A 72,089-nucleotide genomic window follows, 5' to 3' on the forward strand; every position below is an offset into this window, starting at 1 on the left:
AAGTGCCCCTGGTGAAGCGCGTATACACACTAACACTACTACATGTCTACAAATCCCCCCTGTAGTGATAGTGTGAATCCCTACAAGGTAGCAGATCATCATGTGTATGAGAGTAAGCCCAAAGCTTTTCGGAAAGCTTCAAACTTTTCTCGTGATAACGCCTTCGTAAATAGATCTGCAATGTTATCCTGTGTAGGACAGTAAGTTAGTGTGATCTCCCCTGCATGTAGCCTTTCCCTGACATAGTGGTAGTGAACCTCTATGTGCTTTGTTCTTGCATGAAATAATGGATTCCTTGCAACTGCCATAGCACTCTGACTGTCAGTGAAAATGGTAGTGGGTGCCTGTTGACACTCACAAAGATCTGCCAATAACCTGCGTATCCATACACAATCAACCGTTGTCGTGAAAGCTGCCCTGTACTCAGCTTCACAAGTTGATGTAGCCACTGTGGGTTGCTTCTTGCTTAGCCAAGATATACATGCATTTCCCAAGAAAAAACAATTCCCACTTGTGGAATGTCGTGTGTCAAAATCATCAGCCCAATCTGAATCGTTGTAACCAAGAAGTTGCATAGAACTGTGCTTTCCATACATATCCCCCCTTGGAAAGAACATGGAAAGATTAGGGGTACCTAAAAGGTAACGAAGTATGCGCTTCACATCCTTCCAATGATGCATACCTGGGCTGTGCATAAATCTGCTTGCTTGTGAAACCCCAAATTGAATGTCTGGACGAGTGTTGCCTGCCAAATATATCAAGCAACCAACCGCTGCTGCATAAGTATGTACATCAAAAGGTTCTCTAGCATCGTGCATGCTCAACTTTGATCCAGTTTCTACGGGTGTAGAGATTGGTTTACAATTTTGCATACCAAACTTGTCCAAAAATTTATGCAAATATTTTGCCTGCAACATGTATATGCCATCCTCTGATTGCACAAACTGAATACCCAAGTAATAATGTAGCAAACCAAGATCAGCAGACATCTCAAAGGTTTTTCTCAAAGCATCTTTAAACGCTTCAATTTCATCTGCAGTATTGCCTGTAAGAAGCATATCATCCACATAAAGTGTTAGCATAATGAGAACTCCATCGCTCTTTTTGGCATACAAAGTACTTTCTGTTGGACTATTCTGAAATCCCTGGCCAATCAAATAAGTATGTATCTTCTCATACCATGCTCTTGGAGCCTGTTTGAGACCATACAAAGCTTTACGCAATCTACATACCTTTTTCTCTTGACCTTTTACAACAAAACCACTTGGTTGACTTACATAAACTTCTTCCTGCAAATCACCATTCAAAAAAGCAGTTTTGATATCCAACTGATGCACTTTCCAACCATGATGAGCAGCAATTGCAACTAGTGATCTAGCTGTGGATGCACGAGAAGTAGGAGCAAAGGTTTCATCATAATCTATGCCTTTCTGTTGCGCATAGCCTTTTGCCACAAGCCTTGCTTTGTACCTGTCAACAGTACCATCTTGTTTCCTTTTTACCTTAAAAACCCACTTTGTACCAATAGGCTTTTTACCTGTAGGCAAGTCCACTAGATCCCATGTATGATTCTTATGAATAGAATCAATTTCTTGCTGCATAGCATCTTTCCACTGAACACACTCTAAAGCTTGTTCAAATGAATCAGGCTCATCTGCATCACAAAGAGTGCTAAAGCAAGCCAAATCTACTTGCTCTCTGCCAAAAGTAGTACCAGCACGTGTTTTTCGTGGCAACGGTGCATCCAACTTGCTATCTTTGAACCCATTTAGGCAAGGTTCTTTCTTCCCTGAGAACTTCTTGCTCTTCACGCACAATTTCCTCTACATCATGAGGTGTCACATGCTGATCAAAAGATTGATCAAGATTATCAACCTGTTGTGATTCTTGATTCTCCACAAAAGAAGGAAGCAAACCTTCAAATACATCATGTGTCTGCATATGAGGTACATCAAAAGCAACCATAGGTTGAGCAGTAGTTTCTGCAAAAATTACATCACGACTTTCAAAAATCTTGTTTGTAGCAGGATTGTAAAGTCTATAACCTTTACTTCCACTACTGTACCCCACAAATATACATTTGATTGCCTTATCATCAAGCTTCCCACGTAACTGCTGAGGGATGTGAGCATAAGCAAGACAACCAAAAACACGAAGATAAATGACTGAAGGTTTTTTGTCATACCAAGCTTCATATGGAGTAATGGTCTTCAAGGCACGAGTAGGACACCTGTTCATTAACATGTGCTGCACAAGCAACTGCCTCCATCCATAGCTTATGAGGCAAACTCTTAGCCTTGAGCATACATCTAGCCGTCTCCATTAAAGACCTGTTCTTCCTTTCTGCAACATCATTCTGTTGTGGTGTGTATGGCATAGTGCATTGGTGTTTAATGCCTTTCTTTCCCAAAAAATCCTTAAATGCACCTGACATGTATTCACCTCCTCGATCGGTACGAAGAGTCTGTACTTTGCAACCTGTTTCATTTTCAACCATGGCGACATAATGTTGAAAAATTGCAAACACATCTGACTTTGCTTTGAGTGGATACACCCAACAAAACCTGGAAAAGTCATCAATGAAGGTCACAAAATAAAGGCTATTTCCTATAGATGGCGTCCTCATAGGACCACATACATCACTGTGTACAAGCTGCAACTTTCGTGTCCCTCTAACTGAACCATCCTGCGAAAATGCAAATCTGTGCATCTTTCCAAGAACGCAACCTTCACATACATGTCTTGGTGGCATCTCCAATAAAGACAAATCATGCACCATATTATGATGTTGTAAAGTCATCAAACTGCCATAACCAACATGCCCAAATCTAGCATGCCACAACTCAGCATCCTGCATGGCCCGAGTCTTTGTTTCTGCAATACATACCTGAATCTGCTTTTCATAACGATCTAGCACAAATAGTCCATTTTCCAACGTACCTATAGTGATAAGAGAATAACCATTCTCTGGATCTCGTACAATACATCTGTCATCCTAAAAAATGACCCGAATATCATTTTTTGCAAGAGAGGATACAGACAACAAATTCTTCTTGATCCGTGGAACATATAAGACATCTGGCAAGCATAAATCTGAACCATCTGAAATGGTAATCAAAATCTTACCAACGCCTTTGATTGGATAAGAAGCATTATTTGCAAATGTCACCTTCTTTCCTGCTGGAGCTGCATCCAATGAACAAAACAAATCCTTCCTTGAAGTAATATGCCTGGATGCACCACTATCAAAGTACCAAATCGTTTGTGTCTTGTCAACACTGTAAGCAGAAAAATCTGAACATACTACAAAAGCATAAGAATCCTGCACAAAGTTTGCAAACTCTTCTTTAGCTGTAGAAGAATCACCATAAGCTGAAACAACCAAACTTGACTCTTTCTTCTCTTCTTTAGCAATTCGCTTTTTACACTCACTAATGTAGTGACCAGGTTGACATTTACCTTTCTTCTTGGACTTGTCGGAATCACCTTTAGACTTCTCTGAAGATTGTCCTGTACCAGACTTGGAGTGATGAGCACTCTCTTTACCCTTGTTTTTGTTCTGTACAACAAGAGCATGATCCATACCATCCACCTGTAAAGACTTGTTCTTACGTGATTGATCCTTCTGCAATAGCAAAGCCACTAACTCTTCAAAATGAAGAGGCTCAGGATTAGCTCGCAAAGACAGAGTCAAAGAAGTCTGAAAAGTCAAATAAGATGGTGGTAGTGAATTGAGTGTTTTGGAAACCAAGTCCTTCTCTGGAATCACTTCATCAATGCTAAGCAATTGCTCTTTAAGATCCCTGATTTTTGTAAGATGCTCGACGATATCGTCACCTTCGTCCATCTGTAGTTTGTCAAGTTGTTTCTTCAAAAACTCTATTCTGGCAGCGTTTCTTCCTCCAAACATAGCTTGCAAAGTGTTCCAAGCATCCTCATAAGTTTTGCAAGATCTGATATGTGGTGTGATTGTTCTCTTTATGGTTAAGGCAGTCATAGCCATAGCTTGTGCATCTTTAGTATCCCATTTCTTTTGCTCTGGAGTGACTTGTGAGGGTCCTGCACCAACAACTGCACCACGACCAGGCATGGCAGGTGCAATGCTACCTGGACGAACTTCATCTCCAGATACATAATCCCACAATCCTTTACCAACCAAAACATTTTTGGCCATAAAAGACCAAAGAGAATAGTTGGTACCATCCAATTTGTCTTCGGATGTAAACGCACCAAAAATCTCTTTCTCCGTAGATTGAGCCATACTGTGGATGCACACAAGAGAGCAAAAGAACCTCCAAGAGATTCACAAATCTCCTCTCCAATGCAAGCAAAAATCTACACAAAATCTCAGCACAAAGCTAAGACAAGCTGCTTCCCAAAAGAAATGTTTACCTGAAGAAAATCTGTCAAAAAGCACACCCTCTTGATCTAAACGCCTCCGAAAAGTAACTTCTGCTACGCTGCTCAGAACAAAATTATGAGGGCTCGAACGGCTTCAAAAGGGGTGTAAAACTTCAGGTCACCTATCGAGAATACTCCCGGAACGTCGAGGATGCTCCCACGAACAAATTTTTCGAAAATTGCCTGAAAATTGCGATTGCGTGTGCGGACGCGAAAACGCAAGTAGAGGCTTTGGAAATCACCTTGCTCTGATACCAATTGTTGAAGATGATGAAACAGGAAACGGAAGGAAGATAGCAACTCATAGTAGGAAGAAGATGGAGAAGGAGAAGACACAGAGCATGCGTACGAGATCTTTGTAGTCTATCTCTCTGTATTAGAATAATAGAGTATATACAAACTCAGAGTTACAAAGCTTATATGAGACCCTAAGAGATAAGGTGTCCTTTCACACCAGATGTCCAGAGGGAAAAACCCAGTGGGAGAAAAGTGCCCCTGGTGAAGCGCGTATACACACTAACACTACTACATGTCTACACTATTTGATCAATTGCAAGGTACGATGTGCCCATTACTTTTCTAAGATCAATTCACACTTGGTGTACGATTAGGTGAAAATCCATCCCTGTGATATGGCATTGAGATCTATGAGTTTTTGGTTGGGTCATTTGGACTAACCCTCCCAACTACATTTACGCTAGGCATATACGATGGCTTGCATGCACACCATGGTAAGTTTGTCATCATCTTTTAGATGATATCCTCATTTATAGTGCTTTCAAAGAGGAAACTAGAACTTCTTTGTAAAGTTATTGAGGTGTACTACAAAGACGAAATCTGTGGCAAGGATAGCAAGAGTGTATTTTTGGAGGGAAAATAACTTATCTTGGACATGTAATTTTTAAGCAAGACCTTTGTACGGATCAAGTTAGGCTCAAGGCTCTCCTACGTGGTCATGTCCCATGAGTCTTGCGGAACTACATGTTTTTCTTGAGATGGTAAGCTACCATGATAATTTTGCCAAGAGTTGCACAAAGATTGTTGCATCCATGTGAAAGGCTTAAGGAAGTTCTTTTATTTTCAAGAGGAGCATCAAGATAGCTGAAATATGATGCCCACATTGACACATCGTGAGAGAGACCTTCAGTCCTTACCTAGAGGCTAGTAGGTGGGCGCCATTCTAAAAAAATCACATGCACGCACACACACACACACACACACACACACACACACACACTTTGAGAGCACCCTCTTCTCTTTTCTCTCTCTTCCCCCCTCTTCACGAGTCACCCACCTTGCTCTCCTATGCGTAATCTTGCAGGTAATGGTGGGTTGTGTATGCATCTCAAAGAAGGTCTCATTCGAGAAGTAGGCATAGATTAGAGGTTGAGGTTGTTGGGGCCTTTTATGGGGGGGGGGGGGGGGGCGTGTGCAAGCAGGCTGCAGAGGAGATTGTAGAAGGTTTTGACGAGGGAGGTCGGGAGGAGGCGGAGAGTCGGCTATAGGGGAGGAGGTGCGTAGGAGTCGTAGGTGAGCTAGGGGTAGTAGAGTTATGGGGAATAGTCTGTTGGCCGATCGCCTTCGACGGCCTCTCTCTCTCTCTCTCTCTCTCTCTCTCTCTCTCTCTCTCTCTCTCTCTCAGCACGCTGAGCGCTGTCTGTGACGTCGAGCTGCAGGCCACAATGGCCCGAGGAATCTGTTGCTGCCACATGGCCGAGGGGGACCGAAATCCCTCCCCGCTTATTAATAGCATAGATACTCATTTTAATAACTAAGTGATGGGGAGCCACAACACTAAGTAACACGGGCTCTTTAAGACCCTTGAGCGACGGGATCAACAGCTGTTGGCCCCCGCGGGAGTCTTGAGGTGGATGGATGGCCCAACAAAAATGGGCATGCCCTTGCGACCACATGTTTTGAACCCAAGACCTCCCACGCGCAAGGCTGATGGCGTAACCACTTTGCCCGCGCAAGGTTGATGGTGTAACCACCTCGCCCGCGCGCATCACGTGACATTGGTGGCAAACATAACCTTTAAAAGTAAACTTGGATATCCACCTTCCCTTCTCCTAGTTTACCCTTCGTCGATCGGATGGTGTTGTGCATCTTGTGATTCTTGCCTATAGTTCCCCATCGTGGATCCGATGGCTGGGGTTTCATTGAAGACCCTGCGTTACTTAGTCGTGAGGATGGGGAACTGATGAACGGATTTTACTTGATTTAGTTGAGTAGGGAAATTATTAAATTTTGAGGCGGGCATTGAAAGTTTCGTGATTTGACTTTTTTTTATTGATTTCTTTTTTATAAAACCAATGTCGGTATAAGTAAGGTCTCGCCTTCATCAGGAGAGCACCCCGGGTTGTCATCGTCACTCTTATATGTTGTTTTGCTCGCTAGGGTTTCTTGAGGCTCTCGATTTTCTGCTGTGCATGAAGCTGGCCACCATCGCGGAAATGCTCGCAGTTGTCCTAAGAAATTAAAGACACGAATTCAGGTACTTTGGCTTTGATGTTCTGCTGTTATTTTCGTAACTGGGTGGCACCGTGGCTTGCTTTTTTCTTCTTGGGTCCGTTCAGGCGTTGCGCGTTTTTATTTGTTTTCTCTTTTACAAGGTTTGCTTCTTCCAGGGCTTTCTGAATGGATTGCGATGTAGGCACGCTTGTTGATCTTCTTCGTGAGGCATTCCCAAAGGTATGTTGCAAGCTACTGCATAATTCAAAATTATAGAATTCGTTTCGTTGAATCTCATGGGGTTTTCTTCTGAATGACATTCTCTGTGGTAGATTGACGCAAGAATAATTAAAGCTACTGCTTTGGAGCATGGAGATGATGTCAATTCAGCATTGGCCTTTCTTAGTAGTATCATTGACGACGATGATGAGCAAGAGAATGCTTCACCTGATAGTGGTGAGTCAGTAGAGTTATCCGGAAGTTCGACCAGAGAGCTCAATGGATTCATTGGCTCCGTTACAAGAACTGCTGCCCCAGAGCTGTCAAACAGCATTAGCCAAATCTCTCTTGCATCGCTTGAGGAGATTGTTGAAGATGCAAAAAATGATAAAGTGAGTTTCCTTTTCTTCTGAATTAGTTTTCTTGGTAATGTTCTTGCGTAGGCCACAAACTTATGCGCATGTATATCTATGTATATGTATATGGCTTTACATATGTATTCACACACGCACATGCATTCAGGTGTATATGTGTATGTATATGGATTTATATATGTATCCACACACATGCATACATATAGACATTCTTACATGTGTATTTTCTATGAAAATTGTGGTTACTACTCTCTTTCATGAACTAATTAACTTTTTGTTCAAGATCATCGTCAAACCTTCCTTGCAAGTACAGTTTTTACTTTTTTGCACTCGACTTTGCTGTTGACTTGAAAGGTGAGTGGACGACGTTTCGCCATTGAGAGTGAACGTCGTCAAGCAAGTGATTCTTTAGGTACTTTACGTTCTTCGGGTCCTTGGAGTACTTGATCATTTGTTTGACACATGTGTCAGCTTGTAGTTGATGTCGTCGAGATCGTCCACGGGAGACTTGCCCCAATCTTCTTCTGTCAAAAGGAGGCTTGCTCTCCTTGGACTCTTCGTTGGTACCCTGCGTTCCTTCGCTAGGATTGGAGCGCTCTCCATCTTCTCGGAGTCGGGTTGTCGGTAGATTGATAGCATTGTAATATGCTTGGACACTCCCAAGCAAGAAATCAATAGCAACACACGTGAGTACTTTTAAGAACATAACTTGAAAAGAGAGAGAGAGAGGAGGAGAGTCAACACGAAGTGGCGGAGTTCCGTTGCTAGATGCATTGGCCCCAAAGTTTGGCACCCCTTTCGGTACTTCTTTCTTTATTGCTTCAGAAAGGTACAATAGCGGAGGATCATCTCTCTTGCGATGCTCCCAAGCTAATTTGCTAGGTCAGAGGCCTTGACATTTCATAAATAGGTTTACAAGAGGCCCTAAAAACAGGCTCCCCCAAAAGTTGCAACCTCCAAAAGCTTTTACCTGCGAAAAGCTCACGTCCTTAGGGCTGCACAATTTGCGTACAGATAGCGACATGGCAATCTGTAATTTTCGGTAGAACTTTTGGGAAGCTATGCAAGCTTTTGATTACCATTGGAGCTTTGATACCATTCTAACGGGAGGGAATCACATGCCAACGGAAAAGAACAGACGAAACTACTTTTAAGTACTTCTTGAAAGAGATGCACGACACACGAGACAGAGTGGCGGAGTTCCACCCCAACAGAGCACTGGCCCCAAGCTTCGGTGCCCCTTTCGGTATTTCTTTATCTTTATATTGCTTGAACACAGTACAACGGCGATGTCACGTATTTGCACCTTGTAGAAGCATACCAGATAGTGAGCCCTTGCCACATATTTAAAGGCCCTTGGCTTGAAAAGTAGTTTACATGAAAAGCTACAGGCTTAAAAGCATCTGGTCCTCAAAAGCTAGCTTGAGCGGGACCGTCCGTACAATCTGTCACGTCATCAATAGGTAGCGCAATCCGCGAAAGTCTATAGCCTGCCCATCATCAGCTTAAATTGCGGGCGTCCGTACAACGACCACGTCAGCATGTTTTTATTGAAGAGCTTGGGTGTGTGTGTTGGTCTTGCTTTATTTGAATATCTTATGTTACTAGGGCCCATCGGATAGGGTCCCATAAGTTGGTAAAGACCATAGTTACCAGGAACGGGAACGCGGAATAAAATGCCATTCCTTGTTACGGGTACTCACGTTTGAAACACGGAACGGGGATTCGGAACAGGAACTTGGAATGGGAACGGGGAACGGAGACCTGAAAACGGCCATTCCCTGTTACTATGGTAAAGACTCCTATTTAAAGGTTTGCCCGCACCTAATCGAGCCTAACCCACCGGGTCTTCAGTGGCTTCACGCATCAGCAGTTTGTGACATAATAGTAATGCCAATTGGTTTAGAGAGAAATGGAAAGAGTGAGAAGATCGACACAGTACTATGGACCAGAAGATGGGTGGCCCCCCATAAGAGTATTCTTGAAACCGGCCCGAAGGGCGGTAGACTTTGGCTTTCACCCGAAACTTTACTGTAGATTTTAGGACACAGAGAAACTTTGCAAATAAAAACCTGTAACGGGAGTTGACACTTCAAACACACACGGCTTGGAAGCTAGAGCGCTACCAAGCAGACGTCGACAACCTGTTGGCCCCAAAGACTGGCGCCCCTTGCAATATTTGTTTATTGTATTCAAAGAGGGAATAAAACCTGAGATTTCCTACGAGCTGTCCCGCATAATCCGAGCTTAAAAAGACCCGTTCTGGTCCGACCAGAACTTTACTGTAGACTTTAGAACACAGAGAAACTTTGCAAATAAAAACCACATGGCTTGGAAGCTAGAGCGCTACCAAGCAGACGCCGACAACTTGTTGGCCCCAAAGATTGGTGCCCCTTTCGGTATTTCTTTATTGTATTCAAAGAGGGAATAAAACCTGAGTTTTGCTACAAGCTGTCCCGCATAATCCGAGCTGAAAAAGATGTTTTGGTCCAATTTCAGTAGCATAACCATACTAGGAAACTTCGCAGACAAAATTCCCAAGCATTGGATGACTTTCCCGGCGCATACGAGCACTTTTCCAAACCTGACAAGAATCTGCAGCATGTTGAATTCGCTGTTTTCTGCCTTGAAAATGCACCAGATCGCATGTACAACGATCCCCACGCTTCCCCGGACCTCCTGGGGGTATTAGGGATTGATTAGGGCCAAAACCCTAAACCTGCAAATTTACTCAGCAGGCTGTATTCCCTGTTTTGGGCTCCGTTTCGTGTGCTAGTCGCATCTGTAGCAAGGCCTCAAGCTCCCTCAAGTGTAGGGCTACTTGCCCTTTGAATCGGACGAGATTTCTCGCGTGAAATCTCTCCGAATTCACTTGTACCGGTGGGGGGATTAGCAACTAGCTAATCGAGTACGTGTGCAAGAGGCTCTTGCCTCAGCAATCGCGCATGCACCCACACAACTGTACATACAGATGAAAAGCCCTCGAGTGGGGCATCACGTTTCTGTATTCAAAGGGGGAGAGAGATGCACGAGAGCGGAATTATCACAAACGGGAGCGCATAACAATATAAATATACTTGGAACTTGGATAAATAGAATTTATTACTTAATACCGAAGCCAGAGGATATTGAGAGATAGAGAGAGAGTGAGAGAGAGAGAATGAGAAGATTGACATAGTACTGGGGACTAGAAGATGGGCTGGTCCCCCTCCGTAATAGTATCTTTATTACTGAGGAGAAGTCTATACAAGCACTTGAACGAACGTATTACCACGTTTGTTCTAGGATAAGATTTGATGGTTTGTGGAAGCCTTAGCTTCCGATTCCTAGGGCAGAACCTTATTCCAAGGAGTTTTTGTTCCTTATTCCAAATCCTCGAGAACCAAGGTTCTCGCGTCTAGATCTCACCTCCAGACTTAGGGTATGGTATCTCTTCAACTCTTTCCCGACTCCGTTCCCAGAGTTCTCTTCTTGCAGAACAACTCTGCTTTCTCGGACACGAAGTCTTGCCTCAAGTTCCTGATCCCAACTCGAGAGTCTTATCACTCTCAGATTTGTGAATCTACTTCCCAATCTCAAGTATGAAACCCTTGGGCTGATCTGGCTCTAGTTCCTTAGAGCGCTTTTCTCCTTCAGAGGCTCGTGCCTTCCTCTGTTCCTACTCCCTCACGAAGATGAAGTACACCTGCAATCAAATACTTAGAGATCATAACATGAAAATCATTACCTTTACGAACTCAACGCTCGAATTGCAACTTGGTTCTCGAAAAGCAATTCCCCGGAAGAGATCTCTGCATAGAGAAACGTGTCCTTCCAATCCTGCCCACTTCAGAGGTGTGTTCTTGGGTTCCTTTTCGTAAATCAGCCCCGTCCTCGTTGTTTATGGGCCGAAAGCAGAGAATAACAACAACTTGCCATGATGGAAACTCTCTCTGTAAGCACTTCTTTGCTATGGAACTTGCGCACTGGGTCTTGGTGTCATTTGGTACACTCGGGGCAGCCATGGGACTCGCCGGCGGCATCATCTTCACCATTGAAATTTGCAGCAGCACCTCCTTTCACCTAGCGCTGGCTGTTTCTGTTGTCTTCTTCGCGACAGAGCTCTACTCTCTAGCGTTGGCACATCCCTTCAGAGGGGGTGTTGGTATGGCTTTTATAAGCTGTTGGGACAGCTGTAACAGACTTGGACACTCCAAGTCAAGAATCAATCGCGACAGCACCAAATAACCACTTCAAACAATTCGCAGATCACAATAGATTTGCACTGGCCCGGTGGAGTTCCGTGCCTAGAGATATTGGCCCCAAAGACTGGCGCCCCTTTCGGTATTTCTTTTTGTATTAATCAATTCAAAGTACAAGAGAGTGGCTTGGGATTCACTCTCAAACTTTGCGTCTAGATGCTCTGAGAAGTGAGGCCCTCTCCACTAATGTAAAGGTTACAAGGGATGCTCAAAGCAGAGCCCCAAAAGCTTCAAATCAAAAGCAACTGCTCTCTCTCTCTCACAGAGTCAAAACTTAAAAGCAAAAGCATTCTCTCTCTCTTTCTCATTGTATAGAGAAAAAGCAAGATTCGCGTCGCTCATCATATATATATTTTTTTAGCCTCCGCGATTTTCGGAAATTAGGGTTTTTGGCAGAAATTAGGGTTTGCGGGAATTTTAGGTTTTTTGGCAGTTTTTTTTTTTTTTTTTTTTTTTGGGGGGGGATATTTTTGAGCGACGCAAATCTTAGCTTTTGGCCAGAAAAGCATAATTGCTTTTTATTGCTCTCATTGAGAGAGAGAGAGAGAGAGAGAGAGAGAGAGAGAGAGAGAGAGAGAGAGAGAGAGAGAGAGAGAGAGAGAGAGAGAATTTGCTTTTGCTTTCAGAAACTCTCTGTGAGAGAGGGAAAAGAGCTTTTGCTTTCAGGGCTTTTGATTTTGAAGCTTTTGGGGCTGTGCTTTTGGGCATCCCTTGTAACCTTTAAATAAGTGGTGAGGGCTTCACTTCTCAGAGCATCTGGACGCAGAGTCTGAGAGTGAAACCCTAGCCACTCTCTTGTACTTTGATTTGATTAATATAAAAAGAAATACCGAAAGGGGCGCCAGTCTTTGGGGCCAATATCTCTAGGCACGGAACTTTGCCGGGCCAGTGCAAAACAAGTCACAGATCACAATAGATTTGCACTGGCCCGGAGTTCCGTGCCTAGAGATATTGGCCCCAAAGATTGGCGCCCCTTTCGGTATTTCTTTTTGTATTAATCAATTCAAAGTACAAGAGAGTGGCTTGGGATTCACTCTCAGACTCTGCGTCGAGATGCTCTGAGAAGTGAGGCCCTCACCACTAATTTAAAGGTTACAAGGGATGCTCAAAAGCAAAGCCCCAAAAGCTTCAAATCAAAAGCAACTGCTCTCTCTCTCTCATAGAGTCAAAACTTGAAAGCAAAAGCATTCTCTCTCTTTCTCATTGCGTGGAGAAAAAGCAAGATTCGCATCGCTCATCATTAAAAAAAAAAAATATAAATATAAAAATATATATTTTAGCCTCCGCGATTTTCAGAAATTAGGATTTTTGGCAAAAATTAGGGTTTGTAGAAATTTTAGGGTTTTTTGGCAGAAATTAGGGTTTTTGATGTCCGCCACGTCATCACTTTGTGACAACAGCAGGAATGGCTGAATGGTTTCCTTCAACAATATCAGGCAAGGGGTGGCGCAGGCAGAGAAGAGAGAGATTGCGCCAATTGTAGAGAGCGAAGGGGGAGAAATCGCTGGCTTTTTTTGGCCAAAAGGGGGTGCCCAGCTTTACTGCTATTTTATTTATATCGTTGCTGCCCACTTATCAAGTGGGTGGCCGACCTCTTTTTTTAAAAAACTCAGTAAAACCTTATAAGCTGAAAGCAATGCTTCCATAACACTTCCTAGGCGTCCTTGGATGCAACCACATGTGCAGATGCGATGCAGACATAGACTTCCTCGCGGGAAAGCATCTGCTTTCCCAAAAAGCAACCTGCTTTTTTAGAAAGCAACTCTTTTTTCATAGTTTCCTCTGAACCCATCTTCATTCAAGTGCTTGCTCATCCTTGTGCACAATTCTAACACAGTTTGGAATTTCCTTCTGACTATGGATATTCCCTTTTCGATGCACCCGTCACCCACCTTGTGACGCATCAAGAATACCCATCACACCTAGTCCTTTCCTACTGAACTTACGGTACAATCTCCTGCGCGATGCTCTCTGTTGTGCCAAAATCTGCTTAGATACCAAGATCTCATCAAGTTCATCGATTTCTGTCTGATCTTCCTGTGGCAGTCAGGCAATTTCAGCCTATAAGCAACATCGCTAATCTTACCAAGCACTTGAAAAGGACCATAGTAACTGTTGCTAATTGGACTATTTTCTTATTTTTAAATGATTAATTTCTTTTTCTAGGATATTTTGTTGTGTACACTAAGAACTGCTAAAAGATTGTAGCTACAGGAAATGCCATCAAGAACGGACAACTGTGATGTGTCATTTGATGGGTGACGGTAAACATCGTGAAGGAGTTTCCATAAGTTCGGTGGAAAGGGCCGGGTTACAAATGCCCCTGATGCGTCACATGATGGGTGACGAGTGCAAGAAAGGGGGCATTCTGTAGGCTGAGGAGGAAATCCGAACTGAGTAAGAAAATACGCGTAAGAACGCAAGCACAAGAATAAAGATGGGTTCAAAGAAGCTTTTTACGAAAAGCAGGAACATTCGCGGGAGGGCAGATGCTTTCCCGCGAGGAATCTATGTCAGCATTGCATTTGTGCCGTGTTCTGCACCCGAGGACGCCTGGAATGTGTTCGTGTAGCATTGTTTTCACTAACTGAGTGAGTTTTTAAAGTTTAAACAAGTTCACACTTTATTTTATAAAGTGGCCAACCACTTTTAAGTGATCGGTCCCTTTTATTAATAAAATAAAGCATCCCCAAAATCTTACGTAAAAAACCTACGCAAGCTGTACGGATGGGCTGAAAACATCTCTCTCTCTCTCTCTCTCTCTCTCTCCTCTCTCTAGAAGCGCCAGAAACAACGATCTCTCTCTCCTCTCTCTAGAAGCGCTAGAGCTTTTGCTTTTGTGTCCTTTTTCCGCCGGGTGCACGGGCCTATAAAAAGGCAGCAAGCGTTACAGTTTTGCAAGAACTCAAGGAGCAGCAGAAATCCCAGCGCTGAGGATGCAAGTGTTGACGACGGAAATTTGCAAGTGTTCGTGTGACGACTGAGTACGGAGGTCGCTTTTCCGAGCAAGGAGCGACATGTATAATTTGTCGATACGCATTGCGAGTTGTTGCTTTGTGTGGTTTGTTTTGCAGGAATCTCCCTTCTTACGGGGAAGTCCCTCACGGGAAGTACGGCTTCACGCCTAAGTCCTTTACGGGAAAGTACGGCTTCGCGCCTAAGTCCCTTACGGGAAAGTACGGCCTTGTGTCTAAGCCCTTTACAGGAAAGAACGACCTTCGGGTCTAAGATTACAGAACGGAGGGGTTTCCTCGGGTTCTTCTGCTTGTATACGAATTCTCCCTGAATAAAGAATACTCTTGACGGGGGGGGGGGGGGGGGACCAGCCCATCTTCTGGTCCCCAATACTGTGTCGATCTTCTCCCTTCTCTCACATTTGGAAAGTATTTTAATTTTCAGATTTCTAAGTGCTCGTGTACGCTCCCGTTTTGTGACAGTGGTATCAGAGCTCGGACTCCTCTCTTTCTTTGCAAAGAAGGACGATTCCGGGAAGAACCATGTCGAGCCAAGGGAGAAGTGTTGAAGAGGAGCTTCAACAAGTGCGAGCTCAGCTTGCGGATTTGCAACAAGTCTTACTATTGCCAGATGTCCAAAAGCTCTTGGGCGGAATGAAGAGAACGAATGGAACCGATGCAGCCGGGCATCCAGACCACACTGTTGGCGTGAGACCACAGGAAGAAAGAGAAGAAGAACGTGCCGAGGTGCACAAAGGACCTTCGGATCGGAATGAACGGCCTACTCCAAGGAAAGGCCAAGAAAAAAAGCGCTCTTTGCTAGACGAGAGCAAGGACATCTCTATCTCATCTCCATCTTACTCTCCTGATTATACTTCTACTTCTTAATCGTCTCGCCAGAAGAAGGAAGCCGCTACTACTACTACCCTACATCAACCTAAAGATAAGCCTCGATTCAAGAAGCATGGTCGTAAGTCTCAACATCGCATGAGAGTCTTCAAATCAGTTGACAAGGACATCAAGTTCGAAACCTACAACGGACGGAGAGATATCTCCAAAGCACTGTCCTTCATCAGACAGTTTGAAGTCGCCTTTACCAATGGGCACTACACAGAAAGATCCAAATTGCGCCATGTGGGGATGCACCTCAAGGAAACGGCAAGTAATTGGTGGTTAGCCAAGATTTTGGAAGGTTCTCAGGCTAGAACTTGGGAGAGATTCAAATCTGAATTTTATGAACAGCTTCTTCCGCCTGACTTCGAGCAGGACATACGGAAGGAATGGGACTGGCTCGCCTAGAAGGAACATGAGAGAGTAACGACCTATGTGGACAAGTATTGGTCGGTTCTTCTGAAGGTCACTCCCTTCATGAAGATTGCCGACGAGGAAAAGAAACGAAAGTTCGAAGCGGGTCTCCAACCGCTGCTTCGAAAGAGTATGAAAGTGTATCCGCATGACACTCTTCAGAGGATGATGGAGTAAGCAATCATTGCTGAGGATTTGCACTCAATTGGGACGCCCAGAAAAATGGAGCATAGCACTTACCGTGCGAGACAAAGAGGGGTCTACGATGACCAAGGGGGCCAAGGAAGAAAACGTTCTCCATCTAGGGACCATGATCATTCTAAGAAGCCAGAGGGCAATGGCAAGCGAACTAAGTATCTCTCTCCTACTCAACTTCAAACCTTCAAAGAGGAAGGAAGATGCTTCTACTGTGGCGAGAAAGGACATATGAAACCGGATTGCCCGTTAAAGCAGCAACGGCAAGAACACGCCCCTACGAGGCAAGATAAAGCAAGGAAGGAACCCGCTCCACCAAGCTCGAACTCTATTCCAGATGTTCAAGGAAACACAGAAACGGAGAAAGGAAAGCGTCAGCTTCTAAAGGGCTGGGGGTCTTTGAACAACCAGTGAGTACTGATTCTTTATGATCTAGGATCCACGGATAACTTCATCTCCTTGGATACTACGGAACGTTTATGCCTCACACCAGCTCAGCTTGGCACACCGGTTACATTTGGATCGGCATTCGAGGGGTTGACAACCAATGCAACTCCCGTGCAAGGACAGCTCAATCTTCGGATTGGTGAGTACAAGGACCGCGAATCATTTTTGATGGCACCCATCGAGGGATGTGATATCATCTTGGGTATGCCATGGCATTTCCACATGACACCTGTCCCTGATTATGTGGAAAAGACCCTCACCTTTGATCATGGGGGTAAGAAAATAAAGATTCATGCTGATGTAGGAGATTGGCAGTTCCCAATTGTAAGTCATATCTCCATTAAGAAAGAAATGAAGAAGTGTGTTTCTGCTTACTTGATTTTTGTACGTGAGAAGGATAAAACTAGTGGGGATTCACTCTCTAGTCTGGAAATTAAGCGTTTTCAATTTATTGAAAAGTACAAAGATTGTTTCACGAAACACTCCCTGATGAACTACCTCCGGTACGTCGGGAAGATCATCGCATAGATCTCATACCGGGTAGCTCGTCTCCCAATCAACCCCCTTATCGGGTGACTCTTACTCAGCAAGAGGAAATTTTGAAGCAAGTCAACGAGCTTCTAGAGAAAGGGTTAGTACGGCCAAGTGCTTCACCCTACTGCTCTCCAGTTCTACTGGTGCAGAAGAAAGATGGCACGTTTCGAATGTGCATAGACTATAGGTCTTTAAACAAGATCACGGTCAAGAATCGCTTTCCGATCCCCCGGATTGATGATATACTTGATAAGTTGCAGGGTGCAAGTGTCTTTAGTTGCATAGACTTAAAGAGTGGGTATCATCAGATACGGATCGCCCCTGAGGATGTCCATAAGACTGCTTTCCGCACAACCTTTGGATTATATGAATTTTTGGTAATGCCTTTCGGCTTGACCAATGCTCCTGCAACGTTCAATCGCATGATGGACCGCATTTTCAGCCCGTATCGAGCTTTTACAGGAGTATTCTTTGACGACATACTCATCTTCTCCAAGTCAAAAGATGAACATCGGAAGCACTTGGACCTAGTGTTTCAAGAATTGCGAAAGCATGAGTTGCATGTGAATGCAAAGAAGAGCGAGTTCTTTCTCTCAGAGATACACTATCTCGGCCATATAGTCTCTCACAATCAAGTGAGTATGGATCCTGCCAAGATCCGAGTGGTAGAAGTTTGGCCTATTCCCACTACGGTACATGATGTACGTAGCTTCCTGGGATTATGTTCGTATTATCGAAGGTTTATCCGAGGATTTGCCCATGTAGCAGGACCACTTCATGACTTGACGAAGAAGAAGATTCCTTTCAGATGGGGATCGAGACAACAAGGAGCTTTTGATCGGCTCAAGTACTTGCTAAGCCATGGACCTATTTTGATAGTACCCGACTTAAGGAAACCATTTGAGGTTCACTGCGATGCTTCAGGTGATTGCATTGGAGCAATGTTAAACCAAGAAGGCCATGCAGTGGCCTACGAAAGCAGACGGCTTAAGGATGCAGAGTTGCATGCATCAATCTACGAAAAGGAACTCACGGCTGTGATTCACGCCTTATCCAACTGGAAGCACTATCTTCTAGGAGCGGATTTTGTGATCAAGACTGATCACCAGAGTTTGCGGTATTTTCTTACGCAAAGGAAACTATTTGAGAAGCAGATGAGATGGCAAACTTTTTGTCTATGTTTCACTTCCAGATCCTTCACACGGCTGGGAGTAAGAATGTGGTTGCCGACGCATTGTCTAGGCGGCCAAGGGTGAACGCTATCAATTCGGTGTATCACCAAGAATTAGAAGCACTACCGGAGTCGTATCCAAATGACCCAGACTTCTCCACCGTTTGGGAAAAGCTACATCGTGGAGAGAATGAGTTTTCCTATTCCATTCGGGACGGTTATCTCTACCACCATCAGGCCATATGTGTGGCGGAACCATTAAGAAAGAAGATCATGGATGAAGCACACGCTTCGCCTTATGCGGGTCATTGGGGTATTCTCCCTACGACCTTAGCAATGGAAAGATATTTCTTTTGGCCTAACCTTAAAGCAGACATTGATAAGTATGTCAGGGAATGCTTGGTTTGCCAAAAAGTGAAGTATGATCGGCATAAGACGCCTGGGTTGCTACAACCATTGCCTGTGCCTAATGAACCTTGGGAAAGTATTGCCATGGACTTCATCATGGACCTCCCTAGAACTCAGACTGGAAATGACGCGATCTGGACCATTGTGGATAGGTTTAGCAAGCAAGCACACTCTATACTAGTCAAGAAAACGATCAAAGCAGATCATATGGCTAGGGTCTTTCTGGCACAGATCTTTAAACATCATGGAATGCCTAAGTCTATTGTGAGTGATCGAGATCCTCGCATGACAGGAAATTTTTGGCGTGCCTTGGTGGATAATCTTGGTACGAAGTTGAATTTTTCATCTGCCTACCATCCTCAAACGGACGGGCAAAGTGAGATAGCCAATTCCACAGTATTGGATATGTTAAAATCTTATGTGTCAGACCGGCAATTTGATTGGGAGAAATATTTGCCTCTTGTCGAGTATGCGTATAACAATACCATACACTCATCGACGGGGAAAGCACCTTTTGAGATTCTCTATGGTAAGCCTTTGCTTCCATCGATCCTTTTAACTAAGGATAAGATCTTTGCAGCAGATGAATTTGTCCGGGATTTGGACACAGCCTACGGGCAAGTTAGGAGAGCTATTCTACGCTCTCAGGAAAAGCATAAGAAAGTTGTAGACAAGCACATGAGGAATCTAGACTTAACAGTCGGACAGTTAGTCTTACTCAAGTTTGAGAAGGCAAGACTTAAGAAACAAGCGTCTCATAAGGGGAAGGTGGTAAAACTTTCTACCCGTTATTATGGGCCGTTTAAGATCACTAAGCAAGTGAATGATGTCACATTCCGATTAGAGCTACCGCCTAATTGGAGGATCCATAATGCTTTCCATGTCAATTTGCTCCGGCCGTATGTGGGACCGCCTCCGAGTCAGCCTAGTGCTGAGGAACCTCCTGAGGTTGAGGAAACAAAAGAAATACTCCAATCGGAGCAGATAGTAAGTCATTAGGAGCAGCCCCTCAAGTCCGGAAAAATAACACGGAAGTATTTGGTTAAGTTTAAGAACTATTTGAATCTAGATGCTCAGTGGATGACGCAGGAGGAATTAGCAGCTTATCCTGAGATACTGGAGGTATATGTCCAAGCACTACAGTTGAGGTCAAGTGTTTAGAAGCCAGAGGGATGTTGCTAATTGGACTATTTTCTTATTTTTAAATGATTAATTTCTTTTTCAAGGATATTTTGTTGTGTACACTAAGAACTGTTAAAAGATTGTAGCTACAGGAAATGCCATCAAGAACGGACAACTCTGATGTGTCATTTGATGGGTGACGGTAAACATCGCGAAGGAGTTTTCGTAAGTTCGATGGAAAGGGCCGGGTTACGAATGCCCCTGATGCGTCACATGATGGGTGACGGGTGCATCAGAAAGGGGGCATTCCGTAGGCTGAGGAGGAAATCCGAACTGAGTAAGAAAATACGCATAAGAATGCAAGCACAAGAATAAAGATGGGTTCAAAGAAGCTTTTTACGAAAAGCAGGAACATTCATGGGAGGGCAGATGCTTTCCTGTGAGGAATCTATGTCTGCATTGCATCTGTGCCGTGTTCTGCACCCGGGGACGCCTGGAATGTGTTCGTGTAGCATTGTTTTCACTAACTGAGTGAGTTTTTAAAGTTTGAACAAGTTCACACTTTATTTTATAAAGTGGCCGGCCACTTTTAAGTGGCTGGTCCCTTTTATTAATAAAATAAAGCATCCCCAAAATCTTAGGTAAAAAACCTACGCAAGCTGTACGGATGGGCTGAAAACAGCGAGCTCTCTCTCTCCTCTCTCTAGAAGCGCTAGAGCTTCTGCTTTTGTGCCCTATTTTTGCCGGGTGCACGGGCCTATAAAAAGGCAGCAAGCGTTACAGTTTGCAAGAACTCAAGGAGAAGCAGAAGTCCCAGCATTGAGGATTCTGGAGCAAGTGCCCACGACGGAAATCTGCAAGTGTTCGTGTGACGACTGAGTACGGAGGTCGCTTTTCTGAGCAAGGAGCGATAGGTATAATTTGTCGATACGCATTGCGAGTTGTTGCTTTGTGTGGTTTGTTTTGCAAGAATCTCCCTTCTTACGGGAAAGTCTCACGGGAAGTATGGCTTCACGCCTAAGTCCTTTACGGGAAAGTACGGCTTCGCGCCTAAGTCCCTTACGGGAAATTACGGCCTTGTGCCTAAGCCCTTTACGGAAAAGAACGACCTTCGGGTCTAAGATTACAGAACGGAGGGGTTTCCTCGGGTTCTTGTGCTTGTATACGAATTCTCCTTGAATAAAGAATACTCTTGACGGGGGGGGACCAGCCCATCTTCTGGTCCCCAATACTGTGTCGATCTTCTCCCTTCTCGCACATTTGCAAAGTATTTTATTTTTCAGATTTCTAAGTGCTCCTGTACGCTCCCGTTTTGTGAAAGTAACGTATGCCGAGCTTTGGAAACAGCCTTTCCTTGCCCTTCATCTTCTTTAACCTTGCCTTTTCAAACCGTTAAAAGTACCCAATCACCAGGTGAAAACAGTAATTCACGACGATGACGATCGGCAACCCTTTTCTGCTTTGCCTGAGTCTTCTCCAAGGCAAGCTTAATCTTCTTATACATTTCATCCATGTTCTCAACATATCGATCTGCCTCAAAGATCTTGTCCTTTATATGCAAAATGGGGGGAACCTTCCTGCCATCTTCAACAATCTCAAAAGGTGCCTTGCCTGTGGACGAATGCACCATATTGTTGTACGCATGCTCAAGCATAGGCAAATACTGTTCCCACTTGCCCTTATTATTTGACACATAACATTTCGGTATATTCAAGACAATAGAATTAGCCTCTTCTGACTGTCCATCAGTTTGTGGATGAAACGAAGACGAGAACTTGAGCGTAGTGCCCATGTTCTCAAATAATCCTCTCCAAAACAAACTCGTCATGCAAGGATCACGATCATTGACAAACGATTGTGGCATACCATGGTACTTAAACACATTATACATGAATAACCGTGTCGTCTGGTCTGATTTTATCTTCTTCTTGACAGGAATAAAATGGGCCTGCTTGCTGATCTTGCAATTAATGGTCCATATACCATCATCCCTGTCGGATAAAATCCATAGCAATGCTTTCCCATGGCTTATCCGGAATCGGCAGTGGCTGTAATAACCCTGATGTCTTTTGCCTGTCAAACTTGACCTTTTGGCAAATTATGCATGCTCGCACAAAGCATCCACATCTGTCCTCAAAGTAGTCCAATAAAAGAATGTCTCTACCGCTTTAACTGTCGCATCAATACCACAATGCCCTAGGGGCATATTGCGGGACATGACTTTCTACCATGACCTTATGTCGCAATGGCCTAATGACACAAAGTTTGCCATGCATCATCATAAAAGCGGCTTTGAGGAGGTAGTGCTCATGACGTTGTCCTTTCAACTTTTCAAAAATCCTTGCAAAATCTTCATCAGTAGCATACTGTTCCTTCATGTCATCAAGCTCATGTTGATAAGGAATTGACACAGCTGAAATTTGTGGCTTCCTTGATAACTTATCAGCCACCACATTCTTCTTACCTTCCACATGCATAATCTGGAAGTGGAACATAGAAAGAATGTTTGCCCATTGCATATGCTTTTCGGATAGCTTTGACTGTGTCAAGAAGTGTCGCAAGGTCTGATGATGTGTCTGGACAACAAAATCAGCACCTAACAGGTAGTGCTTTTAGCTAGAGAGCGCATGAATGACAGCCAATAACTCTTTCTCATAGATTTGCATAGTCTTTTCTGGCCCTTGCAAGATTTTGCTCTCATAAGCTACTACTCGACTATCTTGCATTAGCACTGCTTCAATGCTGTTGCCACACGCGTCACACTAGACCACAAATGACTTCTTGAGGTCTGGTAAAACAATCACGGATCTGAAGTCAACTTTTTCTTTTAGAGACTGAAAGCTGAAATCTCTCTTTTGGGTCCATTTGAAAGTGACCTCTTTCTTTTGCAAAGTGTGAAGAGGTGAAGCTATCTCTGCAAAATTTTTGATAAACCTTCTATCGTATGAGGACAATCCCAAGAGGCTTCGGACATCGTGCACAGTCTTCAAGTCTGGCCATGTCTTAATAGCTGCAACCTTTGCGGGATCCATTTCGACACCATCCTTTGATACTATGTGGCCAAGAAATTGGATCTCTTCCAAGAAGAATTCACTTTTCTTAGGATTGACAAGTAACTTGTGACTGTGCGGCTCTTCGAACACAATGGTCAAGTGACGCCTTTGGTCCTCTTCATTCTAAAGCAAAGAAACGATCCGATCACTTTCATCTAACTCCCACCAAGCTGTCCGGACCTGTCCATGGCTGTAATCGCAGGCTTTTGACCCAATTTCGCTAGCATAACGGCGCAAAGTCCCTGTAGGTCAAAAGTACACGCCTAGGGCGCTTTTCCCCAAATTCTGGAAGCTTTACATGAGCTGCAGGTCAATTTCAGCGTGCTTTAAATTCTGTTTTGCCACTGCTAGGTGCCTACAGCCTTGTACACACAGCCCAAGGCCTTTCTGAGGCTCCCTTGGCGATTCCCTGCAGTTTATGTGCGACACCCTAAACCTGCAGAAAAACACAGCAGGCTGTAATTCTCTGTTTTGGATCGTTTTGGGCGGAGCGAGTGCTCCTACGCGTGTCTCAGGTGCTCCCGCACGCAATGGAACAGTTCCCCTTTGAAATGGACAAGTTTTCACGTGACAAAACTCTCCGTTTTCTCAATCCTTCGTGAAATGACTTTGCGTACCTGTGGGGGATTAGCAATTAGCTAATCCGATTCCTTTTCAGAAGGCTCTTGCCTTGGCAAACGCGCATAAAACGTCAGAACTGTACATGGTCAACGGAGTATGTGCCAAAGGGGAGAGAGAGATACGTGAGAGCAAGTCATTGCGTTACATGAGACAAGGGAGAAGGCAAACTTTCCAATAAAGCTATGATCACCTGCACCCACTAATCACCCACACACTGGAAGTCACAGTGATTTGCAAATCATTCTCCTCTCTCAATTTGGGTGCCCCCTCGTGTTGATGCTTATCGCAAATCGCTGCAGAGCCGCCATGTGTCTAGTTTGCCTCTTTAGAGTTAACTAGTAAAACGGCGCCGCCTTCGGCGGTGGCATGGCCTCTCTTACCCTCAAACCCCTGGCTTCCACTGCCTATTCAGAGAGGGTTTCGGACCACTGGCCAAAGTTATGAGATCAGACATGCCTTGGGCTATGTTTATTGGAGCTGCGTAGACATAGGGAGAGCCTCTTGAGGAGACCAGACAATAGGAGACACTCACAGACGGAGATCACTGATTTCCTCGGACTACATACGCGGCATTCAGATGAGCAGGCATCACAACAGACTTCAGAGTCCACTTGTACTATAGATACACTGACTCACAGTGCCACTGAGCTTGGGAGATCCAAATGCCTACGACTGACTGTGAGGGTCATCGAGACATCGGTGGAAGCTGCATCAGAGGGTCCGGATTGTTTTGGCATGACATGGGAGATGCCCAATTAGAGTACTCAGGACATTGATGAGCTTCGACCTATGTTGGATATCGTAGGATAGGATCTCGATTCCAACATCTCAGCCTTTCATTTCATCCCATTTCATTTCGTTCCATTTCACTTTAGCTTAGTCATTTTCAGTTTTTTAGTCTTTTACACAGACATTGTATCAGATTCACAATTTGTAAACTCTTTTGTCTCATAGGTCACTTTGGCCTTTTAAAGACGTTAATATATCATTTCATTTCATTTCTCTCTCTCTCTCTCTCTCTCTCTCTCTCTCTCTCTCTCTCTCTCTCTCTCTCTCTCGTCCTTGTGTCGTCGGGTTGCATAGCTCACTCGTCCGACAGAGGAGCTGTCGACGCGTGGATAGATCTCTCTCAAGGGATCTCTAGTCTGTGTGTGTGTGTGTGTGTGTCTTTCTCTCTTTCTCTCAATTCCCACTTGAAGAACAGGTCTAGAGCTCAACACTTTTTGGATAGATATTTGAGGTCTCTTTGGATAGTTCCTATGGCGTCAAGAATTTCTCATTAAAAAGGGCTCTCTATTCTCTCTCTCTCTCTCTCTCTCTCTCTCTCTCTCTCTCTCAAAATGACGATGCATTCTCTCTCTCTCTATCTCTCTCAAGGACTTGACTAAATACATCACGTCAGTGCTCAAAAAAACTTTTTTCCAAGCTCGCTAGATCTACTCTGCTTGTAGGGCTTGCTATAGCATTGCCATCGCTTGGTCATGATGCTTGTATTGCTGCTCGACAGCCTCCGATTGCTGTTACTCGAAGGGCTCTGAGCTCGACTGGGAAATGTATTTTTCTAGGCCTTGGCCCCTGAGCCGCCTCTCTCTCTCTCTGTGGCTCTCTTTTTCTCACGACGGTCTCAACACGTCTCTCCCTCTCTCTGTCTACCTGTGAACACCGGGGTTATAGAGTACAACATCGGACGAAGCTCCTTGCGCCACGTGGCCAAGGAGGCAATCGAAATTTGTGGAAATTCCCAAAATACCCGTCAAATGTCAAAAATTTCTAATTTATCTATTTTGGTCGGATTGTTCAAGATTTTCTAATCTCCTTTCCTTTTCGATAACTGAGATCCGCTTTTGAGTGCTTAGCATGATCTCTCTGTCACTCTCCCTATTGTGTGTGTGTCTATCAAGAGTTCCTCTCTTTCTCTCTCTCTCTCTCTACAGTGTTATTAATGACCTGACACCCGCGTGCCTCGCAGCCTTTGCAATCTCTCCAATTGTTGAGGCTGCGCTCTCGAGGACTTTAATGAGGCTGCGCTCCAGTTGGAGGATTTTGAAGCTGTGAGTAGTTGGAGCAGTGTTCGGGAAAATTGTGTCTCAACATAATATTGTGCCGTTTCCAATTTCAAAAATGCTGATTGAGAGCAGGGGGGAAAGGAGAAATTCCGTCTCAAAATAGAGAAAAATAGTGTAAAAACCCAAAAAATACCCTTAATTTTCTAAAATTTCCTCTTTTGCAAAATGAAGGAAAGAAAATTTGTATGCTTGGAAAAATGATTTTTCCCGACACTGAGTTGGAGGCTCCTAGTTAGTCTCTCTCTCTCTCTCTCTCTCTCTCTCTCTCTCTCTCTCTCTCTCTCTCTCTCTCTCTGATGGACTTGACTAAATACATCACGTCAGTGCTCGAAAAAACTTTTTTCCAAAAACTTGGCAAACTTGGTTTGAATTGTTTAAAAGCCTTCAAGTCTGAGGAACGACGAGTAGAGAGAGAGAGAAATTCAAAGCTCACTGCCATCGAAACGTCATGACATTTTGGAACTTAGTGTTTGTACTTGGGGCAGTTTTCGGCGGCAAACCTTAACTTTCTCTCTCGCACTCACTGGACTGCAGAGAGCACGTGACAATGCATTCCAATTCTCTCTCTCTCTCTCTCTCCCCGTAGTCTTCACGTTGGCAGCCTGACATCACTCTCTCTCTCTCTCTCTCTCTCTCTCTCTCTTCTCGTAGACTTCACGCTGGTAGCCCTCTCTCTCTCTCTCTCTCCTCGTTCGCAGTCGTCAGGCTGTGTCACTGTGTGGCCGGGGATTGCAGTGCGCACTGACCGGAACGCATTCCTGATTGCCGGAAGAAGCAGAAGCTGCCATGTGGCAAGGGGGGGGGGGAATTCGCTCCCCCTTTATCTATTAGTATAGATTACCCACCGACTTATAAGTGTAGCGAGGGGGCCTAAATGACTTTGAACTGAGCCTAGACACCCTTTTATTGCTCGGATTTCTGTGCTGACTGGCCCGACCATCTCGTGGCTACTTGCTCTTCCCGACTGCAGATGAAACTCTTGGCCGTCGACCGTTTCACACTCGCCACGCAATGTCCGGCCATTTGTGACTTCAAAAAGAGGGTCCCAAAAATTAAATAAATCATTGGAAAGAAACCAACAACTAAGGTTAGCAGTTGCCACGTCCTTGTGACAGTAATTAGGAGTAGCCATGTCCTCGTGACATACCCCCCTCTTGAAATTGCAAACGTCCTCGATTGCATGCCATATATACATGCCATTGATGATCTTGGGTTGTTAGCACGCTTTTATCATCGCATATACCCGCAAGAAAGGTCATAACACATAGATACAAATGACTTAATGAGACCTTCATACTTTTGTCATTTCCATCTATGATAGAAGTGAGCATAAACACTTGAAGAGCGATGCACACTTCTATTGCATTGAATCCGTATGTACATTTGATGTGCTAGCTTCAAATCCCGGCAATGGAACCCTCCTTTGCACATGTTGGGTTGGGGCATACGTAGGCTGTAACCCAAAGGCCTCAAGGTAAAGCTGCAATATATTTAGTGACTGACAGTTCATGCTCTTCCATCCACTTTGCATCCATAGGTGGATAGTTCTTGAACTTCACCAAGTAGCGTCTTACAACGTGTCCATTAACTTTTCTTTCTTTATGTGCCAAAATCTGCTCAGGTACCAAGATCTCATTAAGTTCATCGACTTCTGCCTGATCTTCTTGTGGCATATCTTTTGGCACATCACCCACAAAGGGTCTTCGAAGACACGTGAAACACATTATGAATCTTCCAAGTGTCAAGCAATTTCAGCCTATAAGCAACATCGCTGATCTTATCAAGCACTTGAGAAGGCCCATAGTAACGCATGCTGAGCTTTGAAACAACCTTTCCTTGCCCTTCATCTTCTTTAACCTTTCCTTTTCAAACCGTAAAAGTACCCAATCACCAATTGAAACAGTAATTTACGACGGTGACGATCAACAACCCTTTTCTGTTTTGCCCGAGTCTTCTCCAAGGCAACTTTGATTTTCTTATACATTTCATCCATGTTCTCAACATCTCGATTTGCCTCAAAAGATCTTATCCTTTGTATGCGAAATGGAAGGAACCTTTTTGTCACCTCTCAAAAGGTGCCTTTCCTGTGGACGAATGGACCGTATTGTTGTACGCATACTCAAGCATAAGCAAATACTGTTCCTACTTGCCCTTATTATTTCACACAACATTTCAGCAGATCCAAGATAGTAGAATTAGCCTCTTTAGACTGTCTATCTGTTTGTGGATGAAACGAAGACGAGAACTTGAGCGTAGTGTCCATGTTCTCAAATAATTCTCTCCAAAACAAGCTTGTCATGGGAGGATCATGATTACTGACAATTGACTGTGGGCATACCATGGTACTTGAACACATTGTACATAAACAACTGTGCCATCTTCTTCTTGACAGGAATAAAATGGGCGTGCTTACTTAACCTGCAAATAATGGTCAATACACCATCATTTCCTGTCGGCGTTCTTGGAAGATCAAAGATAAAATCCATAGCAATGCTTTCCCATGGCTTATCCGGAATCGGCAGTGGCTGTAGTAACCTTGGTGCCTTTTGCTTGTCAAACTTGACCTTTTGGCAAATCATGCATGCTCGCACAAAGGCATCCACATCTCTCCTCAAAGTAGGCCAATAAAAGAATGTCTCTAGCGCTTTAACTATCGCATCATCTACTGCTTTAATTGTCGGATCAATTCCACGATGCCGTGCATACGGTGGGACATGACTTTCTACCATGACCTTATGTCGCAATGGCCTAATGACACAAAAGTCTACCATGCATCATCATAAAAGCGTCTCTAAGGAGGTAGTGCTCATGACGTTGTCCTTCTTGCAACTTTTCAAAAATCCTTGCAAAATCTTCATGAGTAGCATACTGTTCCTTCATGTCATCAATTTCATGATGATAAGGAATTGACACAGCTTGATAACTTATCAGCCACCACGTTGTTCTTACCTTCCACATGCATAATCTGGAAGTGGAACATAGAAAGAATGTTTGCCCATCGCATATGCTTTTCGGATAGCTTTGACTGTGTCAAGAAGTATTGCAAGGTCTGATGGTGTGTCTGGACAACAAAATCAACATCTAACAGGTAGTGCTTCCTGTCAAAGTCGACGATGCGGAAGGAGAGAGAGAGAGAGAGAGAGAGAGAGAGAGAGAGAGAGAGAGAGAGAGAGAGAGAGAGAGAGAGAGAGAGTCTCCTAAACCAATCAACCTTGGCAATGAATAATTGAATGTGTATACAATGGAGGCAAGGGGTTGCTTATATAGCACCCTCAGTAAATTGCCCTACCCAAGACTTCGACAAATAAGTAAAATAAATATCTAAAAGATAAACTAAATAATGGAATCACATTGGGTAGTTCCCTTGAGATGCCTAAACTTTAACACCCTCTTTGCAGCTCATAGTGGAAATCAATAGTGAGACCAAGTCGATGAAGAAGCTACCAAGGACACCCCAGAAAGTGGCCACCAACTGGATACACCTCGGTGTTGCTCTCCTCAACTTTTGTACCTGAAAGCAATGCCATCTTGAGCATCGGTTGCCTTTGTAGAAACTTTGAACAGTGGACCATACTACGTCCAATAATCCCCATTCGTGAAGTATGAACAAATCACTTCCAAAATATAAAACTCCAAGATAATGAATTGTTGGAACACATCCTGTCCATAATCTGACCAACAACAATGAATTGGCTAGCCCATCCATAGTGTTTTAGACGTCTAATTGGTTCCCTGCCAGATGCATGTGCATTGAACTCCGACCTACGGGTGCAAACACCAATAACTTGAACTCCAACACAAGGGTCCAAATAAATTATAGGAAGCATTGCTTGCCCCTCTCTGCCACTCACAAGCCTCTTTCTGGCTAAAGCTAGTGGTGACACCTGTTATTTGACTAGAAATCTGACGTCGAGGCCACCGTGGCCACCGCCACAAGTGCCATGTCGATGTCCTCTGCCAAATTTTTATTACCGTAATCTCTGTCTAGCGTGCCTTTGACCTTGTCTATCTGTGAGTTCCTGCTTTTGCCTTTGGCTTCAAACTCTCGAGCCAAACAAAGCGTCAAATCACAATCATAACAACTGTAGTCGTACCTCTCGGCAGCTAAATGAGTACTGGTATTGCCATTCTTGTCCAACTGACCTTTGTCGTTGTCCTCTAGCGAACTTTTCCATTTGCTTTTGACTTCACAAACTTGAGCCGAACAATTTGCCTGGTTCCTTGAGAATTGTGCCGGTGCATAGGCCGCTAAATGGATGGTTGACGATCCGTTATCCATAGCTTTTGGTTGTCTTTGGTCGATGCCGTCATGGGTCTCGAGCAAGGGCCTCGTTGAAGTTGCAAAACCTGGTATTTTGTAGCTTCTTGCACTCCAATAGGCCGCAAAAAAAATCCAAGCTGGAAGTAACGTCCAAGCCGCATGAACCACTCCTTTGCACTCCAACTTCCCGCTTTTTAAGCTCCAAACTGGTCGCCTCTCCCGAGCTGTAAGATTGGACGAATCCGCTTCCACTTACAATGCTCGTTGCACTCTTGGCTTCTATTGCCTTCTCCAAACCGCTCCGCAAAGCTCTCGTCAAAGTCGCTTTCCAAGTCGCTCCACACCCTCTCTCTCGGGCCAAAGCTGCTCCTCAAAGGGACACTTCTCAAGCCGGCCACCACCATTGCCCAGTGGGCAATCACAAGCCCTGCGGGCAGACATGCCAATAGGGGGAAAAGAAAGGGGAAGGTCGTCACCTAAAAAAGGCTGCCACAGTCGGCGTTTTAAAACGCTTGGCGTTGATGGGATGATCTCGGGGGGAGGGTAGGGTAGGGCATTGTTGACATGGTGTCTCAAAACGCACAAGGGAGGGGGTGGCACTGATGCGCAAGGTGTCTCAACACGCGCAGAGGAGGGGAGCCACTGGCAGGCGCGTTTTAAAACGCTCGGCCCATGAAGAAGTTGACGCTGGCTCTACAGTAACAACAGCCTTCTGAAACGCTAACGACAGCGTTCTGAAAGGCTAGAGACAGAGGGGCTTGGAGTGCTTCGGCAAGTGACTGTCTGCAGTAAGCAACCCACTAATCCAGCAGTGTTTTAAAACGCTAAAGGGCAACGACATTTGGGGGAGGTGAACGTCGGTGATGGGGGAGATCTCATAGCTCTTCTCTGGATTGCTCATCCACGCCAAGGCCTTCAAGGCGCCTGTGGGATACCATGTCAAAGTCGACGATGCAAAGCGTAGAGACCAAAGAGAGAGAGAGAGAGAGAGAGAGAGAGAGAGAGAGAGAGAGAGAGAGAGAGTCTCTTGAACCAATCAACCTTGGCAATGAATAATTGAATGTGTATACAATGGAGGCAAGGGGTTGCTTATATAGCACCCTCAATAAATTGCCCTACCCAAGATTTTGACAAATAAGTAAAATAAATACCTAAAAGCCAAACTAAATAATGAGATCACATTGGGAAGTTCACTTGAGATGCCTAACACTTCCAACTAGAGAGCGCATGAATCAAGGCCAATAACTCTCTCTCATAGATTTGCATAGTCTTTTCTGGCCCTTGTAAGATTCTGCTTGTTGGGTTAAAGGCCTAAATAACCCCTTTTTGTACATTTTTACACTTATGAACCTGGACACATTTTTTAAAGGTCACTTATAATAAAAGTGGGAAAACCCAAAACTCACTTATTGAGTTTTTCCCAAAAACGTGAGCTCTCTCTCTCTCCCTCTTCGTTCTGCTAGCGCTTCCCTTTTGCAGCACAGTGCCTCCGCTTCAAGTCTCAAGGCTTGCACATCTTCACGTGCTCTATCACTTGCACACACCGCCACGCGCTCATCAACTGGTATCAGAGCCAGATTAGGGTTTCAGAAGCTTTGCGCAGGTGGCTGGACAGCAGGCGAAAGGCTTCTCTCGCGTCAAATTTCCGCTTTCATCGCGAAGCCCCTTGCTTCCGGTGTCACCCAGGGTGATTAGGGTTTCCAAAACAGCCTAAAACAGGCTGAAATTAGGTCAAAACAGGTAAAAACCAGAAAATTACAGGTCAAAACAGCAAAACGCAGGTGTTCTAAATCGATTCCCGTGAATGCCCCTTGCTTTTCCCACTCAAAACAGGTGCATTTGATGCAAATTGATGCGCCAAAACAGTAAATTTGCAGAAAATTCAGAATTGGACTGTTTTTATGTACACAAATTGAGGTTTATGTACGCCTTTTGTGGGTCTATGCAAGTACGCATTGGGGATACTTGTTAATTGCTGAAATTTTCAGCACATTGTATGCAACGTGCGGTACATTGTGATCACTGGAAATTTTCAGATTTTGTGTAGACACTTTTTGCTGCATTTTTATCCGTGCAAATGGCCTCTATTTCCTCGTCGTCTGATGCCAAGAGCTTGATGGAAATCAAGCGATTTGACGGTACAGGTTTCGACCTATGGCAGGACAGGATGCAGGGGATTTTGTTCCTCAAGGATTGTGAGGACGCCCTTTTGGCTGTAATGCCTGTGGATATGCTGGATGAGGATTGGGCCAAGCTCAACAAGAGGGCAAAGGCCTATATCAAAATGGCTGTGACCGATGACATTCTGGTGGACATAAAGGGCTTGGACAGTGCACATGCAATTTGGTATAAGTTGAAGGCCACTTATGAGAATGCCATCCCTGTGAATCAGGTGCATTTGATGCGCAAACTGGTGGACATGATGCTTGACGAAGCCAAGTCGGCTTCTGAGCACTTAAGTGCTTTCACCAGTGTTATGAGTCAGCTACATGATACTGGGCTTCAACCTTTTGATGACAAGTTGAAAGCCATATTTTTGTTGATGACTTTGCCAGACTCTTGGGAAACGCTTGTGGTTTCTTTGAGTAATAGCCCCAATCTCACATATGATGGAGTGCGAGGCTCCATCTTAAATGAGGAAATTAGACGCAAGTCTAGTGGTGGGGAAGGTGGCAGTTGTGCTAACAATACGAGAGGCAGAAGTCAGAAGCAAAATACAGGTACCAAGACTCAAAACAGGAGCAAAGGCAAGTCTAGGGCTAAGGATGTGACTTGTTACCAGTGTGGCAGAAAAGGCCATAAGAAGCCAGATTGCGGGTATTTCAAGAAAGAGCAGGAAAGAAAGAAGGAATCACAGGAGAAGAAGAAGACAGAGGATAAGAAAGGGGAAAAATCAGCAGGTACCTCCTCCAAGGATTCGGAGACTGTCAATGTATCCTCTAGTGTGGTTATCATAGAGTTATTCGACAGTGAGGAGATCTTGGTTGCAACTTCATGTCCCTCAGATTTTGTTGTAGCAAATGCAGAAGACATGCTTATCTCACGTAGAGATGTCATTGATGCATTGCTAAGTGCAAATGATGGCCTTACATAGTCTTGGATAGTAGACTCAGTGCCTCATTTCATGCGACTCCATCTGTGGAGTGTTTTGCTTCTTATCATGTAGGCAAGTATGGCAAGGTTTACCTTGGGGATAACCATGCTTGTGACATTGAAGGAATGGGCACTGTGCGCTTGGCATTAAACAATGGCCAAGAGTTTATGTTTAAAGATGTAAGGTATGTACCAGGCATCAAGAAGAGTCTATTGTCTGTTGGCCAGATGGATGCACAGGGTTATACAACCATTTTTGCTGGGGGTTCATGGAAGTTGCTTAAGCGATCAATGCTCATTGTCAAGGGATGCAAGAGTGGTACATTGTACTATTTACATGGCAAAGCTTTGCCTGGCAAGTTTCTTGCAGTGGCCGAAGTTGCTTCTCATTTGGGTTGTGGCACAAAAGACTTGGCCATATGAGCTAGAAGGGACTTGATGTGCTCTCCTCTTTGAAGAGGGTTGATCTAAAGGGCACCAAGTTAGATTTTTGTAATGACTGTTTGTATGGTAAACAAAAAAAGTCTTCTTATTATTCTGGTGTCTCGTGCAAAGCTAATGCTCTTGATTTAATTCACTCCGATGTATGTTCAATGCCTGTTAAGTCTGTTGGTGGTGCATTATACTTTGTTACATTCTTTGATGATTGCACTAGGAAAGATTGGGCATATTTGTTAAAGAATAAGAGTGAGACATTTAATGCATTTAAGAGGTTTCATGCTTTTGTGAGCACGCAAAAGGGTAGTAAGCTTAAATGTCTGAGATCTGACAATGGGGGGGAGTACACGTCTGCTGAATTTCAGCATTATTGCGAAGAATATGAGATTAAAAGGGAGTTGACAATCCCTTATAATCTATCTTCTAATGGTGTTGCTGAGAGGTATAACCGTACTTTATGTGAGAGTGCGTTGCATGTTGTCCACGGCTAATCTCCCTCATGGGTTTTGGGGAGAGTATAACCGGCCTGTACAACGTAGAGGGCGGTACTACGTTGTACAGGGCGGTACTATTTCAATTACTTATTAACTTTACACAGAGCACTGAGAAGGGAAGAGAACACAGTTGCGTCCAGCGACTAGAATGTCACTGCGCACACGAGACCGACACCCTGTAGGCCCCAAAGACTGGCGCCCCTTTCGGTATTTCTTTATTCAAATTAAGGTAGACGATCCGACCACTTAGCACAAGCTTTCACAAAGCTTCCAAACCTGGCGAGGGCTGAAAACGCAGGTTTTCGACCGGATTTCGACAGCATAACGGCGCAAAAACCCCTGTAGGGCAAAAACACATGTCTAGGACGGATTCCCTCGATATCTGGAAGCTTTCTGGTGAGCTGTCACAGAAATTCAGCGGGCTGTAATTCTCTGTTTTTCACTGCCGGGAGCCCAAAAGCCTGTACACGCATCCCAAGGCTCTCACGAGGCTCCCCCGATGTTCCCTTGCAGTTTAGGTGCGAAACCCTAAACCTGCAGAAAAACACAGCAGGCTGTAATTCCCTGTTTCGGATCGTTTTTAGGGGAGCGAACACGCCTACGCGTGTCCCAAGGGCTCTCGCACGCAATGGGACAGTTCCCCTGTGAATTGGACGAGTTTTCACGCGAGAAAACTCTCCAAACTCGCAATCTTTCGTGATGGAACTGTGCGTACCTGTGGGGGATTAGCAATTAGCTAATCCGGTTCCTGTTCAGAAGGCTCTTGCCTTGGCAAACGCGCATAAACCCCCAGAACTGTACATAGGTCAAATGAGAAGCCCACTAGTGGGGCATAACATACTGTACGTAGGGGAGAAAGAGAGCAGTATGTAGCGTGCGGGGCATCGCTCCCGTCACCATACTGTGCATAGAGGGCAAGGTAAGCATTCCATAGCTTCTGTACCTGCTACAATCCACCTGAGGTTGAAAATGGCGCCCCCTTTGTTGATATGCAGCTCGTTTTTGCCTCCCAGAGTGGCAGAATCGCTCACAGGCTGACACGTCGCCCAGTTTCCGAGTTTGGGCTTTCCCTGCTAAAATTATCTCAACTGGTGCGTCAGTTGACTTGGCAGCAGAGCAATAGAATGTTCCCCTTGTCATTCCAGAGCTAATGACGCGAACACATTTTTCGGTCAAAAATAGCAGTTCCCTAAATTTTAGGAGATGCTTCCATGGCGTCCCTATCGGTCTCTTGACCATCATTGAAGATTACCATTTGACCAACATCTACAATGTGGGTTAATTTACTGGCCCCTTTCAACTTATAAAGTTGCAGTGACTTGACAAGTGGCCCAAATTCCAGTTTGGCGCACACGAGCTTCCATACTCATCAGAATTCAGTGCTAACTGGCCCGGGCAGTCCCTGTCTGACCGACCTAGATCCCCGATGTGACCTAGATCCTCGATGTGAGAAACCCATTTGGCTGCAGCCGTTTCACACTGGCCATGCAATGTCCACTTGCACCTTTTCAAGGGTTTTGGGACAAACAAGTAAAAATAAAATAAATATATCTAATACTTATTTACGGAAGGCAACAGGAAAGATACACCTCCTGGTGACACACCCCACCCTTGAAATACTGCAAGCGACCTCGCTTGCATGCCAATAATACATGCAGATATCTCCTGATATCACATATATTCTATGATGGGAATCCAAGATATACATGCTTCCGGAAATGTAGCGTTGGACGATTAAACAATCCCACGAACCTGGCTACGACACATATATCAAGCATAGAAGTCTTCTAGTGTACTCTTGAGCACAAACTTCTCTAGCTAAATTCTGTATGGAAAGAGTAGATACAATTGCTTAACTACTCTGTTGAGCATCATGAATCATGCTCTTGCCTTGCTCCAAAAAGGTTGCATCAAGTCACTGTGGGTTCCATTTGAAAGGCTTCAAGATACAATTGCAATAGCTGAGGTGAATCAAGCAATTCAGACTCTTCCATCCATTTGGCATCTAATGATGGATAGTTCTTGAACTTCACCAAATAGCGTCTTGCAACTTTTCCTCTAACCTTTCTTTCTTTATGTGCCAATATCTGTTCAGGAACAAGGATTTCATCCAATTCTTCCACTTCGGGTTGTTCCTCATCAAGCATATTCTCTGGCACATCACCAACAAAGGGCCTTAGAAGGCTGACATGAAAAGCATTATGTATTTTCTAGCCTTCTGGTAGCTTTAACCTGTAAGCTACATCGCTGATCTTTTCTGAAATCTGAAAAGGACCATAATATCGCATACTGAGCTTAGGAAACAAGCGTTCCTTGCCTTTCCTTTTCCTTAACCTGGCCTTTTCAAAGCGCAAAAGTACCCAATCACCAAGTGAAAATACAAGTTCACGACGGTGACGATCAACAGCTTTCTTTTGCTTAGCTTGAGTCTTCCTGTATGTTTCATCCATATCTTGCACATACTTGTCTGCCTCAAATATCTTGTCCTTAGTCTGCAAAATGGGTGGGACTTTCTTTCCTCCTTTCACTATCTCAAATGGTGCCTTACCTGTTGATGTATGCACAGTGTTATTGTAAGCATATTCAACCAATGGGAGATGGTGTTCCCAAGTTGCCTTGTGCTCTGAGACAACTTTTGAGTAGGTCCAAGACAGTAGAATTTGCCTCTTTTGACTGTCCATCAGTTTGCGGATGAAACGAAGAAGAGAACTTGAGTGTAGTGCCCATGTTCTCAAACAATGCCTTCCAGAAAAGACTCGTCATACGTGGATCCCTGTCACTGACAATTGACTGAGGCATCCCATGATATTTAAAGATATTGCTCATGAATATCTTCACCATGTGTTCTGGCTTTATCTTCTTCCTAACAGGAATGAAATGGGCCTGCTTACTGAACCTACAAATGATAGTCCAAATCCCATCATTTCCTGTTTGCGTCCTTGGAAGATCAAAGATAAAGTCCATTCCTATACTTTCCCATGGCCTATCAGGGATCGGCAATGGCTGCAACAATCCCGGTTGCTTTTGTCTGTCAAATTTGACTTTTTGGCATACTAAGCATGATCTTACAAATGTGTCAACATCTTGACGCAAAGCTGGCCAATAGAAGAATGCCTCAACCCCTTTCACTGTCGCATCAATTCCACGATGCCCAGCATAAGGTGGAGCATGACTTTCCATCAAAATCTTTGGCCGTAGCTGTTTAGTAATGCATAACTTTCCATGCATCATGAGAAAGTCATTCTTAAGCATATAGTGCTCATGATGTTGCCCATCAACAAGCTGGTCATAGATCCTTGCAAAATTTGAATCTTCAGCATATTGTGTCTTCATTTCGTCTAGTTCACAATGGTACGGAATTGACACTGCTGAAATTTGGGGCTTTCGTGACAACGCATCAGCCACCACGTTCTTTTTCCCTTGCACATGCACAATCTGAAAATGGAACATTGACAAGATGTTTGCCCATCGCATGTGCTTCTCAGACAACTTCGTCTGTGTAAGAAAATATCGCAAGGTTTGATGATCCGTTTGGACAACAAAATCAGCCCCTAGCAAATAGTGTTTCCAACTAGTGAGAGCATGAATTACTGCCAGCAATTCTTTCTCATAGACTTGCAAGTTCCTTTCAGTCTTCAAAAGAATTCTGCTCTCATATGCGACTACTCGGCCATTCTGCATTAGAACTGCACCAAGACTATGGCCACACGCATCACATTGAACCACAAAAGGTTTAGAAAGATCTGGCAAAATAATTACCGGATCTGAAGTCAGCTTCTCTTTCAAGTGTTTGAACGCTAAAATTTCCTTGGCTGTCCACTTGAAAGTAACTCCTTTTCCTTGCAGTGCATGGAGTGGAGAAGCAATCTCAGCAAAATTTCGGATGAACCTCCTGTAGTAGGAACATAAGCCTAGAAAGCTTCGAATGTCATGTACGGACTTCAAGTCTGGCCATGACCTAATTGCTTACACTTTAGCGGGATCCATGCGTACCCCATCCTTTGAAACAATGTGCCCAAGGAAGTGAATCTCTTGCAAAAAGAACTCACTTTTCTTCGCATTAATGTGTAGCTTATTCTTGCGTAGCTCATTGAAAACTGCGGTCAAGTGATCCCTATGCTCCTCTTCAGACTTTGAGTAGACAATCATGTCATCAAAGAAGGTACCCACGAAGTTTCTATGTGGTCTAAAAATTCTGTCCATCATTCTATTAAACGTGGCAGGAGCATTTGTGAGACCAAATGGCATGACAAGAAACTCATAGAGACCAAATGTTGTCCTGAACGCAGTCTTATGGACATCTTGTGGTCTAATGCGTATCTGATGATACCCGCTCTTTAGGTCTATTCTTGTAAACAATGACGCTCCCTCAAGCCGATCAAGAATGTCATCTATCCTCGGTATGGGGAACGTGTTCTTGATGGTATTCTTATTCAAGGCGCGATAGTCAATGCACATGCGCCATGAACCATCCTTCTTCTGCACTAAGAGTACAGGCGAACAAAAAGGGGATGAACTGGGCTGAATCAGCCCCTTCTCTAAAAGCTCGTTGACCTGACTCATAATCTCTTTCTGCTGGGCTGCACTAACCCTGTATGGTGGTCTATTCGGTGGACTAGAACCTGGCACAAGATCTATAGTATGATCCTCAGGTCTCTCAGGAGGTAACTCCCCTGGCAAAGAGTCCGAAAAACAATCACTGAAACCACTCAAAAAAGTTGACCTGTCTTTATCTAAGGTAGACAAATTAGATACAACTTGAGGTACTTCTTTTGCAAAGATCAAGTACGCAGAAAGATGATTCTTTATTATAGATGAAATATCAGAAGCAGAAACAACTGGAACAGACTCGCCTTTAAGCTTTACATCAAGGACATGAGTCTTTCCTCTATGTACAAGGATAATCTTTTTGTTGTAAGTATCCACCATAGCATGCAACCTGTAACACCATGGGATACCCAATAACACATCACAGCCCTCAAGCGGCATAATATGAAATTCTTCCGCATCCACATAGCTCTGAATGTGCAGACGAAGCTTTCCTAGAATGGGAGTAACAGGCTCTGAATGTCCTGGGCATGCCAAACCTCCTTCGCCTGTCATACCCATCTCCTCTGCACGAATGCCCAACTTTGATGCCAATTCTGGTGATATGAAATTTGCACGGGCTCCTGGATCAAAGAAAACCAGCACTGTCTGGTCTCTAACTTTGCCCCAAGCTCTGCACAGCTCAGTGGCATCTGTGTTTGGCTGATCTCCAACCAAATCTGGAACAAGTCCTGCACTCGGCTTTGGCTTCTTCCCTTTATGGTCTGACTTGTCATCCTTATCCTGTGACTTCTTCTGTGGGCACTCATTTGCAAAGCGTCCTTCCTGTTCACAACTGTAGCATTTCTTGGCCTCCCTAAGAGCTTTCCTTTCTTGAAAAGTTTTGCCAGAAAAATGCCTTTTTTGTCCTTGTCCTCGTTCCAAAGAAGATTTAGACTGCTTCTTGGACGTATCAGCTTCTTGAGTGGAGGGCTTCTTTGCAAGAGACTCAGAAGGCTTTGCTGCAACATTGTCCTTGGCTGAAAACTGTTTGCCTTGGGCCCCTTTCTTGTGGCTATTAAATCCATCGGAATCTCCCTTTGACAGATTGTTGGCCACTCTTGCATTCTCTATCAATTGAAACATATTCATGACAGTAGTCTTTGTGCAGTAGTCCCTGATTTTCTTGGGCAATCCGCAACAGTACTTCTCAATTTGTTCTGACAAAGGCACAAACCTGTAAGAGGTGACTGGCAACAGTGCGGCCCAAAACCGTTTATTGTACTCTTCCAGATTCGCATACTGTTTAGCATTCAACTCGTGCCATTCTGTCATCACATCCACTTCAAAAGTGTTTGTCAACCATGCAGGCGCAAAAAGTTATTTGAATTGGACCCACGTTGTTGGGGCTTGACCCTGGTTCAACAATGCGGTCCACCATTGGAGCGCATTCCCTTTCAAGAAAGTGGCAGCCTTGCGTATCTTTGAAGATTCCGTGAAGTTGCCTCCAGCATAAGCCGCATCGAACTGCTGTATAAAGGTCAAAGCCTTTAATTGGTCCTCAGTTCCTCTGAAAGTTTCAAACTTCACTCCCTGCCCACCTTCCTTGTAATCCTTAGGCTGACTCAAAGGAGCCACATTATCATAAACAGGTGCCTGTAACAGTGGTGGTCCATGAGTGTTCATTCCAGCACTCGCATCAACTATTTTCCCTGTCATATCTGCATTTTGTACGCATGGCTGTGAAAAACCAGCCATACCAAATTGTGTTCCAGGCACTCGAAACTGGCCATAGGCACCCTGAAAACCTGGTTGGACACCCATGTTTGCGTACATAGGGTTACCCATGCCTGTTTGCATTGTCTCGAACACATTCCCTGGCATATAACTTGTGGAAGGTCCAGCCATAGCTTGAAACACTGAACCACCTCCAAAATAACCAGAATAAGTATTAGGTAATGGAAGGGTCTGACGCATAGCATGTTCATTGCTCCCTTGACCATTCACAAACGGTTCCTTTCCAGCTAAAGCAAGCTGCTTTGGATCATTGGACACTGCTAGTTGCTCAACCACATGGGCTTTCCCTCGAGCATCATGAGTCCTCTGCGCATTGGAAATCTCCTTTTCCTACAACGGCTCAGTCGTGCCCTGTGTAGGAGGCTGAAAACCCTGTGTCGGAGCCTGTAAGAATTCCTGCATCCTTGGGTTGTTAGCCAACTGCTGAAACATGTCCATGCAACAACGCAGTTGAGTTCTAAACAACCTGTCCTCTTCTTGAAGAGTTGAAGGAATTTTCTCTGTGCCATGTGAGGAAGATCCCTCTTCAGGTACTTGGTCTCTCTTCTCTGCCATATCGACAAGCTCTGTGTTGCTTTCACCCACAACAATCCACGCTGCACTTTTTGAAGAAAAAGTGACTATCCCGTCGATGGAACCATATAACCGGCCTGTACAACGTAGAGGGCGGTACTATTTCAATTACCTGTTAACTTTACACAGAGCACTGAGAAGGGAAGAGAACACAGTTGCGTTCAGCGACTAGAATGTCATTGCGCACACGAGACCGACACCCTGTAGGCCCCAAAGACTGGCGCCCCTTTCGGTATTTCTTTATTCAAATTAAGGTAGACGATCCGACCACTTAGCTAAGCTTTCACAAAGCTGTCCAAACCTGGCGAGGGCTGAAAACGCAGGTTTTCCACCGGATTTCGACAGCATAACGGCACGAATACCCCTGCAGGTCAAAAACACCTGTCTAGGACGGATTCCCTCGATATCTGGAAGCTTTCTGGTGAGCTGTCACAGAAATTCAGCGGGCTGTAATTCTCTGTTTTTCTCTGCCGGGAGCCCAAAAGCCTGTACACGCATCCCAAGGCTCTCACGAGGCTCCCCCGATGTTCCCTTGCAGTTTAGGTGCAAAACCCTAAACCTGCAGAAAAACACAGCAGGCTGTAATTCCCTGTTTCGGATCATTTTTAGCGGAGCGAACACGCCTACGCGTGTCCCAAGGGCTCCCGCACGCAATGGGACAGTTCCCCTGTGAATTGGACGAGTTTTCACGCGAGAAAACTCTCCAAACTCGCAATCTTTCGTGATGGAACTGTGCGTACCTGTGGGGGATTAGCAATTTGCTAATCCGGTTCCTGTTCAGAAGGCTCTTGCCTTGGCAAACGCGCATAAACCCCCAGAACTGTACATAGGTCAAATGAGAAGCCCACTAGTGGGGCATAACATACTGTACGTAGGGGAGAAAGAGAGCAGTATGTAGCGTGCGGGGCATCACTCCCGTCACCATACTGTGCATAGAGGGCAAGGTAAGCATTCCATAGCTTCTGTACCTGCTACAATCCACCTGAGGCTGAAAATGGCGCTCCCTTTGTTGAATGCAGCTCGTTTTTGCCTCCCAGAGTGGGAGAATCGCTCACAGGCTGACACGTCGCCCAGTTTCCGAGTTTGGGCTTTCCCTGCTAAAAATATCTCAATTGGTGCGTCAGTTGACTTGGCAGCAGAGCAATAGAATGTTCCCCTTGTCATTCCAGAGCTAATGACGCGAACACATTTTTCGGTCAAAAATAGCAGTTCCCTAAATTTTAGGAGATGCTTCCATGGCGTCCCTATCGGTCTTCTGACCATCATTGAAGACTACCATTTGTAAAGTTGCAGTGACTTGACAAGTGGCCCAAATTCCAGTTTGGCGCACACGAGCTTCCATACTCATCAGAATTCAGTGCTAACTGGCCCGGGCAGTCCCTGTCTGACCGAGCTAGATCCCCGATGTGACCTAGATCCCCGATGTGAGAAACCCATTTGGCTGCAGCCGTTTCACACTGGCCATGCAATGTCCACTTGCACCTTTTCAAGGGTTTTGGGACAAACAAGTAAAAATAAAATAAATATATCTAATACTTATTTACGGAAGGCAACAGGAAAAATACACCTCCTGGTGACAGAGAGGCTTTGAAAACTGCAGTTCATGTATGCAATCGCTCTCCTAAGAGTACGCTGAAAAATGACATTCCAGAGGAGGTTTGGTCTGGCAAACCTGCCTCTTATGATCATTTGAGAGTGTTTGGCTGCGAGGCTTTTGTCCATGTTCGTAATGACTTGAGGACAAAGCTAGATGCCAAGTCCATCCAAGGACTCTTCCTAGGTTATGGGGAAGAGGGTGAAATGGGCTACAGGATATGGTTGCCTCAGTTTAAGAGGGTTGTACGCAGCCGAGATGTAGTGTTCAATGAGGCTAAATTGTTGAAAAATGGTACATCTTATGAAATTGACAAGAAATCGGTCAAATTTTAGCCTCTCTTGCCACTTATTGATGTTGAAAAAGAGCCCCAGGATGCATTACCGCAAGCTGAAATTGGTAATCAGCCGGTTAACCTTGAGCCAGAAGAGGTAGGACATGATTTAGATGCTCCAAATGAGGATGGACAGCCACCTGTCATGGCTGAAAATGATTTTCAGCAGCATGAGTATGCTGAAAATGAGTTGCCTCCTGATGTAGAACCTGTGCCTGAGAATGTAGATCATTGGGTACGCAGGTCTACTCGTGTCAGAAGGTTGATACAGTGCTTTGACCCCTCTTTGCATCATGTTATGTTGATAGATGAGGGTGAGCCTCTTACATATAAAGAGGCAAAATCATGTGAGTTAAGCAGTAAGTGGGAGCTTGCGATGCAAGAGGAAATCAAATCTTGGCATTCAAACAATACTTGGGATCTTGTGCCATTGCCTAAAGGAAGAAAGGCTCTTTCTAACAAATGGGTTTACAAGGTCAAATGTGTTGATGGAAAGCCCAAGTATAAAGCAAGGTTAGTTGCCAAAGGGTATGCACAAAAAGAGGGGATTGACTTTCAAGAGATCTTTTCTCCTGTTGTAAAGCTTACGACATTGCGTGTCCTTTTTGCTCTCGCTGCAATGCTTGACTTAGAATTGAATCAAATGGATGTAAAAACAGCTTTTCTTTTTTTTGGCTCGCTGCTGCTGCACGCTCCCCCCCTTGCGCCATGGCTACCCCTCACCCCCCTTCTCTCTCTCGTCCTCGCGCTTCCCCCAGCCCCCTCCCGCGCTGCCCCCTCCCCTCGCCCTCGTGCTGCATCCCCTGTCCCCTCTCGCCTTCGCGCTGTTTCCCCCACCCAGCCCAGCCCGCCACCCCCTGTCCCTTGCTGCCCGCCGACCTCCCCCCTAGCCCGCCCGTTGCCCCCCCCATTCCTTGGCTGTTTTCTCCCCCCCCCCCCCCCCCCCCTCTCCTCGCAGCTTTCTGTACCTGTGCTCGCCTCTTTTTCCTTCCCTCCATCCCCCCTGTCCGCATTATCCCCGAAGGGTTTTCTGCGCCTGGCTCTGCAACACTTTTTCTTCGGACAAGTGTTCGGCGTACTCGGTTGCAGATTGTTCTTCTCCTGCCGCTTCTTCGACTCAGCAGTAGACATAGATGGAGGCTCCAGCTCCGCCACAGAGGACTCGCTTGAAGCCCCCTCGCCCGACCCCGCTGAGCCCACCATTCGACTTGCTCTTTCGCCAACAGAGCAAGCGAGCCTTGCCGCTGAGGTAGAGCGCTTGCAGGCGATTTTGTCATCTGCAAGGTTCTCGGCACCCGTCCTAGCAGAGGAGAGCTGCGAGACCTTCTCCAAGCCCGCCTTCTCGCAGAGGTGGGCAAGATTTTGGATGTCCAGATCCTCGGACGGGGGTACTACCAGATTGAGTTCGAGACTTCCGAGATGGCCTCCAAGGTCATAGCTATGAGTCCACTGGCTATCCGAGCATCACGCGCCCACTTTCGACAGTGGCGACATGGTTTTGACCCGACTTCGGATGTGCTAGTAGAGGAGGCAGACATCCCCATCTCAGTCTGCTTTCCGGGTTTACGGAGGGAGTACCTTCCACTTCTCTCCAGGATTGGCTCCGCCATCGGGACTGTTCTGGAGACACCTCGTACGGCAGCATCAGTAGCTGCCAAGGCGGCCGGCATCCCTTCAGTTCGAGTTTTGGTCAGAGATACCCACACGCTCCCGAAGGTCTGCCTCGGGTGAGTGGGGGTTGGTTTAGACAGAGTGTGGACTACTCGGGTCTTCCGAACCAGTGCTTCATTTGCAGACAGATGGGCCACCTAGCGAAGGCCTGTCCACGGAGGAGGCCACGACCTGCACCTCAGCCTCAGCCCCAGCCTGCCAAGGCTAGGCCGCAACCTCAGCCAGCGATAGCGCACAGATTCTGAGCCACCCTCCGAGCCTGGGGCTCCAGCGGAGGAGGCGTGGCAACAGGCCCGTGGTCGTCGACGCCAGGGGCCACAGCGACAGCCTGGCACTCAGAGTGGCCCTCAGGTGCCTACTCAGCAGCAGTGGGTTCCCACGGGGAACCGCTTTGGTCCTCTTGAGCAGGAGGAGCCCCCTACGCCAGCCTCCACTTCCGCTTCACCCTCACCAGCCCCCCCCACCTTCAGATTTCCCCTCTTCCTCCTCATCCCCTCCCCCGTCCTCTGCTCCCGCTCACTCCCCACCTCGCCCCCCTGTCTCTGTCGCCCCACCCTGCTTCTCTTCTCCCCCCCCCTCCCCCCCCCCCCCCCCCCCCCAGCTCCTTCTCCCCCTCCTCCTGCTTCAGTACCATAGTCGACTCAGGAGACTGGTCCCTCGCCGGCGGCTAGGAGATCTCTTGGCAGCGCTTTTGCCACGAGTCGCCTAGCGAGAGAGGGTCAGTCCTTCTTGCGGCCCCCTCTGCAGATTCAGACAGCTTCCCTTGCAGCTATCCCTCGTGGTCTGACGAGCATTGACCTCCGACGCCGCTGGGACTTCTTCGATTACGGATTCACTCGCTTTCTCAGCGATTCCGCAGCAGATCACGAGGCAGCCTGCTTCAGGGTCCACGCTCTGTTCCTCGCCGCTAGGGGGACAGAGGCCTTGGACTCAGCAGTTGGTTTCTCCTTTCTCCTCTGTGGTAGGACCGAGATAGAGTGGTCCCTCGACTCAGTGGTGGGATAGTTGCATACACAGGTTCTCGAGTTCTCTCACCACATGGGAGAACTTGGAGTTACAGATTTGCTGCAGACTTTGTGGCCACTGGCCAAGTTTGCGGTGACACCCCCAGACTCAGCAGGATGTAGGCACATTGTGGTGTACTTTTTTGCTGATACGCAGTGTTTGCCTTGCTATGTATACATACATGAGGACTCCTGGACAGAGGAGGTTTCTTTACGCACGGCTCGCTCTGCTTGGGCTTGGGCCAGGCACTCACTACAGGCTCGCCTATCTAGAGGACGCTCAGATGCGGATTACTCCCCATCCAAGCCTGCCTCGAAGATAGCCCGTCTTGCTGCTGCGGCAGCATCTGTTCTCTCTCGCTCCCCATGAGGATCGTCTCGTGGAACGTGCAGGGATTAGGTGGGCCCCAGTTTGAGCGACAGCGAGGCCGATTGCGTCAGGAGCTTCAGCGTTGCCTTGTGGGAGGAGAGATTGATCTCCTTATGCTTCAGGAGCACCATTTGTCTGAAAGCCGCATTCGACGATGTGGTCAGATTTTGCGTGGACGTTATGATACCTTTTGGTCAGCTGCTTTTGGACCTGGAGGCATCCAGGGTGGGGTATGTATGACTATTGCGGACTCATTGCAGCAGGCCATTGTGGGCAGAGGGATTATTGTGCCAGGCAGGGCTCAGTGGATCACTTTGCAGGTTCAGGGTGGCCTTGTGGGCTTCCTGAACATCTATGCGCCCAATGTGGCGAGTGCTCGTACAGAGTTTTGGTCACAGATTGTTGAGTCTTTGCCACAGGTTGACCATTGGTGTGTAGGAGGGGACTTCAACATGTTGGAGGACCCCTCTGACAGGATCGGAGGCAGGCATGCTACTGTGCATGGAGTCGAGTTAGCAGCTTGGGAGAGGTTGTGTATGACTTTGAGGGTCTCGGATACATGGCAGCACTCTGGCTTTGTGAGGCCTCCAGAGAGTCTTGCCTTCTCTAGATCGGACCGCAGAGTGGGAGGAGTGAATCTATCGCAGATAGATCGCTTCTACACTAGTGACCACTTCAGTGACTTGGGGGGATCAGTGGGCATCCTGGCAGGGACATCCTTCTCGGACCATGCACCAGTGATCCTCACAGTGGCAGACAGGCAGAGGAGTGGGAGCACGATGCTTCGCGACCCAGAGCGAGTCTTGTTGGACTCAGCACTCAGAGAGAGGATAGAGGCTCTTTGGACAGAGGGCATGGACAGCCAGGCTCTACCGGCAGACAGAGTGGCCTTAGGCCTAGCTCAGCTTAGCCACTTTTTTCTCCAGGAGTCTTTGGCTCGACGGGCTGCAGCGAGAGAGGAGGAGCAGCGACTCAGACGAGGCATTGCTTCACTACAGAGGATGCAGGAGCAGCATCCAGACAGTCCATGGTTGGAGGAGCAGTTATAGCAGGCTCGACAGGAGCTTGCTTGCACAGAGGAGAGGCGCCATGAGTTTGCCTTTCACCGACAGGCATCTCAGTGGACTCAGGTAGGTGACAGAGTGACAAGTGCTTTTTTTGAGACAATGGGACCTCGGCATTCGCATAGACCCGATGGGTCAGTTGTTTGTGAGCCTGAGGATATGCGTGCAGTTGCTACTGACTTTTACCGTGAGCTACTGTCGGCTGAGCCCCAGTCAGAGAGACAGGCTGCATGCAGGGAGCAGGTTTGGGCGCAAATGCCTTGTCTTGTGACTGAGGAGATGCACCAGAGGCTAGAGATACCTCTTCAGCTTGAGGAGTTGCACACGGCTCTTAGGGCCCTTCCTCGTGGTAGCTGTCCAGGTGAGGATGGGCTGACTCCCAGCTTCTTCTTGGAGTACTGGGACTTGCTTGCCCCAGATCTTTGTAGTGCCTTTCAGTACATTCTGCACACAGGAGTGATGCCGGATAGCATGAGTGAGGGCCTGATTTACCTCATTCCAAAGGAGGGTGGCTCCTTGGATGAGATTCGACAGTGGCGCCCCATCACCCTAGAAGGCATACGACAGAGTTGACTGGGACTTTCTAGAGGGCACGCTTCGCAGGATGCGCTTTTCAGATGCTTGGATCAGAGGGGTGTCAGCTTTGTACAGATAGGCTCACAGTCAGGTGCTTTTGGCAGGAGGTAGAGGTGAGCGCTTCATGCTCACACGATCGGTCAGACAGGGTTGTCCTCTTGCCCCCTTTCTCTTTCTGTTCTATGCGGAGGCGATGAGCAGATTTTTGGTGTCACAGCAGGTTGGTTTGAGGGGCTTAGCACTCCCTATACGGGGAGATGAGCTTCTGGATGCTGAGTTTGCCGACGACTCAGCCTTGTACTTAGAGGGCCAGGAGGCCAATTTACACAGGTGTGGGCAGGCTCTGGAGACCTTTTGTTGTGCATCGGGCGCACTGATCAACTGGAGAAAGACAGTGGCTTTCTCGGTTGGCAGTGCTCCTGTGCCAGAGTGGATGCCAGGAGAGGGTTTCAGGTGGATTCCTCCAGGGACTGCAGTTCGATACTTGGGTTGCCAGGTTGGTTTGGATTTGTCCCCCGAGCAGCAGATTGCTCCTCTTCTCCTGTCCATCAGGAGAAAGCTGTTACATTGGAGCTCAGCACGACTTTCGCTGCTGGTAGAGTAGTAGTTGCCAACCAGGTGTTGTTGGCAACTATGTGGTACATCACCTCTTGCTGGATCTTCTCGAGTTCTTGTATCAGCCAGGTAGAGAGGCTGATCAGGAACTTCCTTTGGTCAGGTCGCGACACTCAGATTGCCCGAGCCAAGGTGGCTTGGTCGGTCATCACACTTCCTTGTTCTCAGGGAGGGCTTGGGATCATTGATCCAGCACAGCAGAGCAGAGCCCTTCTTTGGAAGTTCGTCGTCAGTGGACTTCTTCTAGGCGAGGAGCCCTGGAAAGAGTTCTTGCTGCAGAGGCTTCGTGCCAGGGTGCCTCAGTCAGGAGGCCCTTGGCAACCTTCGACCAGATGGATCTTTACAGAGTTGCGCTGAGTTGGTTTGAGCAGGAGACTGGAGGACCGATTCGCTGTGAGTTTGCTTCGTTCTTGGGAGCTCTTACGGCGTGGCCTAGAGCAGAGACGGCCGACATGCACGGAGGAGCGCCTACGACAGCCCCTCGTCTGGAACCCCATGGTTAGCACTCAGAGAGGCCACTTGGTTGGGAGTAGGCCTCATGTTTCTTGGGGTCCCATGGCAGCAGGTCCAGCGCTCTCTCTAGGTGACTGGCTAGAGTTCACAGGTTTGTCAGAGGAGGTGCAGGCTGTCCAGCTACAGGGCATCAGAGGGGTTCAGAGCATGTGTCAGGACATCTCAGAGTTAGTTCCAGCTGAGTGGCTCACGCCTCTCGAGCCAGTAGCACCCCGATGGATGGGAGCCTTCACACGGCTGGAGGTTCTCATCTCAGTCAGGGCTTGTTCAGAGACTGTCCCAGCCCTGTTCTTCGAGCTCGAGGGTGGGGGACGATTATAGCAAGTTGCAGTAGAGGCCCCGCAGGTAGCAGAGTGCTGTTTCCAGAGGATCCGAGTTGTGGGCATCTGTGGGAGGACATGCGTCATAGACCCTGACCCAGCAGCTCTTGAGACAGGTCTTGGAGGCTATGGGCTTGGGAGTGCTGTCCATAGGCACGAGTACAGTGGGATCCTGGTCAGTGGCTATGGAGGGACCCCTTCTCTTCTGCAGACCGCCCAGGAGTCCCTTTCTTTCAGTACACTGTTCGGCTTGGACGTCATATTCTTGCAGCGCAGAGAGAGGCCCGCCCCGCTGTAGCACGTTATTGGCAGGAGGAGGGCCTCACAATTGAGTTCTTGGCAGCTTTTTGGCAGAGGCTGTGGGACTCCAGACAGCCGAGACGCGTCACTTTGTTCCAGTGGTTGATTGCACACAGAGCCACAGCAGTTGGGAGTTGGCTTGTGCATAGTGGTCTCTCGGCCGCATGTACAGCCTGTGACCAGTTGGTGGAGAGTCAGCGTCACTGTCTTTGGGACTGTCCCTCGGCCCAGCAGGTGTGGCTACGAGTTCTTCGGCTGATGCCTGCCCTCTCCACGGCTCGACAGTACACTTGGGGGGCAACGGCTTGGTCCACCCTCACGGGCCCGGCACTTCAGTTTGAGCTATCTTCCACCAGCAGGATGATAGTGATACAGGGGGGGCGACCTACACTCCAGCCTGCTACAGATCTTACTCCACAGGAGTGGAGCAGTGAGAGAGAGGAGTATTGGGAGCTCATCAGCGGCTTAGCTCTTTGGTTCATCTGGCGGGCTCGTTGTTTCCGCATCTTTGAGGCTCGCCCTGTGCCACCAGCAGAGACTGTTCGTGACTTTTGGCTAGAGTTGATCCATACTCTCAGAGGACAGCTTGAGGGACTACAGGGCAGCTCCGACCGCATGCGGGAGCGCCGAGAGGCTTTCCTTCGACTCTGGCGCCCTGGGCCTTTCTACACCATGGTCCAGGGGGTGCTCAGATGGCACTATTGTCCACCTGTGTGGCTCTTCCCTCCTCCCATCTCTTGATTTAGCCCCATTGTATATATGCTGTTTTTTCATTGGGAGAGTCTCCCCATCATGCTTGTTGTAGCCCTCTTCTGCAGAGGTGGATGTAGCCCTATGGGCAGTTTTCATTAACTAATAGAAGGATCTTTTTCTCGGAAAAAAAAAAACAGCTTTTCTTCATGGTGACATTGATGAAGATATCTACATGAAGCAACCTGAGGGTTTTGTAGTTCCTGATAGAAAGGAACTTGTATGCAAACTAAGAAGGGCATTGTATGGTTTGAGGCAGTCATCACGTCAGTGGTACAAAAAGTTTGATACTTTTATGCTGTCTCAAGGCTTTAAACGCAGCCATTCAGACCATTGTTTGTATACAAAGAAGGATAATGATGGAAGTCCTATAATCCTTGTGCTATATGTAGATGATATGTTGATTGCTGGGAAGCATAAGTCTACCATTGATGCTCTTAAACGTCAGCTGAATTCAGCTTTTGCAATGAAGGATTTAGGTGATGCTGAGCACATCTTGGGCATGAGAATCAAGAGAGATAGAAAGCTGAAATTGCTCTTCTTATCTCAAGAAAAGTACATTGCTAAAGTACTTGACAGGTTTAACATGGTTGAAGCTAAGTCACTTGGAGTACCTTTACCTCCACACACAAAACTTAGCAAAGCTGATTGCCCAAAGGATGACGTGGCAGTGAATGCTATGAAGGGAATCCCTTATGCATCAGCTTGTGGTTCTCTTATGTATGCTATGGTTGCCACTCGTCCTGACATTGCCCATGCGGTGGGAGTTGTTAGTAGATACATGTCCAATCCCGGCAAAGCACATTGGGAAGTTGTGAAATGCATTCTGAGATACTTGTCAGGTACACAATCTAGGTGTATATGCTATGGCAAAAGTGACCTGAAGTTGCAGGGCTATTGTGATGCAGATATGGCAGGTGACTTGGATACCAGGAAGTCCACTAGTGGCTATGTGTTTGCTATTGCTGGTGGTGCTGTCTCTTGGTGTTCATGACTGCAGAAAATTGTGGCATTGAGTACTACTGAGGCTGAATATATTTCAGCCACTGAGGCTTCTAAAGAGGCAATATGGTTGGGCAGACTTTTCAAAGAGCTTGGTATGCCTGCTAGTACTCCTGTCTTGGGATGTGATAGCCAAAGTGCTGTCTATTTGGCCAAGAATGCCATGTTTCATGCACGGACAAAGCACATTGATGTGCGATACCACTTCATACGACAGGTATTGGAGGATGGTCTAGTCACCTTGACTAAGATTCACTCACAGGATAACCCTGTAGATGTTCTCACCAAGAGTCTTGCTAAGGCTCAACATGAGCATTGCATACAGCTGGTGGGAGTTGGTTAACTTAAAGGCGTCGTTTATGCCTTTAAGTGGGAGGTTGTTGGGTTAAAGGCCTAAATAACCCCTTTTTGTACATTTTTATACTTTGTCCAGGTTCATATTGAACCTGGACACATTTTTTAAAGGTCACTTAAAATAAAAGTGGAAAAATCCAAAACTCACTTATTGAGTTTTCCCCAAAAACGTGAGCTCTCTCTCTCTCTCTCTCTCTCTCTCTCTCTCTCTCTCCCCCTCTTCGTTCTGCTAGTGCTTCCCTTCTGCAGCACAATGCCTCCGCTTCAAGCCTCAAGGCCTGCACATCTTCGCGTGCTCTATCACTTGCACACACCGCCGCGCGCTCATCACTGCTCTCACAAGCTACTACCCGACCATCTTGCATTAGCACTGCTCCGATGCTATTGCCACATGCGTCACATTGGACCACAGACGACTTCCTGAGATTTGGTAAAACAATCACGGGATCCGAAGTCAACTTTTCTTTTAATAGACTGAAAGCTGAAATCTCTCTTTGGGTCCATTTGAAAGTGACCTCTTTCTTTTGCAAAGCGTGAAGAGGTGAAGCTATCTTTGCAAAATTCCTGATAAACTTTCTATAATATGAGCACAATCTCAAGAAGCTTTGGACATCGTGCTCAGTCTTTAAGTCTGGCCATGGCTTGATAGCTTCAACCTTTGCGGGATCCATTTAAACACAATCCTTTGACACTATGTGGCCAAGAAAGTGGATCTCTTCGAAGAAGAATTCACTTTTCTTAGGATTGACAAGTAACCTGTGACTGTGTGGCTCTTCGAACACAATGGTCAAGTGATGCCTTTGATCCTCTTCATTCTTCAAATAGACTATCATGTCATCAAAGAATGTGCCAACAAACTTTTGATGCGAGCGGAAAATCCGGTCCATCATCTTGTTGAACGTAGCAGGAGCATTTGTAAGACCAAATGGCATCACTAGAAACTCATAGAGACCAAATGTTGTCCTATTTGCAGTCTTGTGTACATCCTCTGGCCTTATACGAATCTGATGGTACCCACTCTTAAGGTCTATCCTGTTGAAAATTGCAACATCCTCTAAATGGTCAAGAATATCATCAATCCTTGGGATAGGAAGCCTGTTCTTGATGGTATTCTTATTCAACGCACGGTAGTCAATACACATGCGCCAAGAGCCATCCTTCTTCTGCACTCGGAGCACTGGGGAGCAAAAAGGTGAAGAACTAGGCTGAATCAACCCCTTCTCTAAAAGCTCCTCAACCTGGCCCATAATCTTTTTCTATCGAGTCGCACTAACCCTGTAGGGAGGTCTGTTTGGTGGGCTACACCCTGGCACCAAATCTATCGCATGGTCCTCAGGCCTCTCCGATGGCAATTGTGACGGTAATGAATTAGAAAAACAGTCATTAAACTCTCGCAAAAATGCTGATCCTTCTCTATCTAACACATATAAATTTGACTGACAACTATCTGAAACATCACGTGCAAAAATCAAGTACACAGACAGATGATTCTTAATTACAGAAGTGATAGCCGAAGCAGATACAATAGGGACAAAACTCCCCTTTGAGATCTACGTTCAAAACGTGAGTTTTGTCCTTATGCTGAAGGGTGATCGTTTTGCCGAAGACATCCAGCATTCCATGTATCTTTTATCATTCGAGTCAGCTGGTCTTTTCCTTTGTGGACAATCTGTAGCAAAGTGACGAGGCTGCTTGCATATAAAGCATTTATTCTCAGTCATCAAGACCTTTTCCTCGAGCGACTTATGCACAAAAGGCTTCCTTTCTGTTTCTTTGCCTGCACTCCAGAAGTCCCGGCTGAGTCCTTGTCCTTGTTGACCTTTTCTGACCCCTGTGACGCTTCAAGAGCCGTTTTCACAAAGGGCTTCTTTGCTGAATTTTTCTTTTGCTGCTCCCCTTTCACGTTGCCCAGAAACCCACTGTCCTCTCCCTTCAACAAGGCAAGACTAGTGTTAGCAACTTCCATAAGCTGAGTGAGGGTAGCCACTCTGTTCTTTGTACAATAATCTCGAAGCCCTTTAGGCAACCCACAACAATACTTCTCGATCTGCTCTGTTAGTGGCACAAACCTGTAGGAGGTTACGGAGAGCAACGCTTTACAAAACCTCTGATTGTACTCCCGAAGGCTCTTGCAAGTAGCCGCAATGAGTTGGTGCCAATCCATCATGACATCAGCTTTAAATTCATTTGACAGCCACACAGAAGCAAACATTTGCTTGAAGTATACTCATGTGGCGGGTGCCTGCCCTTGCATCAACAATGTTGTCCACCATGTAAGCGCATTGTCTTTCAAGAAAGTGGCAGCTTTCCTGACCTTAAGAGGCCTCTATAAAATTCTCTCTTGCGTAAGCTGTATCAAACTAGTGGAGGAAAGTAAGAGCCTTTGCCTTATCCTCAAAGCCGCTGAAAGTGCTAAACTTTACAGTTGCACCACCTTCTTTGTAAGCTTTTGGCTTTTCCAGTGCCCCCAAATTGTCAACATGGGCACTGTAGTAGGGATCATAGCATTCCTTGGCCATTGACGTTTTGCATCGTACGTGCCATATCTGGCTGCTGTCCAGAGAAACCAGCATGCCAAAATTGCCTTGTGGCGATGCTCAAGCGCTAGTCGTGCATATTTGTTGCGTGGGAGCTCCCATGTGCTATGAATGAAAGATATTGATCTAGTAGGAGCCTTGAATACGATCATTGGTGCACTCATTTCAGCTCCGGTAATCTCATGTGGCACTAAGGCTTTCATCCGGATCAGCTTGCAGATCATGGATACAAGTGGTCTTGGCTCTCTCCATGGATCTCCATCCTTCATATGTGCACCCTGATCTACTATGATGATCCAGGTAGGCCGCCAAATTTGCACTCCATAAAGCATGGTAAGTGTCAAATAGCCACAACTTAGTGTGCATAGCTCCTGAAACTACACCTATGAACATATCCTCTCTAGTCCTCCTAATGGTGCATATCCCCTCACAATATTATCGTCATTAAGCAATAGAGGTATCCTTGTACCTGACAATTGTGTATCTGCCAGATGAACCAAAGTGTCAGGCTGCAAATGAGCTCCCAACACTCCTCTCTCTTATTGCACCACTCCTGTGGAGTAAGCTCTGTAGGCTGGAGTGTAGGTCGACCCCCTTGCATCACTATCATCGTGCTGGTGGAGGATAGCTCAAACTGTAGTGCCTGGCCCGTGAGAGTGGACCAAGCAGTTGCCCGCCCCCCAAGTGTACTGCCATGCTGAGCTGGCATCAGCTGAAGGACACGAAGCCAAACCAGCTGTGCCATAGGACAGTCCCAAAGACAATGACGCTGACTCCACAGGATGGTCACAAGCTGCGCATGCTGCCGAGAGACCACTATGTACAAGCGCTCCCACTGCTGTAGCTCTATGTGCAACCAGCCATTGGAACAAAGTGACTCGCCGCGGCTGTCTGGCGTTAGTGGGGATGTGGTGGTATTTAGTCAATACTATGTACGATGGAGCTGATGGTTATATTGTCTTGTGAGTGACTACCATGGGTTTATAGCTTGCACTTTCCTCTAAGGGTGAATTTGGGCTTATCCTACATTCATCTAGGTATATTTTTAGTTGTATAGCGGACATGCCGACTCCACATTGTGAAGTTTTTGTCCGAATATTGATGAGTTGATATTGTGCTAATTCTTTCCATCTTTTGTGGTGTGTATGTCCTATCAACTAGCTCATTATTGTGCTAGTTTTTCCAATTTAATGCTTCTTTCAGTGCAAGGCTTCATTATGGTTCAGTTTGCCTTTGATCTCCGGAGTCATGGCAGAAATTCAGTACGCTGAACTTCGTGTTGATGTATGCTCATGTGTGTGCACGTGTGGGGTGTGTTGTGTTTGGGAGAATATATTAGTACCTAATTCTACATCTACAATTGGGCACTGGCGACGTTAGTGGGGATGTTGTTGTATTTAGTCAATACTATGCATGATGGAGCTGATGGTTATATTGTCTTGTGGGTGACTACCAAGGGTCTATACCTTGCACTTTCCTTTAAGGGTGAATCTGGGCTCTTGATTCCATCTCTTGATTTTATGTTATGTGCAAGGGTTTTTACCTTCTAAATTTTGAAGGTTAGGCCTTTCTGACCTTATGAAGGTGTTATTGTTTGTCACAGGAAATAGTCTTAAATCTTGTGAAGGAGGTGAGTGATCTTCGAGGGAAGGCTGATCTAGAGAGGGCTGCAGTGTTGAGGGCGAAAAGCGAAGCTGCTACAAAGGAAGAGAGCTTATTGAAAAAAGCAGATGAGTTACGCGAGAAAGTTACACAAAAGAAACAGGATAATTTTCTGGTAGCTAGTTATCTTTTTGGTTGCCTCTATAGTACCCCTGCAGTGCTTTGACAACTCAATTTGCTAATTTTGTTTTTTGTGATTATCTAGCGCATGGGTGAAATCTATGGAGAGAAGGCTGTGTTAGCTACTGAGGCAAGAGGATTGAAATTGAGATTGGAGCAAGTGAAACTGCAAAAGGAAAAAGCTGTAACAACACTTCATGAGGTAATTTGTTTGTCGAAATGATTGCAAGCAAGCATCACTTCTTTACATTAGTATTTTTAGGTGTCTTGGTCTGAGCGAAAGTTAAGGTGTCTTTAGTCAACCACAGAAAATGTGGCTATAGGATGTTAGTATCATCTTGGATGAGGGGATTGTATTTCTCCTGACACTCTTCGGTGGAAGCAATTGGTACGCACTGGTTTTTCTTGCTGTAAGAAGTTGCAGCTGTGTACCCCTTTGGTCTGAGGGTCGACATACTGGATTAGGCAAAGAAATTGATCTTACCTCACAAAGATTTACCAGTGGTTGTTTACCTTGCTCGTCTGTATAAAAAGATGGCACTGGCCGAATATGTGGCCATTGACCTTCTCTAGGTAGGGCTGTAATAATCTTGTCTTTTTGTGGTGTCTTTATAGATCAAAGTTATGCTGCAACGGTGCTATGAAGAAGCAGTGGAAGAAAGGCTGGCGGCAGAAGAGGATGGGAGAGTGAAGGAGAAATTGGCTCAGGATATTTTAGCAGCAGAAGAAGCGTTAATGGCCACAATAGAAGAAGAATCGAGGAAGCTTGACATGGAGGCAGTGGTTTGTTTACAGGTGAGTGAAGGGAACAGGTTTTTCTCTCTTTCTTGAAGTCCCATAACATGTTACTAAATGTTTTTGGCATGGAATTTTGTACAGCTGAAGGAATTTCTCTCTCATCATGGAAGCATTATCGATTCACTACAGTGAGTTTCTGCCCTTTATGTCTGTATCTCATTGGGTCTGGTTCGGTTGACATAAATTATGTGTGAAGCAGCTGTCTCTTTTAATATTTTTTGTCGGTTTTCACTGCTAGGGGAGAAATGTGCGTCCTTTGCGAAGATGTTGAGTCTTTCAAGGGGCAAGTCGGTGACGGTATGTGGTCATCTATTAGCACAGAAAGCTTGCCTGCAAATGTGAATCCAGAAGGGCCGTACATCTTTAGAACATGTAAGATGTCCCTCACATCTTTAAGCCAAGGATCAGGGCGAAGTTTTGAAGCACTCAATGGCAGCAAGCATGGGATGCATGCATCGTCAAGAAGCCAAGAGACTGCAGGTAATGCTGTTGAACAATTAAATGGTGTAAGCCACAGTAATGGTGAAGACCTTCGACAGCAATTGAAGGTCGAAGAGGGTGGTGGTTGGCGCCTAAGTCTTGCAAATAGCGACTCAACTCTCTGCAACAGTGATGCCGTTATGACGTGTAACAGGGCTTCTTCTCTCTCCAGTAGTAGTACCAGCAATGAAAGAAACTGTGACTGGCACCAAAGACTCACCAACAGCGAGTCTCTTTTTGGTGATGTTATGGAGGCAATGAGCAGCCCCTTAACAGAGCGTAGCATGAGAAGCGATATTCAGAGAACACATTCATTCGTTGACAATTCGACAATGTTCAATAAATTATCATCCCCATCATCAAACAGAAGTTGGGCTTCCTCAAGTGGATCTAGTGATGGATTCACATACCCTTCAAATAATCCTCATACTGTGGAAAAATTGAACTTCCTAAGCGCACCATGTGCAGGTGATGGTTGGGTTTTTACTCCAAATCAGATGGAGGAGAGCAAGTCCTCCACCAGTAGCTCATTGATCAAGGTTGAGGCAGAAGATTACCGCTCCGATTGAAGATTTATTGTGGCCATTGTGATGTGAAGTTCCTAGTCGGAGGCGCTCTCGATTTTTTGAGGTTTCATTTTTGACTCATTTAAATGATGGCACTCTCTTGTAACCATTCATAGGAGAATTTTTTTCAGCCTACTGTACCAGGGGGGATGCGTCATTCAGCCGGTAATATTTATCTCAAGGAATGTTGAGAAGACAAGCAAATTCAGTCATCCATGATGGGGATAATGCACCTCAACAGTTTCTATATATACAGTCAGCTACGAAAATTCCTGTATATACTTGTAATGGTATTATTTTGGTTGTCTTCAGTACTCGAGTAAAGGGGAAAATGTCTTTTAGGAAAAAAACCTTCGTTTTCAGATAGTAGTTGCATATGGTTTATTGATTTGTGTATCATGCTCCATTGATGTGCCAGAAAGACCTGAAGTACAGAAGGATTTTCTGTTTTGTAACATTCACTAACATCATTTTGATACCCAATTTGTGGACTTCGGTTTGTCGAGGCAACTTATGCCAAATTGTGTGCTTCGATAATTTAATACTGAAAGTTGTTCGGCTGTTTTGTCAAGCTTTTTGTTAACTCGATCCCATAGTACCTCATGTTTGGAATATGGATGTTAATTTTATGCATTGATGTTATCGTCTATCCATGTCTTGGATTGTGGTTGCCTTGATTATGTCCTTGAGTGATGATCGAAGCTGCTTTTTGTTGCTTTTCTACATTTTCTTTGTGTGTGTGGATGTTGGTTACCATTGCCATTTTGGCCATTTTGGAATCTTCCCACCGATGAAAAGCTTGTGATATTCTTATTTTCCCGATTGTTTCAAGGCTTGACCCATATCATATGTGAAGAAATGCTCCCAGAGTGGATGCCCCATATTTCAAATATTCCACCTTATGGTCTCTGGAGTTCCATTATGTGTGCAAATGAGGGTTCCTACTAGTGATCTCTCTCTGTATAGAGTGATTGCTCCCTCTACTGTACCATTAGGCTGCACATTGTCATAGTCATGATGTGAGGCTCTTCTTGCAGAAGAGCATTCCAAACTTTAGTGTATAGTCAATGTGTTCAGAGAAACTTACCCACATGTAGAATAATCATGGTCAACGTGCAATGCGTTTCGATAGGGGGTGAAACTTGCAAACTCTTGAAACGTTTCAGATGGTGCTCAGAACGCCCTACATGAAACTTCTCTCAAGCGTTGCTAAAATTTTTACTACGGCTGGCCAATGAATGTCTTAATTTGTATGTAATGGTATTTAGGTCCAACGTCTTGCCTCCGCTTTCTCATATGGTAAATTGGAATGAAATGTTTCACGAGCTATAAATAGTCCCAAATAAGCAAATCAGTACCTTGCTTGAGATAGATGAGTTTTATTGAATTTTTGAGATCTTTTACCGCCTAAAATCAAATCTTGCGACTTCAAACCTGGGTGTTAAAGTTAGGTTCTGCTCGTCATAGCATTAGTAGAAAAACAAGTATTGATTGTAATGTAGGCGAGGTGAACCTACTTCATAAGGAATGAGCTTCTCAAGTCCATGTTTGCACAATATGAGAGGCTCGAGCAATCCATTGCCTTCCGAGATACATTTTAAAGTTGCATTTCACTTTCCAGTGCCTCTTCTACAGCAAAGGAATGCCTTCTTATTGTTAAATTGACCTTAATGGCCGTATCAGTCTTGCAGAATCAGCACAAATCAAAGGACTTGGATAATTACTATTTTGTTAAAGGAAATTGCAAACGTGCAAGTGGGAGACATGGTTCATATTGCCCTCCCCCCCCCCCCCCCCCCCCCCCCCCCCCTCCCTCCCTCTCTCTCTCACACACACACACACACACACACACACAAATCAAAGGACTTGGATTATTACTATTTTGTTAAAGGAAATTGCAAACGTGCAAGTGGGAGACATGGTTCATATTGCCTTGCCCCCAACCCCCCCCCTCTCTCTCTCTCTCTCTCTCTCTCTCTCTCTCACACACACACACACACACACACACACACACACACACAGAACAAGGTGAACCTCATGTAGGCATTCTAAAACCAAAAGTAAAAGAAGTTGAAAAGCGCACAAAAGCGATGACGGTGGTGACAACAACAAAATTGACAAAATATGGTTGGATTTATCAATTGAGATATGGTGAAGAGGGGGTGATCAGCCCCCCCTGACTACCATGAGCAGAAAACCCAATACACAATGATCAGATGATGGAAGTGGGTGCCCCCCTAGCCCCATAAATAGGTGCCCAAGGGGAGGTAGGGAAATGCCAGATAAAATCTCCCATGACCCAACAAGAAAAATGCAGCCTTCTCGAAGCGAGGGATCCCCAAAGACATTGTTCAAGTTTTAAAACAATATTGGCTTTTCAAAAGCGGAGTTATAAAAGGTTATATGAATTCTCTCTGAGACGAGGTTTTTGGTCCACCCAGCAACACAAATCATTGGGTGCACTTGTAGTAGGTATGTTAGCCCCAGCTTAAAAGCTTTGGTTCACCACTATTCTTTCTCAACAAAGCTCAAGATGAATAGAACAAGAAATTTACTTCCTATATAATGTTTAGTGTCCAAGAAACAAGGAGATGGATGTCAATCACCTTCTTGAACTTCTAAGACAATCTCTACTCAAGGAAATTAAATCTAAACATTCTATGCACTAGTGAATACAACTCAAGCTATCCAATTCACTAAAGTGTAGGAGGGAAGGGCAAGGATTTTAATCTGACTGCCCATATTTTTTAAGTTCAGCGTTTAGTTAAATGCATTTACAACAACTTTAAACTCTGGACCTCCCAATTGATATCATATTCTCCCCGAGTATTTGAAGCCTCCAAGACACATCCTACCGATATGTTCAACCGGTAGAAGTCGGACCACCTACTCATGCATTCAACCTACTAACCATGCTACCATATAATAGTAAACAAAAGCCTCAGCTGGGAGGTCTTATATCCAAAACACTATTTCAGTGAAAGCTAAGTCCCTTGTTGGAAATGAAAGAAGCTTTGCTTCCTTGAAAGGTTGTTTCACTTTCTTGAAACATTATCTCGGGATTCTAAAGCCATAGACATGGTCTTCTTGGAACTTAGATTTGAGTGACCTTTGGTGACTCAATTACTTTTCCTTTCTGATGTTTATGGGGTGGCTTTTGAATATACGCATGATGGGCCTTTTGGATGGCTCTTGAGAAATTTAATACTTGAGTGACCTTTGATAACTCATTGTGGGTCACAAGAAGTTTTGGACAGATTCTCACAATAATTCTCACATTGTGACATACCTCAACATCATGAGCTTTGGTGAGGGAGGCACCACATACCTAGCTAGGTACGATTGGGGGCAGGGGACCGCCGGCCCGGTGGGGGGGACCGGTGGTCCCTTGCCTCCAATCGTACCTAGCTAGGTATATGGTGCCTCTCGAGCAGAAGCTCATGATGTTATGCAGTGTATGAAAAACACTGAAAAAGACTCCATTTTCCTACATGAGAAAATTTCTAAATCTTCTTGTGGGTGTCTTTTGTGACATTTGGTTGACCCTTAGAAAGTCTAACTCTCTTGTGATAATCTAGTAGCCTCTCAATCATGCTCCACACATCATTCTTTTATGCATTGTAGAATAATTGAGTGACTTATAGACTTAAATATGACCAATTTTAGCAAGAGCTACCTCCCAATTGTATCCAATCTTCTTATTTGAGAAGGTTTTAAAAAACTCCCTTTTGGGAAATCTTGTATGCTCATAGAACAATCGAGCTCGACAATTTGGCAATTGACATTCGTAGAGTGCACTTCCACATTAATTTTTAAACCCAAGGTCAACAAGAAAGTTCAAAATTTGTGTGAAAGTAGGTTTTTTTTAAAAAAAGGGTAGGAAAAAGAATCTAAATAGTACTTTAGCAAAGGCCCATTTTAGGAATTTTGGTCATTCACAATGCAAGGAGGTTGAGGTACTCCAAGGTAGTTCCCATCACTTTTATTCTTGCAAGTTTACTAATGACTTCAAAATCCATGGAAATGTAGCACTAGCACCTAAATTATTCCCTCTTTGTTTGCCGTGTACATAGAAAACATGGAATCCATTTCCCTCTTAAAGCAATGCCAAAAGTAGAGGGTTAAAATCTAGTTTTCCATACAACTCTCAACAGGACTTTGTAAAGCTTCTTGTGATGGCTAGCTTTTTGATGCTATCTTCATTGAATTGTGCCTTTCTATTTTCTCCTTATTTCAAAACACCTTTGTTTTGTATGTGAAATTGACCACCTCAATCAAGCTTTAATTATGTACAAGTGGTATAGTGGCCACATTATCATTTTTGCCTTTAAATTCTTTTTCTCGGGAAAGAGTTATCCCTGATCATGCATGCATCATAGTCTCGAAAAGGACAACAAAATCCAAGATGTTCCCACTAATGCTCCCTTGTTAGGACACAACCATCATCTTTTCCACCATTTTTTTCCTCTCTAAGATTTAACTTCAAGCAAAGTCAAAGAAAAGCCCTATCAAATAACGTTGCATTAATGACCACACAAAAAAGTAGAAAAAAGAAACTGAAGATGAAAATGCTTGGTTCAATCTCCATTGGATTGGTAGTGAAAAGAAAACAAAGATGGGAAATAGGAATAGGCTACATGGGAAATAATTTTTAGCAAAGACATGAAGTAGAGGCTACATGGAAAATCACTTTTGGCAAGCTAGAAGTAAACCTTATCCTTGCCATATACTATAAGTCCCCTTCAATTCTCCCCCCCTCTCTAATTCCATCATTATTATCAAAGAAAGTTCTTAGAATGTTTGGAATTATGTAGTAACTCCGGTGTCACCTTCGAACTAATCTAGTAGTCAGGTTTAAAGAACATTTGCAGGGAAAAACATTGGTCACCCCAAAGCTATGGCCTTTGAAAGTGGAATGTTTCTTCCCAAAGGCTTACGTCTATATCCTTATCCTTGCATTAATGTCTATCTTTTGTATCTAAAAATGAAAAATCTTTACAACATTAAACTTTTGAATGCTTTTTTTGGCATGCAAATTTATTATTAGACGTCCTATTGAATCTTTTCTCGCATATATGCTCTCTTTCTTTGTGTATTGTTTTCATTTTTTATGTCAATCTCCCTTCATTCGTATACCACTTACGGCCAACCTCTCTAGCCACTAGGCGCATTTTCTATACATATTTTCATCCACCCATCTAAAATGTTTGAGATGCAGATAATTTTGAGAGAGGCTCCCTAGAGCCAAAGGGGTGATTACATAAACCTCTTTATATAAGTGAAGATACTTATGAGAGAGGCTCCCTAGAGCTGAAGGGGTGATTACATAAACCCCTTTATGTGAGTGAAGATAACCTCCATTTAGAGGACTTCTTGGCATAGAAACATGGAACAAGGAATGGCATTGGGAATGGCCAAGGGGGGAAGGAGGAAGAACGGAGGACCCAAAACATGGAAGGGTATTGTGAACATCCTAGATTAGTGGGTTGAAAAAAATGTGGTCTACATTAGTGGTCACACTAATGATCATTATGAGGTGATAACTCATCAAAAGCTTCCTATATCACATGCATTCAAAATATTATTAATAATACCCCAATATTCATGTTACATTTACATTGTGGTCCTATTTAAAAACCCCCACCCCCTCTAATGTATACATAAAAATATACTTTTTGGACTATGAATAATCAATCCTCTTCGGTAAACTCAAGTGATATGATACACATTTTGCAAAGTGACCACTCCGAGGCTCATGTTGAACTTTACATATCAACACCTCCTCAAGCTTTCTTTATCTCATGAACCCCTAATACTATCCCAAATCCATGGATCTTCTCAAATCCCAATGCCTTTATGATATATCAAAGACTTGATCTTGCATGTCTGGACAAAGACCATGTATCAATGTGGCTTGTAAGGACTCTAATGAAAGAAGGGAAATCAAACTTCAACATGCTTGAATTGATATTGGACTATGTTGGAAGCACTGATATTGGACTTCAATGTTTTTTGATTCAAACATGGTACTTTGCGTTCGGTCACCTAAATTTGTTAACATATATGCCAATCTTTCTCCCGAGATGCACGTCAAATTAGCTAGTACCTTGCAAGGCGTAAATACATTGCATGATGTTAATGAAATTTCTCGTTAGTGCTTAGTGTCTATGCTACATAAACCAACAATAGGTTTCCTCTAGCTGCTCTAAGGGATATAAAATTCAACATAAAGCCATAAGGAGATTGATTTTTGGAAATGCTACTAGTTTTATTGACATTTGTGTAGCCATACACCTCTAACAAAACACTAAACACAATTCAAATAAAGCAAAAAAAATTGTACCTCTTAGATACCTCAAGGTGCACCTTATACAATCTTAAATGTGTTTGCATGAATGATGCATTAACCAATTCACCAAGCCATTGCATATTTCCCAGCTGGCTTATTATTGATGACATAAATCAAGCTAAGCCACCATCTTTTTGTAATTGTCCAATTCCACATAATCTATATTTGCCACGATGTGTTGGAGCATTCCATCTGCATGTCTAGTTGGTTATCCAACACAACCACCTCCCTTGTGTCAACGGTGCAAGATATTGATTTTTGATCTGAATGACCTATCGTCCAATAGAAATGGAAAATCATTGGCTCGCTAGTGATGGACAAGGCCTTAAACTTCAGTTATTTCTTTTTGGCTTTGAAGATAAAGTGATGATGGCTTTAAGTGGTGGGTGATCCTCTCTCATTTTCTTTGACAAAAACCGCATGATAAGATTTTCTTCTCATTTTTGTTTAGTTTCTCAACTTAAAATGATGCTTTTACTCTCAAGAATTAATTGTTGTTGTGGCATAGAAAGCTTGTCCCCACCAAGATAGAAAGAGAACTCTTGTGCTCATTGTTGCCAGAAAAATTATCGACATAATTAGTGAGGTGAAATGATAGGTCAAAGAGGAATTTCAAAAATTCTACCTTAGTATGGCATGGCATTAGGGCCAAAAACGACTAGAAAAGGGATGTTTGTTAATCTAAGGATTAAGGAATAATCCAATAGTAATTTGACATGTATATAAAAGTATGGCACTCTTGTCTCCTCTATGTTGGGTCTTGATGGTCCTATTTTGGTGGAGAACGGCTAAATGTTTTGATCACAAGGTCGAAACTGCTTTTTAGGTGCTTTCAACGAGTAAGCCCATTAAGTTTGTGGCCCAAAGTATTGAAGTATGATCTTTTATTCTATTTTATATTTCACAAAATTTTTGTCAAAAGATAAAAAATCTATGTTTGAAGGCTGTAAAAACAAGGCCATTAATGACAAATCACCTACTTTTTTCAAACGTCTACTTTTTTCACCTTCCCTCTATTGTGAGAGCTTTGCTTCTTTTCATCAGTGTATTTTCATTTTTCTTCTCTAATCTTTGAGTTTCCATGGCGTCTTCTACACACCGCCCTTCACATAACATAACTTCTTGTGACTTTCATAACATTAGAGAGGATGATCTTTGGAAACCTATGTCTTTTTCGTGTGAATGATTGGGTAACAATGCTTCATTCAGCAAAGGTGTACATAGAATGAAGAGAACCAAACGAGATAAAGTAAAAAACCATTGGAAAGGTCGTGTTCTTGCTTTCAAAGTGATCGACAATGGCTGGCTACTAAGGTTCAACATGTGTACATGGCCAAGGATATGGTGTTAGACTTGGATGAACATCTCACACTACATTCTTACTGTAAGAAATATAAATCTTATCTATATGATACAATGAATTTAACATTCTCCCATTGTTCTTTCTCATATCTTTCCTTCAACAGCCATGGAAAGGCAATCTGTGGAGAGCCTAAGTGGTGGGACATTCAAAGCAATGCATAAGGTGATTGTAGATGTTATGTATGCTGACAAGCTACCTTCTTTTTAAAAAACAATGGATTTGTTTGTCTATTTTGCAGAATACAAGGTTCCATCACGAGAAGGTGCATATGGAGAACTACATCAGCTACCCATTCCCACCATAAGATCACTAGATTGGGAATCCTTTGATGCATGTACTATATCAAGCTTCAAATCCAAGATCAAAGAAGACTTCCTTAAAGCTATGTATCCGGGTAGGATTTGAAGAAGGATTGAAGCTCAATGGTTCTTGCCTATACATGTCTTTGTGGCATGTTTCAAAACAATGGATTTGCAAAGGACAAAGAGAATGTGGCTTAATAGAAGACTTTCTATGACCGAACTGGATAATGTACTTGGAGAAGTATGGAGTACCAAAGAAAATTTCCATATTGGTGATAATATCAACTGTAGAGTAAGCCCAAATTCTATGTATATCTCATATCAACTATGTCGTTAGTTCTCGGCTATGACTATAAGATATGGAGAAGCAAGTTAGGTAGTTGGGTTCCTCTTGACTTTGAGGAAAATTGCCCAGAGTTTGAAATAAAGGTCATAGTCCATCCACACATTGAGCATAGAAGCCTTACAGTAACAACAAATTGGAGACTATAGGATGTTAGAAAATCTCTTGAGTTTCTTGATGAAACATCTCCTGAGTATAGATTCAAAGTGGATGGCATTGTTGTGATCGCAAGGATGGAGAATTCAATCTCTTGCATTACATGTGTTCCCCCAAAAAGAGTTGTATTTGAGCCACTTGCAAGGACTTGACAAAACTGGGGTTCAATGCCATAATCATTGCATTTTTGCAACTATAGATGTCTTTTCTACCTTGTTATGATCATTATTTATGTTCTTTTAAATTTACATGACACCATGATACACAATCAAGGATCAAATAGTTGGCATAAAATTTTGAAGTACAAAACTATGAACCACCAAAGGGTGTATGTTCATATGGACAAAATGAACAAAAGTGTACATAACTTTTGTGGAGTAATCAATCATGAAACTCCACTTTATTTTTGCATGGGAGGATCCTGCATCCTCAGAGACTCTTTTTCTTTTGTGTTCAGGAGGGGGTGAAGTCGGTTTAGGAGAGGGTGGTGGTGAGTTAGGTTCCTTGGGGGTTGATGACTTGGGCTCCTCAGGGCTTGGTATGCGGGACTTGGCAATGGGTTCTATGGGGATTGGTGCTTTGAGCTCCTTAGGAGTGGTTAGCTTGGGTGATATTGCAACCTTCTTTGGAAACGAATGGTAGTTTGAAAGGTGAGCCAGGTGCCTCCCCCTTACTGTTCTTAGTTGAACGACGCTTTTGAACCTTGAATTTCAATGGTGAATGGAATGGAGGGCCCTTTGATTTTGCTTTTATTTTTGCAAAGATCTTCTTCTTGGTAGGGCTCTTCTTTGCATGGATCCTCCTTGCATGGATCTTCTATGTAGGGCTCTTCTTTGTATGGCTCCTCTTTGCAAGGCTCTTATTTGTATGGCTCCTCTTTGTAGGGCTCTTATTTGTATGGCTCCTCTTTAAAGGACTCTTTGCACGGCTCTTCTTCTTGTGATTCCTTTTCTTTGCATTCAAACCCTTGGTGGCTCTACCTTTGTTTGGTGGAAAGGGAGACTCTGGGTTGTCTGGAATTTTTGCCATAGGAGTGTCTAGATCATTTGGGTTTATTGACCGTTCCAAAACCATAGAAACAACCTTCGCTTTCACTCACATGACCCAAGAATCTGGATATTCACGCAAGAAAATAGAAAAAATAAATAAAGAACATGAGTACATACATAAGTTAAGAAGTCAAAACAAATCAATGGCAGGTGGGATGTACACTTACAATGAGTGTAGCCATCCCGCACCTTGACTCAAGATATCTCCATGCAATGGCAAGCACCCTCCATCCACAAGATGTTGAGTCTGTTTGTAAAGGCACTTTTTGATTGCAATACTTGAAAGCTTCTATATTGTAATCTTATTTGTGGTACTCAGGTGACCAACGATAAGTTTGGCAGCATTGCAAGAAGACATCAATCAAAAAGCTACTAATAGAAAACAAGGGGCTATCAAGCATAGATTATACTTCAGACTTATAGTTTACTTCTCCCATGGATACTTGACTGTGTATTCATAAATATAACATCTTTCTCCAAAAGATTGAAGATAATAAGACTCCAATGCCCTCTACATGAAAGCTAGGAATACCACATAATATAAAAAATTGTTAGGAGTTAAGACTTACCCTTCAACATAGGGTATATTATGTAATTACATGTGAGCATGTCAAATTCCTTAAAAAAATTTGAAAGGATTCCTTGCTTGTTGAATAGGCACTGTGTCACTAGAGGATCAAGTATGGTTATTTTCATAGTTATAACCTCTGGACGATTCCTCATAAGACACGTGAAGTCAAAGGAAATACATCCCCCAATGAGGCCCTTGTAGACATGCACTAATAATTAGCAAAGGGGGAACACATACCTGAGACATATGAAGAGCACAGTATCACCAACCTCAATGTTGGGGTTTGCAAGCATACTTCTATCTTGAGGGAATATGTCACAATACACCTCATCATCCCCGTATGTGGAGACATCTAGAACCATTTGGCCTGTAACTTTTTCATAAAGGAGGGTGTTTGATGCTCTATAATTTTTGCTTGCTCTGTAAGGATAGCATCTTTTGATATAATGTCTTGCTCCCTCTCAACCTCCTTGCCTGGCCTTTCTTGTGTCATAGTGATGTGTAACATCTTCAATGACAACCCCTGACTTATTTTGTTGCCTGACAAGAGGAATCTTTAAAATTTGATAGGCCCTAAGATCCTCACTAGGAATTGGCTCTAGAGCCTTATCAAATTTGTACCTCAGCCTTGACACAAGCACAAAATCTTTCCCCATCAGTGTGACCCTGTGAGCAAATGCAACTACAATGTAGCTATCATTCGTAAATTCTATTAGGAAATCCTCAGTAGCCTCCTGAAGGCACATCAAGGCTTGAGATTGACACCTTATTAAAAAAAAAGTTTGCTTTTCATTGTGCTCACCAATCTATCTGATATCTCCTTCACAACTCTCATGAAGGGTAGCCTAGGGATAAGAAGACAAGTAGATTTCTGTGCTTTCCTTATCTCCCTTAGAGATTTCACTTGATAATTCATTCTCTCCCTAGCAGTAGACCTTTGAAGAGGTTGTGTAAGTGGCTTCTCCTCCTCTTTCTTCCTCGATTCTGGCTTGATTGATTCCTGCTAGTTGTCACCATCTTTCTCTGAATCCTTTGGAACTTGGTAAACTTTTCTTGCAGTTTGGTTTGTCCTTGCCATATGGGGCTAGCCAAAAAATATGCCCAAACAAAGCAATAGCAGGTGCTTCAAACTTTATCGACCATGCGCTATCGTGCTGTGCAGGAAGATCAGAAGAAATCGTCTGTCACCTTATGAGACTCCTCAAACAAAGCAATAGGAGATGCTTCCAACGTTCACAACCATGCCCTATCGTGCCATGTAGGATGATGATAGAAAGTCATTTGGTAGCCTATAAACATGCCAGAACAAAGCGATGGTAGGTGCTTCCAACGTTCACGACCATGCCCTATCACGCCGTGGAGGATGATGTAGAAAAATCATATAATAGCCTAAAAACATGCTCGAATGAAGCGATGGTAGGTCCTTCAGCTTATGGCCTTTTGATGCCTCTCCCTATCCTTGCTGGCCCTTAGGAAAAAATCTCCATGGAGTTTTCACAGGACTTCCCACCACATCCTCACACAATGATATTATATGGACCATAGTTGACCATTTTAGCAAACAAGCATACATTGTACCTTGCAAAAAGACATTGTCTGCACCATAGGCTACAAACCTTTTCCTCAAAACCATCTTCCCCTACCATGGCTTCCCCAAGGTCATTCTCTCAGATCGAGATGGCCGCTTTTGCAATCACTTTTGGGTCGCCCTAGCCAAAAACTTAGGCTCCACAATGGATTTCACATCTGCATTTCACCCTGAAAGTAATGGTCAAACAGAAGCCACGAACAACAATATTATGGACCTCCTTAGATCTTATACCACTGAAAATACTGCAAACTGGGACCAACACCTCCCTATGCTTCAATTTTCTTACAATAACCCCCGTCACTCCTCCACAAACCGTGCACCCTTTGAAATTGTCTATGGAAAGAAAGTCCCTATCCCCGTCTCCACTATTAACACTGATGTCCATGCAGTGGCTGACACTTTAGCAAGAGACCACACACACATTTTACAAGAAGCCACAACTTGCATTAAATGAGCACAACAAAGATACAATGCATAAGCCAACAAGAAACGAAGACCTGCATCTTTTAAAGAGAACGACCTTGTTTGGCTTAGAATAAAAAAAACGACGCTTGAAAAGCGTAGAAAAATATCCCAAAGTAAAATTGGCCCCTAGATTTTATGACCCATTTAAAATCCTTCAAAAGAAAAATGACAATGCATTCTGCTTGGGCATTCCCTCACATTGGGAAATACACAACTCCTTTCATGTTAGTTTGTTGAGACCACATAAGGGACCTATTCTCGATACTCCTTCCAGAGCTCCCCCCCCCCCCGCCTTAATTGAGGACGATGAAGAAATTCTCTCTCAAAATAATTTTAGATCATGACATGACCACCATTAGGGCCAAAAACGACTCAAAAAGGGCTGTCTAAGGAATTGGTTAAATTACTAATTAGCAGAGCCGTTTGTGGTCAAAACGGCTCCGAATTTGTCCGTTTTGGTCATTTAAAGCATATCTACGCAATCTAAAACGTATCTAGGTACAGATCTCTAAATATTCAAAAAGATATCGTTTTCTTCACATTCCTTTGTGGCTCACCTCGAAATTTGTTTTCATTTACTTCACTTGGCGGCAAATAGTTGTTTCCACTTTTGAATCTCTCTTTTTTCTCTCACCTTTCGCGAGCTTTATCTCTTCTTCTCTGATGCACCTTGTTTTGCTGCTACGTTATTTCCATTATACTTTCTGCTCCTTCATTACTTACAATGACTAATACATCTTTCATTAGTGATAACCGTAAGTTTCACTTGAACATTAAGCTAAGCCAGGAATATGCTACTACGCGGAGTGTCTATCAAAGACCAGTTACAACTGCAAATGAAGCACAACAACTTCGCAACGAGGGAAAGAAACACATTGATATATGGACAGATGGGAGCTTGTATCCACCGGATCCTAGCACTGGAAGGTATCCATCTTTTCACACACCTCATGATTTGATGAGATTTGTTGGTGATGGGGTTGATGGCTTACTAGGATATAGTTCTAGGTTATCTTATTTACACATTGATCATACACATTACATTCAATATCTCAAAACTGTGTTGTCTTCAAATGCAACAAGAATTTTAGAACTTGAAAACCAAATAGCATCTCTAAAACAAGAAAATCACCAACTTCGGACTTTAAAAGAAACTCCAATAGGATTAAGAGCACGAGTAAAACGAATGAGAGATGTAGTAAAATTAACAGAAGGTTCTGGAAAAAGAAAAAAAAGATTAAAGATTACTAGAGAACATGTGACTAGTCTTTTAGGATTTGATATGTCCAATGGTCAAGAAAGGGTGAGATTTTTGAATGAGGTAATGAACAAAAGTGATATTCTTAAACTTTTGAAACTTCCTAAAAATCAAACTCAGAAAAAATTGGTATTTCAAAGTTTACTAGAAAGATATGGGTTTACTGGTCCAACCTTCTTAAATGCAAGAAGTTTGTGACACAGTGGGGGTGAGTAGAAGGGGTTACAGGGCCATCTCTAAAACCTGGTTTCAGGTTTTAAAGTATTACAAGATTAAAGCTTTTGGGTTGCCTAGGCCTCATAATGTTGGGAAAGTTAAGACTCTATTAAACGAAGAAATACCCGAACATTTTGGAGAGTACTATCATATAGAAGGAACGATGCCATATGAAAAACAAAAAAAAAATCTTCTTTTGAGTATAATGTTTTTAATAACATTTGGATGAGTATAAAAAATGTTCAATCTGCTATGGTGAGATACTATAATATGCAAGAAGTAGATTGTGAAGGAAAACTTATATTTGTTCTGAATTTGGATGAAGCTCAAATTCAAAAATGTCAAAAAATGGAAAGAGTATCCATATCCCTTATGAATAGAGCATTGGACTATAGCCAGGGTAAGCTTGATTCCCCATACCACAAAACTCAATCAGAAATGGAACTTTGGTGGATCGGAGCAGCTCAAATACCAGTAGAAAATCGCGATACATTGAAATGGCTGTTTTTGCAGACCAATATCCCTTCTGTTATACAGGACCAAAATGCAGGTGAAAAACGCTATGTAGATGGCACGGGTGACTTTTTTGTAGAATGGCACTTGAGTGCCAACCTAAAAGCATTAAAGTGCATGTTTGGTGTATGTGGAGGTGCCAATACCAAGTATCCATGTCTATATTGCATGGCAAGCACTGGAACAAAAGGATGGCTTGCAGAACACGAGGTTGGAAAAGCACCATCGAGGAATAGTGTTAACGTCATCGACTACCCATCATCTTCTATGATTTGGGATCCAGTTCTAACAATAGATTAAAAAAATGTACATATATGCACAATGCATGCAAAGATTAGAATCTTGGACAAATTGCTTCGACTCCATCTTGACTATGCATATTCTATTAAGCCAACTAAACTTGCAGACGAGTGCATAGAAAAATGTGAGGCTTTGCTCTCTCAAATGGGTTTTCATAGTGGTCAAGTGCATCTAAAAAAAGATCCCACTCTTTCAAAAGGAATCGGTGATGTTTTGCAAGATGTTTCAATGGGTGGAG

At 44.4% G+C, this 72,089-nt stretch overlaps 1 protein-coding gene across 2 annotated transcripts; it reads left to right on the plus strand.

Annotated features, from left to right (window-relative positions):
* The first annotated feature begins 6,755 nt into the window (after positions 1–6,755).
* On the plus strand, positions 6,756–57,649 carry LOC147447388 (uncharacterized). Of its 2 annotated transcripts, none has more exons than XM_086523203.1 (8): positions 6,756–6,895; positions 7,029–7,092; positions 7,185–7,463; positions 55,353–55,526; positions 55,617–55,733; positions 56,147–56,326; positions 56,411–56,457; positions 56,568–57,649. In XM_086523203.1, the coding sequence occupies exons 2-8, from the start codon at positions 7,039–7,041 to the stop codon at positions 57,376–57,378; spliced, it is 1,662 nt and encodes a 553-aa protein (XP_086379329.1). In that variant the 5' UTR covers positions 6,756–6,895; positions 7,029–7,038; the 3' UTR covers positions 57,379–57,649. The 2 variants fall into 2 exon arrangements, with proteins under 2 accessions (XP_086379329.1, XP_086379330.1); XM_086523204.1 differs by having other exon boundaries at positions 6,759–6,895; positions 7,014–7,092.
* The last annotated feature ends 14,440 nt before the right edge of the window (positions 57,650–72,089 follow it).

Source organism: Adiantum capillus-veneris, chromosome 11 (assembly GCF_014529385.1).
Source record: "Adiantum capillus-veneris isolate H3 chromosome 11, ASM1452938v2, whole genome shotgun sequence".
NCBI lineage: Eukaryota > Viridiplantae > Streptophyta > Polypodiopsida > Polypodiales > Pteridaceae > Adiantum > Adiantum capillus-veneris.

Bases quoted from the DNA above. Each gene is read 5' to 3' on its own strand.
- LOC147447388 (XM_086523203.1), top strand. From the start codon at position 7,039: ATGGATTGCGATGTAGGCACGCTTGTTGATCTTCTTCGTGAGGCATTC. The intron at 7,093-7,184 runs GTATGTTGCAAG...TCTCTGTGGTAG, and splicing joins TTCGTGAGGCATTCCCAAAG to ATTGACGCAAGAATAATTAA. The intron at 55,734-56,146 runs GTAATTTGTTTG...GTGTCTTTATAG, and splicing joins CTGTAACAACACTTCATGAG to ATCAAAGTTATGCTGCAACG.